Below are 72,089 nucleotides of genomic sequence, written 5' to 3'. Positions count from 1 at the left end.
TGTATGCAACATATCTCAATCGTCATTGACTGCCATTTGTTTCTGGGTGCAATTCAAGGTGCCATTAGCCTTTAAGGGCTTTTAAAGTCATTTGCTGCCAGAATACATGAAGAATTGTATCATCCCACATGTGCCAATTTGCGCATTCTCATCAACAGCCAAGTCCCTCTCCTCATTCCCCTGCATTCAGAAGTGAGGTGGGTGAGCAGTAGAGCCTGGGACTTGTCAGCCATTGCCCGACACTCAAATAATATCTTCCTTTGGCCCAGTCACTGCTTGCTTTTTACAACTGGGACTGAAAACCCAGCTCTTCAATAATGCTGATGCTGCAGCTTAAGTATTCCTGCCCCCCTGTATTTTACATGATTTGACTGTTATAATTTTAATTTTTATATTGTACACAATTTTACTCTTTATTTCTTTTGTGTAAAGCCACTTTGGGAGCCCTTCAGGAGAAAAAGTGTGGGCTACAAAATAAAATAAATAATAGAAGTAAACTCATTGTAAGACAAAGCATTGCATTGCCCAACTTCTCCCACATATTAAAAAAAAACCTACAACACAATTTTTCAACTCAACTGGTCTCATGCTACGTACAATAAGGGGAAGCAGCTACAATGGTCAGTGTATGGGTGGCAAATGCCCACAGCTGAAGCTGGCACGTACTGATTGTAATATGCATTTTCATAGTCTATAAACTTATTTAATTATTGTATCTTTAAAAAGAAAAGGGTAGTGGAAAGATTTGAAAGCATGCGTCACAATACAGAAAAGAGGGGGGTTGGGGACTCATTGCAGTCCTATTAGAGGGTAGACAAGACATGGCTTGTCCATGGGGCTTTTGGGACAGGTGAAGCTGATTACTGTTTATATTTACTACTGTATGATCTACTGCTTGCTGGTGTTGCAGCTATATGTATATTTAAAAAGGTAAAGGTAAAGGGACCACTGACAGTTAAGTCCAGTCGCAAACGACTCTGGGGTTGTGGCGCTCATCTCACTTTAATGGCCGAGGGAGCCAACGTTTGTCTGCAGACAGTTTTTCCAGGTCATGTGCCCAGCATGACTAAGCTGCTTCTAGCGAACCAGAGCAATGCACGGAAATGCCGTTTACCTTCCTGCTGGAGCGGTACCTATTTATCTACTTGCACTTTGATGTGCTTTCGAACTGCTAGGTTGGCAGGAGCTAGGACCAAACAATGGGAGCTCACCCTGTTGCAGGTATTCGAATCGCCAACCTTCCGATCTGCAAGCCCTAGGCTCAGTGGTTTAGACCACAGCACCACCCGCATGGCTATGTGTATATTTACTGATGTGTAATTAAATGATTATTTAATTGTTTTATTGTGATTCTATTTTGTTAGCCACCTTGCAAGTTCTTTTGGATGGAAAGGCTAGGTAGAAATAGTTTACTTAAAATATTTGATACTAATAAATAAATGGGTCAGTAAATAAGGCTAACCTAAAAGCCCCACTGAAAAACTCAGAAGCTTATGAAAATATGGAAGTGACTTGCATATTATCAAAAATAATAACCAGAAATATACATTAAAAAATTATCTGCCCTCTAATCTCCTAGCTTTCTCTTATTATTATGGCACCCACCTATCCATGCTAAATGTTGTGTATATATCAATTTGTCAATATGTAGGACTGTATCTATATTGCGTATGTGTGTGATATATGTGTATATATCGCGGTGGCTTAGACTCAAAACTAAAGTAACCAGTTAAAAAGCAAAGAGCTGAGAGATCAGTCAAGTTGATCAAGTGAGCTGAAATTATATCTGACTTTACATTCACTACAGCCTTGTTTTCCAAATTCAAGTTCATCACCAAACTTGCAACAAACATTCTTAGGCCCTGAGGAGAATCGTGACTTTCAAAACATCTGCCTTTAAAATTCCCTGGAAAATACGCTGGAAACAGGCTTTTGCATTAGAGGATTTTCAACTGGTACCATGAATGTCAACCTTTTTTATGCTGAAAGCAAGGCAGCTGCAATAAAAATAATTTATTGCCAGGAATGCGATTACCACCCTAGCACACTTACCACTTAAGGATTTAAACTTATGCATAATAATGCTATAAATATTGAGCTCCTAGCAGCTCAGCCTAGAGGGATGGTAAAACATACATATGTGCCACAGCAGTAAGTCAGTTATGAGAAAGAAAGTGACAATGGTATTAGAATATGAAAAGAGGCAGGAAGGCTAGATACAAAATGTACTCCCCAAACTTGGCTCACAGTCACTGAGAAACTAGATCGGGAAATACAAAACAGCCAAATGTACAGCAATGGAAAAATGCTGAAACAGGTAGGATGAAGAAGTTCATATCACTGATCACAGCTTTCCCCCCTTATATGTATAAAAGCATCTACCTTGTTGACCTGTCAGTCTCACTAATCCATCCTCTACTTCCACTTAATATCATTAAAGTCAAGCTTTCAAGGACCTAGACACTGTAGAGAAAACCACCTATTTTTCCCCCTTAGGGCGGTAACCAGATGTCAATAGCTGCAGCTGTGACTACATAATTACCTGTTTGCATTAACAAAGACCACAGTTTAGATTTAATAGGTCAGATGACAATGCAGCAAAATGCATTTACCCTATGATTACCCCTTTTCAAACAGTCTCTCACTCGCAACTTCGACCCTGGGAACACTGCAGGCACAGACTTGGGTCAATAAGAAACATTGGCCGGCACAATAGGCCTTGCCTCAAACAGCGCTGTTGACAGACACCAGCACAAAGGAAGTGAATAGAGTCCCCCTCAGTTCTCACACAGAGCGAAGAATGAGTCAGTGTACTGCTGCTTTGGTGCTCTGTTTGTACAGTGTATACAGCTTTTGTCCTCAGCCACTGTTCCCGGCTCAATGGGGGCTAAAGAGCCTAGGAAGTGAAGGAGGAAGAATGGCGCTGCACTCTCTTCTGCAGCCAACAGAATATCCATGTGCACATGACAAGGTCAAATGAGAAGCCTAAAGTCACCAGTTGACTCTCTCCCACCTTAATTACTCCCACAGCACCTCTGCTCTTCCCCTAAAGATCCAGCAGCAGGGACTTGGAACAACTTCTACCACTAGAATGTGAGCTTGAGATTCATTTGTCTGATTTTCTCTCTATCTAGTTAATCCTGGTGCCTTGGTACATTACTGCTTTGTCAGACATCTGAGAACTGCAACTTCTAAAAGAATACAAGTGTCCTGGGACGTTGAGTGTTAAAAGTGCACAAAGGTTGCAATCCTAACCCACTTTCCTGGGAGTTAGTTGTACTGAATTATTTATGAGTAGAAATGGTTCAGACTACACGGATAGTAGAGTCGTAGCCAGTGCTTTTTTCTGGCAGTACACAATGGTACGCAGTAACACCGCCTTTTGGGGGGGGGGAGGCGGGAAGGCTCTTGGACCACATCAGAGCATTGCGCCTCCTTCCCCAAGCCCAGAAAGTGTTTGCCCAGCTTAGGGAAGGAGACGTGATGCTCTGATAGGATTCTGGAGCCTTGCTGCCTCCTTCCCAAAGTCGGACAGGGGAGGCCTCTTCACCTGAGCAGCAGTGCCTTGGTAGGTGAGTAGGTGGGCAAGGGAGCATCAAGCAGCTAACCTGCCCTTAAAGCTCAGAACCCCCCATTTCTCCCAATTTTTAAAAAGCAAATGTGGAACCAGAAAACATGAGGCCTTCTCCATTTCTGAGGCATGTTTGGTGGCAACATGCAAAAATGGTTGCTTTGTTGCAGCACCCCATATGTGGAACTTGCTGTCCCAAGAGGTTTGATCATCTTCCACTTTGTGTTCCACCAGCACTTACAAGACTCTTCTTTTAGAGCAGCCTATGATTATGAGTTGTTCTCTGGTTAGTACTGGCTCTCTGGACCCCATTTTTTAATGCTGCTTCATTGAAACTGTGTTATTAAGGGTCCTCACGGGGAATTGGTTGGAGGTCACATACAGCCAGAGCCAAAAGTAAACAAGAAAATTCCTTATTTCTGTCCATACCACCATAATCTCTCTCTTTCCCTTTATTTTCTATAGGGGAGAAGGTGTGAAGCAGGGGGGGGGATGGCTACATGTCTGGTGACCCTACCCCAATCTTTCTGCTCAAGAGGTCTTCGACCTGGCAACCAGAAAGTTCTATCCACCACTGATGGAAGCACCACCTTTGTCCCAGCCTATACAGCCTCTAGGCAGGCATCCCCAAACTTCGGCCCTCCAGATGTTTTGGATTACAATTCCCATCTTCCCTGACCACTGTTCCTATTAGCTAGGGATCATGGGAGTTGTAGGCCAAAACATCTGGAGGGCCGCAGTTGGGGATGCCTGCTCTAGGCAATAGGAGAAAGGTGGCACAAGGTGGCACCAGCTGGGAAAGGACTCAGAATGAGTGAGTGACATACCCAGTGCTTTTTTTCTAGAAAAAGAGGTGCAGGAGCTCCCACCTTTCTTTGACAGACAACCCTAAATTGCTGAGCTTCTTTCAGGAGGACACCAAAGTCCTCCTGAAAGGACTTTTTTTAGAGAGTCACCAAAGTTATTGAGCCGCTATGAACTGGTTAACATTTAGTTCATTTCAACAGTGCATGTGGCTCTGGTGATCCTTATGTTAACCCATCTACATGTGCAAGCAAAGCATATGAGTTCATTTAGAAAAAAACTGAGTAGACCCTCAAGTACAATGACTATTCTGATGGATCGTGGTTTGCAATGACCTGCACACTGGCTCCAAGATGTAAATTCTGCTAGCTAATGCTTAATTGTCTACAGCGCTAAACAAAGACATACTCCAAAAATGGGTACAGATTCATGTCCTCAGCAATTTGGGTAACAGTGTTTTTGTGGAATACTGAGCCACAGAAAGCAGCACCTCAATTTGTGGCTGAAAATAACTTCTTCAGAACAACAAAGTGGGTGGCAAAACAAAAAGTACACTGTAAGGCAACTAAGCGAATAATATGATGTCCACAGTAGATAAAGAGTTATAATTTCCAAAGTATATACTACTATAAATAAAGTTGGGAGTTATTTGCTGGAAGAATGCATAGATTCAGCCTGCAATCACACAGCTACTATGTGTGTGTGCTGTAAAAAAAGAAAAGCTGTCTATTGCTTGACAGTAGACATACTGGCACCACATGCATTGTTTAGACTAAGAGCTATGGTGAATGTGTAACAGCAGCTCTAAAATACTACCCTCTTTGAATTTAAACTTCTTTAAATATAAAATAGCAGCTATTCTCTTAAAAAAACACATACACTTCTATGATACAGAAACAGGACAAGGAAAACCATCTTGTCAAAGATTTCTTTCTGGGATTTCAGTAGTTTGTGGCTAGAAGCGTAAGTATGACATACTTTATTTGCCAGCAACCATCTCAAGTCACTGAAACTCACACCACCTTTTCTTTTGAGGAGGAAGTTAAGGGAAAATGAACACACACAAAAAGAAACTGTTAATAATCAGATAGCTTTGGTTATTCATTGTTCAAAAGAGAAGAGCTTGCAAGGGTGTAAGTCAGCACATCTATTTAACGTATTTTACAAAGCTTAGGAATTCCATCCAGTGAGGAAAGGAACAAGTTACAACAAAACCTTTTTGTTATAGTTTACAATCCTGGTTTACAGACTCTATTTTTGAAACAAGAAGTTTTCCTTTAAATTGCTTACCTTTTGCACAGAAGTTTAAACAAATTTATTTAACTTAAAGTATTTCACTTAAGTCACTGGTTATTACTTGTAAACTAGCTAAAGAATTATAAAGTTTCACAGGAATGTTAGGAGACATGGGGGGGAAGGGTTTCAATCCTTCTCCCTCCCATTTTCTCATCTCCTGACCTCCCAAACCAACCCTGCCTACCACTCCCAGTCTCTCCTTCCCTACCTCCAATAGCAGCAACAACTTCAATGATGGACAGAAAGATAAGAAACTCTTCTCCCAGCTTCCCATCCTTTCATCCATCAATGTGGGGTTGTGTAGGGAGTCAAGTCTGCTTTACTCCAGTTGACTGTAGCAATTACTGCAGATCCTCTGAAATGGACTGTGTTACCCACTCTTAAAGCCATGTGCTCAGCTGGCAGACAAAGCACAGGAAATAGACCCAGTACCCACTGGAATGAGAATTCAAAGTGTAACTCTTTCTCCTGAATGTGACAGAGTGTTGGGAAATAGCTGGTGTGTATAATTTAATTTTATCTGACCCCACTGTTGCATGGCAAAAGTATCTAAAACCAGAGACCCAGAACCACATTTGTCTAGTTATTTCAATTCTGTCAGCTCTCATTTCCCTTCTGCTCCCCATACCTCACTTCCCATAACCATCTCAAACCCTAACTTCCCACGAACAGCATAGAAATCTGTGTGAAAGGCCTCTCTCCAAAATCATTTTTCTCTCTTCTGTTAAGACTTGTTTTACACAGTTTGCTTCCTACTCTACCTTGTTCCTTCACCCATTCTGTCTCCTGAGGCCCATCTGATGCCTCATGCAATTCCTGCCAGGAGCACATGTGACAGCAGCAGGAGATCATCGCCAGCAACACTATGAGTAGATTTTAAAAGTACTAAAAGCAATATTTAGCCATAGCTGCTTGTTTTAGCTCCTTCCCTTCTTCTGGAGCCAGGACAAGCAGGAGAAAAATTCTACACCTGTCCTGCCTCATTAAGAGGCAGAGGGGTAAACGGGTTCCTATACTGTCATAGAAGCCTGTCTATGACATTAAATGCAAAGTATCTTTTATGGTCACTTCCCTTAGCAGCTGGAAAGAAAAGCAAAAAGACTTTTAAGGCAATGTCTAAACCAATGATGAGATTGTGAAGTTTCAGTATCTGAGGGGGAACTTGTCTGAAATACATGAATATTCAACTTTTATCACGCATATTAAACTTCCATCATGAATGTTTTACTTACTCGCCATCTACTTCTGGTCGCTTGCATACACAATGAAATTTGCCACCAAAATCTATATACAGATCATCTTCTGTGATGTGGAAAATTTCTCCAATGGCAATTTTGTCTTTGCAAGGTCCCATCTGAATTAAAGGAGAGCGCCTCAACATGGATGCAAAGGATTCCGCCTTCCTGGAAGGAACCTAAACAAAAATAATAATTTTTCTCATTCAATGAAACACTATTCTTTCACATACAGAAAAGCAACCATTCAGGATTTTATTTACATAGCATCCTTTGTTTTAGATAATTTGATTCCCAATCTAGTGACCACAATAGGCAGTAATAGCCTACATTCAATGATCCACCTACATGCATTCAAAAAAATACCGATGCTATTTTTAAAAACCTGATATGTGGAGAAAAGACTGGGATTAAGTGCGTCCACTCTCACACCAAATGAGTGATTGGTGCTGTCAAAACTAGCATGTCACCTATCGATTGCTGTAATGATAAGCTGGGATAACCATCAAGGTGCCTTCCAGATGTTGTGAACTATTAACTCTTATCATCCCTGACCACTGATCACTCTAGCTGGAGCCGATGGGAGTTGTAGCCCATAACATCTGGAAGGCACCATATTGGCTACCCCTCAGCCAAGGACATTTACTTGATTGGGACTGATTCTACTGAAGCTTCTTATCAAGGAAGTAGCAGAGGCTGATATATGAATGAGCCTTGCAGCTGCACATGCAGTCCCTTCACTTCTGTGTCAGCAAGGAAACTAATTTCTTATTTTGTTTGAACCAGCTTGGGAGCAAGCCAGAATAGCAAACCAACTTGCAATCATGGTTTCCTATCCAGGCATGTTCTGAAGCTGTTAACCATAGTTCTCTGGTATGGGCAAAACAGGAAACCTGTCATGGCCCCAGAGCCTAGTGGCAATCAAGACACAGAGTTGGGGGCTGCAGATTCGCCAACTAAGTAGTCAAACTCTGAGCTTGATGTTGGTGTTCAGGGGATCACTAAATCCAGAACTGCGGGGCAGGAGCAACATGGACCAGAACTAACAGAGCTAGGCCTGATGGAGAGAGAACTGGAATCCTCATGGACACCTTCTTCCCTGGGACTGAAGAACCAAAGACCTCCCAACCCACCACTCAGGTACAATGGGACAGAGAGTGCAGAATCACCCATCGGCAGGCACTTTGTGTTAGATCTATATAGTTAGGTGCCAGAAAGCTCCACTGCTATAATGGGACTTCTGTTTCCTCTTCTCGCTTCTGCCAAGTGCCTCCTAAATGTGTTCTGGAGGGTCCCCAACCTCCCAGAGCTTGTTTTGGTGGTATGTAGGAGGCTGGAAGGGACAAAAGAAAGGTGCATTGCACACACTGAAGTCTGTTGCACCAGCTGAGCTGCAGCACTACGTATGACCCATAGTTCCTCTAAGGCAGTGGTGGAGAACCCTTGGACATCCTGGCTGGGGCTGGTGGGAGATGTAGTTCTAAAACATCTGAAGGGCCAAATATTCCCTAACCCTGCTCTGAGGACTGCAGTTCTCATGAAGGGAATGGACCCTAGGACTGAAGGAAAAAGCTCAGAAGGTCTCAGTCCACCTCTGTCACAGGCAGAGCTCTCTAAGGTTCTGCAACTGCAACTTAATTGAAGACTTCATGATTTACGTGTTCTTGCTACAAAGGGAGGAGCAAAAGGGCCTGTCTGTATGCACACCAAAAGGAATGTTCATCACTTGGCTCAATTAAGCTGAGATATGATCAAACTGAGCATTACCACAAGACCAAATAAACAAAGAACTGCTATAAAATTACTGCCAAAGGGCAGCTTATTATGTAATATGTAATAGCTAATTATGTAAATCTATCCTTAGATTTCTGTTGCCAGGTGTAGAGTTTCAATTTAGAACATTTCTAAGTAGCATGGTTAAGAACACAAGAACTTGTTGATATCTAGTAAAGCTGAATGTCTGAAGATACAGGACACATAAAGTACTTCTTCACACAGCACAGGGTTAAAATATGGAATTCGATCCCACAAGAGACAGCAATGGCCACCAACTTAGCTTTAAGAGGACTGTTTGCTTGTTTCATAAAATTTATACACTGCTTGATTGTAAAAAAAAACCAACCCTCTCAATGCTGATTAGACCAGGGGTTCCCAACAAAATTTTATTGAGGACCCCTCACCGAGCCGCTATTGTGACAAGGACCCCCATTAATTCCTAATCCTAAAATTAAAAAGTGAGAGCCAAATTAAGAGTCTTTTTATATTGTATATTTATACGTTTTTACAGTTACAACAGAGTACTCCATCAGTATACAGTTAGTTTTAATTTTCAGTTCTTAATGAGATGAGTTAAATCTGTCCTTTGGGTCCATTATTTCTGAAATCTTAGGTTCCAAACTTGAAACTTTCACTCTGAAATCCGACCGCATGTCGAGCCGATTCCTATATTTGTTTTTCATGAAACACATGGAAGAAAATGCTTGCTTTGTTTACAAACACTACTGTTTTGCAAAGAGGCAGCGCGCGCCAGGGAGGAGGGAGGGGAATGGAGAAGACGGGGTACCTGCGCAGTAGCGCACAAATGAAGCCGACACGTGCAAAGCATCTTGGGTAGGTGAGCGTTAGTAGAATGCGCGCGCTGCCTCTTTGCAAAACAGTAGTGTTTGTAAAGCGCCACCTAACGGCATACAGCAGAACTACTGCCTCTATCTAATTCTAGTTTTGTGCTAGACTCTGCTCATGCAGGAAGCGGCCAAAACAAAAATCTGTTATCATACGAAATATATTTAATATATTTTTTATTCTAATAGCATCTTGCGGACCCCTCTGGCATAGCTCGCGGACCCCTGGGGGTCCCCGGACCACCTGTTGGGAACCACTGGATTAGACAATTGCATGGAGGATAAGGATAACAATGACTAATAGGCATGTTGGCTATGCTCTCTCCACTGTTTCTGAACATAGGTGCCAAGTTCCAAATTGAAAAATCCGGGATCAGCAGCGCCTTGGCACCGGAAGAACATGGCCGCCGACAGGAGCTCCGTAATCTGGGGGAATACGGGGTATTTTGCCATTCGGGACACCTGCGGGAAACAGTAAGAAAATACGGGGGGTTCCCGGGGAAAACAGGGTACTTGGCAGCTATGTTTCTGAATACCAGTTGTTGGAAATCACAGGAGAGGAAAGAGCTCTTATGTTATGGTCCTGCTTGTGAGTTTCTCACAGGCATTTGCATGGCCACTGTGAAAACAGGATGCTAGGCTACATGAGCAACTGGCCTGATCCTACAAGGCTGTTTTTATGTTTTCTTAACAGTGAATGAAAATGTGACATCCAGATATTCATATTTTCCTTACTTTCACAGTGATTCCTTACTTTCACAGATATTCATGACACTCATGGTACAAAAAAACCTGGCATACAAGAGACATTGCCCTGAACCATCCCATTTTGCATCACACCTAGCGGCTAATAAAGCCACTAGAAAACAGGAAAGTTATCACATCTCTAAGAAAGCTATCCTACGGTAGTGGTGCAAATGCACAAAACCAAGTAATTGTCTCTGAGGTTAGGATGCCACCTCAACTGAGTCCTAGAATCTAGTCCATAACCAAGAAAAGAAAAAGGGAGGATTTATGATAACAACATAATATTTCCCTTTAAGCCAGGGGTAGCTAACCTTAGGCCCTCCAGATGTTGTGACACTCCAATTCCAATCATCCCCAACCAGCATGGGTAAAAGATAGATATGATGGGACTTGTAGCTATGTAACATTTGGAGGGCCAAAGGTTTGCCAACCCTGCTCTAAGTCTGCATGGCTGGAGCAAATACGTAGACAAACTTTGAATGTTCATATATTACTTAATATAATATTGATAGAATGAATGAAAATAAGCATACTGTATAAAAAGTGCTAACAAATTAAATAACAAGCATTAAGTGGCAAGCCAAGTTGAAACATATATTAGCACCATTCTGCTTTACAACCTCTCTCAAATACTGTCATCAACATTTGGGTAAACAGAATTTTAAAAAGCAAAAGAATCACATATCAGCAACAACAGAAACTATTCCTTCCACCTTAGAAACTACTTGGTTTATCTGATAAAAGATTTTGTACCATTATTTGGCACATGGTGGTCAATAAACATATTAGTGCGTGTACATTTTATGTGTATACACAAGCCAACAGCAAATAAAGTTAATAAGGTGAGAACTGAAGGTAATGAGAATACAAACACATTCTGACTCAGAAGAACAATATACAATGGAGAATCTGAACATTTGCTGAAGCATGAAACCAAAAATATCACCTAGACGCTGAAAACACTAGACATGGATACAACCCAACCCAATAAGAGACATGAGAACCACTCCTAGTCCTTGTTAGCATTGCTTAAAAAATAGCAGCCTGATGTTTTAGGCGTGCTGACAGAAAACAAACAGCAGGAGCAACCTAAGTAAAGTATTGACCTAGAATAATTTGTCAGCTAAATTTGAATCCAAACTATTCTTATCCAAGATACCATACCACTTGTGTGTGTCATCTTACCAACAAATCACCAATTTTGAATTAGAAATAAAGGCAACTATAAATATTAGTCACTAACCGATAGCCAAATATGATGAGGAATTGCATATGAGTGGGCCAGCAGAGGGTAGATAGAGTGCTAACAATTAACTAACAATTTAAACATCCTTTCTCAGCTCACACCATAGAAATCAAGTGGGCTGCTACAAGACACAGCCTCCTCCTCCTCCTGCACATTTAGTATACAGTGGTACCTCGGTTTACGAACACCTCAGTTTACGAACTTTCGGTTTACGAACTATCCTAACCCGGAAGTTAGTAAACCGAGGTGCCGGAGGTCTACTGAGCGTCCGATGCCTTCGGGGAGGCCGGGCCTTCGCTCCGATGCCTCCTGGAGGCCCGCAGCGAAGGCCCGGCCTCCCCGAAGGCATCGGAGCGAAGGCCAAACCTCCCCAAAGGCATCGGAGCGTCGGATACCTTCGGGGAGGCTGGGCTTCGCTCTGATGCCTTTGCGGAGGCCGGGGAGCGTTTCCGCGACTGGGCTGCAGCCGCGAAAGCGGTCCCCGGCCTCCGCAAAGGCATCAGAGCAAAGCCCCAGCCTCCGGAAGGCATCGGAGCCGGGACTTCGCTCCGATGCCTTTGCGGAGGCCGGGGACCGCTTTCGCGGCTCCCCGGCCTCCGCAAAGGCATCGGAGCGAAGTCCCGGCTCCGATGCCTTCCGGAGGCCGGGGAGCGTTTCCGCGACTGGGCTGTGCAGCCGCGAAAGCAGTCCCCGGCTACCGGATGCCTTCCAGAGGCCGGGGAGCATTTCCGCGACTGGGCTGTGCAGCCGCGAAAGCGGTCCCCGGCTTCAGGTAGCCGGGGACTGCTTTCGCGGCTGCACAGCCCAGTTGCGGAAACGCTCCCCGGCCTCCGGAAGGCATCGGAGCCGGGACTTCGCTCTGATGCCTTTGCGGAGGCCGGGGACCACTTTCGCGGCTCCCCGGCCTCCGCAAAGGCATCGGAGCGAAGTCCCAGCTCCGATGCCTTCCGGAGGCTGGGGCTTTGCTCCGACATCTTTGCGGAGGCCAGGGACCGCTTTCGCGGCTGCAGCCCAGTCGCGGAAACGCTCCCCGGCCTCCGCGAAGGCATCGGAGCAAAGCGGTTAATCCATTCTAGGGGGTGTTTTTCCTCGTCTAGAACGGATTAATCAACTTCCCATTACTTTCAATGGGAAAGTTCACTTCGGTTTACGAACACTTCGGTTTATGAACAGACTTCTGGAACCAATTGTGTTCGTAAACCGAGGTTCCACTGTAGAAATGCAGTTCTTTCTCCCTCCTCTGCCAGCCCCCAGCTTGCCATTAAAAAAGAAGAAGTACCCTTTGTGGGGTTATTTGCAAGTAACACAGCAAGAATAAACACATGCATAAAATGAAGTTTTCAAAGGTATGTTTTTATATGTATCTGTAGCTGACACAAGCAAAATATATGCAAAGAAAAGTATGCCAATACATGCTACCCTAACCAATCTATTACCCTCTAACTCAGGCATCCCCAAACTGCGGCCCTCCACATGTTTTGGCCTACAACTCCCATGATCCCTAGCTAACAGGACCAGTGGTCGGGGAAGATGCGAATTGTAGTCCAAAACATCTGGAGGGCCGAAGTTTGAGGATGCCTGCTCTAACCTCTCCTCCTTTCTTTTCTTGTGTGTCACTTCTTAACCTAAAGACGGTGCCTCATACTGTATTTTATGTACCTCGTTAATGTATTTGTACAAGAAATATTCACCTCATTCTTACACTTCTGGAGAGGACCGTATTTTTTGTTCCATAAGACACATTTTTTCCTCCTAAAAAGTAAGGGGAAATGTCTGTGCGTCTTATGGAGCGAATGTGTGGTCCCTTGAGCCGAATTGCCCAGGGCAGTGGTTCCCAACAGGTGGTCCGGGGACCCCCAGGGGTCCGCGAGCTATGCCAGAGGGGTCCGCAAGATGCTATTAGAATAAAAAATATATTAAATATATTTCGTATGATGACAGATTTTTTGTTTTGGCCGCTTCCTGCATGAGCAGAGTCTAGCGCAAAACTAGAATTAGATAGAGGCAGTAGTTCTGCTGTATGCCGTTAGGTGGCGCTTTACAAACACTACTGTTTTGCAAAGAGGCAGCGCGTGCATTCTACTAACGCTCACCTCCCCAAGATGCTTTGCGCGCGTCGGCTTCATTTGTGCGCTACTGCGCAGGTACCCTGTCTTCTTCATTCCCCTCCCTCCTCCCTGGCGCGCGCTGCCTCTTTGCAAAACAGTAGTGTTTGTAAACAAAGCATTGTTTTTCGCAGAAGCTACAGTTCGCGTAGTTTAAAATGGGCCGTTGGTTAAAAAGTGGTTCGTTAAAACGACAAAGGCCTACAGATGAAGAGGAAGAACTGTAAAAAACGTATAAATATAAAATATAAAAAGACTCTTAATTTGGCTCTCACTTTTTAATTTTAGGATTAGGAATTAATGGGGGTCCTTGTCACAATAGCGGCTCGATGAGGGGTCCTCGAGAAAATTTTGTTGGGAACCCCTGGCCCAGGGGCAAAAAGCAGATTGTGCTTTTCTTTTCTTTTTTTAGAAAGAGCTAAAGGCTAACAATAGGGAAAGAAGGGTGTTGAAAAAAAGCCTCTCAGGAGCTGATTGCAAGAGATTGGGGGGGGAGATAAGGGACTCTAGCTCCCTTCCCGCTGCCCCCTTGCCCAGGCCTCCCTTGTTGAATGTTCTGCAGAGGGAGGCTGTTTGTTTCCCCAGCAACATGTGACTGGCTGATTGGATTATCTGGCTGATTAGATTATCAGAAGCTGCAGAAATGTGAGTTGAACAGGATTTTTTCCCTTTGCAAAGTAAATTCAACAACTTTGAGCTGATCCTTTAAAAATGGGGCTTTTCCTCTTTGCAAAAGAAGCTGCACAACTGTGAGCTGATCCCCCCCCCCCAAAAGCAGGGCTTTCCCCCTTTCCTCCTCTGAAAACTAAGTGCATCTTATGGTCAGGTGCGTCTTATGGAGCGAATAATCCGGTAAATATAGCTAGTTTGTAGCTCTGGAAAGAAAAGCTTCCCAAGTTACATCCCCCCCCAACACATTAAGAAGCTGTTTGGAGAAGATTTGGTGTTGCGCCACAAAATTACTTTTCTACAGACTTAACTGGGTCCAACTGTTCTTCAGTACAGAGCAACAAACCAGATTGTATATCTAGCAGGAATCTGCGTGACCAGAGCCATATTTCCCAGCTGTCACAATCAGAAATATAGCCTGGTTCATATGCCATGCTTGTTTGAGCACACATCTGAGGAAGGCTGCAACTGTTTGAATACCCTAAGATCCCAAGCTGTGACTTGGAAAGGACTTCCAGGACCAAGCGCCACCTTCAGTCTTGTATACAACTCCTTTAAAAGCTAGGTTAAAAATATGTATTTGCCCAATGAAATGCATGTCTGGATTGTGCAAACTGAGCCACTGAGAATTGTCAGAAAGTGCTATTTCCTGAGAGGAACTAATCAGAAAATAACAAGAGACTATGAGAAAAAGACTCAAACACAGGCTGGGTATTTCTCTGTTCCTACTTCAGGCTAAGTTTAAGTGTTAAATTTTCTTTTCTAATTAAAAGCTAAATATTGCAATCAGCTGATGAAAAAAGAGCTAGAAACAAATACTCAATGTGTTTTATAAGCTGAATCTATGCAGTTATTCAGAAATGTGATTAGTTTGCGCACTACGCCTACTTCAGTGGTGGTGATTCTTGAAGACTGCAGTCTCAAGAGCAAAAACTTATGCAGTCTTTTATTTATTTTGTCTGTTTATACAAAAATGTATATCCTGCCCATGGTGTTCTCTGTTTATATAAAAAAGTATAAGAAAATATACCCAAATGAAAGAGCTTGTATTCCAAAAAATTGGCTTCATTGTGAGTACTAATTCGGTTTCATCATGAATACTACAAACTGACGGCCCCCCCAAAACTGTGAGCTCTATTTTGTTCTGGTACTCGAAACAAATTTGATCTTGTTTACAGCCCTCCACATATTTGACAGAGGTCTGAAGTTCGGAGCACTCTTTTTTCATGGAGGTTCCCTGAACAACAACAAAAGAGAATTTACATGTGAGTAATCTAAATGCCCAAATTAGTATGTTTCATAGATCCACCACTCCAGTTGGTGGATCGCAGCATTCTAGTAGAAACCTATTCAATAGATTCTACGATATTGAAATCTGCTCATCCCTATTTTACACTACCTACCAAGGCTGCAGCCATGTACACTCTGACTTGGGAACATAGCTGCCAAGTTTTCCCTTTTCTCGCGAGGAAGCCTATTCAGCATAAGGGAAAATCCCTTAAAATAAGGGATAACTTGGCAGCTATGCCTGGGAATAAGCCACATTGGGCAATAACCGGGGCTTAAAGGTAAAGGGACCCCTGACCATTAGGTCCAGTCATGACCGACTCTGGGGTTGCGGCGCTCATCTCACGTTATTGGCCGAGGGAGCCGGCGTACAGCCGGCGTACAGCTTCCAGGTCATGTGGCCAGCATGACAAAGCCGCTTCTGGCGAACCAGAGCAGCGCACGGAAACGCCGTTTACCCGCCGGAGCGGTCCCTATTTATCTACTTGCACTTTGATGTGCTTTTGAACTGCTAGGTGGGCAAGAGCTGGGACAGAGCAACGGGAGCTCACCCCATCGCAGGGTTTCGAACTGCCGACCTTCTGATCGGCAAGCCCTAGGCTCTGTGGTTTAACCTACAGCGCCACCAGGGGCTTACTCCCAAGTAAACATGCACATACTCGGACCTTCCCGTCTTGGAAACCAGTCCCGCTACGTTCGACGAGGTTACCTACAAGCAAAATGTGGAAACCTAAGGCTATAACTCTCTTCTGTATTTTACCTGGGGGTAATTAATTACTCTATGTAAGTCTGCGGGACCGGCTTCCGAGTAAACGCACACACGTGGCCAGGCAGCCCCTCTCAGAAGTAGACGTGAGAGGAAAAAGGGAGGCAAAGAAGGGGGCTGGGAGGAGGGGAGGGGAGATTCCCCCACAAAAAAAGCATCCACTGACACACATCCACTAGCAGGGCCGGGTTTGTCGCCCTCCGCCCCGGAACAAACTCAAGCCATGCTAGAAGGAAGCAGGGGGAGGGTAAGAAGGGATGCACGTCCGCGCGCGCCGCACCTCGCTTCCGCCGCCTCTTGGCCCCGAAAGACCTTGGCGCCGCCAGCCAACTGTCGTTCCTGTAGCCCCGCAGAGGACTCGTGTCTCTAACAAAGAGGCTCTCAGGTGTCTCGCTGCCGCCGCGACGATAACGGCCGCCGCCATGGCAAACACCTGTCCCGCGCTTTCCAGTCGGCCAAGCTCCTCCTGCGCCGGAAATGGTCCCTTCTCAAAGCCCGCCCCGAGAGGCAGAAAGGTTTGAACGTATCTGCGACTCACGCCGGAAGTAGCCTAGGGAGGCCCAACCCTTCTCACTGTAGTTCCGCCCGTATGAAGTTCCGTAGCAACCAGCCCGCTTGGATTCCTCGCGCGTGAGCGACGGCCGTTGACGCCCGCCCCTTCCCTTACAAGGAGAAATCACGCAAGGAATCATCTCGTCACGTGGCTGACCCCGCTGGCGGTGCGGAAAGGAGCTTAAGTGTCCTTGGCTTTGTGAACGGCGACAGCCTGGAGAGAGAGAACCGCGCATGCGCTTAAACCAGACGGCAATCTTGCTTATTATGGGAGCTGTAGCTACCGATACCAGTTCCTTAATTTAGACATTGTGGATCCTTATGCAGACACACACTTTTTAATTTTTTTATGCCCTATATCCCACAACTTAAAATCATTCCAATGCTACTTAAAATAGCAGTAAAATTATACCAATACAGTTGTACCTTGGTTCTCAAACCTTTGAAAACCAAGACGCAGCTTCCGATTGGCTGCAGGAGCATCGGACATTCGGCTTCCAAAGAACGTTCACAAACCAGAACAGTTACTTTAGGGTTTGCGGCGTTCAGGAGCCAAAACGGACGAGTACCAAGTCATTCGAGAACAAAGGTATGACTGTAGTCTACAAACTTTAGCCCCAAAGTGTTATGAGGTACATGAGGCTGAGATCAGGGCTAGCACAAGAGATTTCACCACCACTCTCGTCCAATTCCCCCACTGGCAGTGGTTATAGCTCCTTCACCCGAGTTACTTTGTTTTGTTGCTGCTAAATTGGTGGAGAACAATTGCTGGGAACAGGAAGTGGGGAGAGTGCTATTTCACACAAGTCCTGTTTGGAAGCTTCCTATAGGCATCTGGCTGGCCATTGCGAGAAAGAATTGCTGGACTAGATGGGCCATTGGCTTAACCCAGCTTGCTTCTTTTTATGACCCTCTTGGGCATTGGCCTTTGCTAGAGCCAGGCAAGATGTGGAGTCTTGTCACCATTAAACCAGCAGCAGCATACCAAGAAGAAATCTCCTTACAAACAATATGCCTGCTTCAATCTGCCCAATGGTATGGTCAGTTATGTATATAGCTTTTGACCAGACTCTATAGATCAGGTTGCCATGAGCATATACCCCAGGCCTCTAGTAATGGCCCCTGAAGCTAAACAGGTTCTCCAATATTGGAGAAGACTAAATCAGAGCTTGTTAGTTTTGTTGTGCATATAACCTTGTACTCCAAAACCCAGTGTTACTTGAGAGACATCACCACTCCTCTCTAAGACCATGTGCCAGAGGAAGTGGAAGGAGGGGAAGGGTGGGTAACTAGCACAAATCGCCCGCGGCCCAACATGGACAATGGTCTGGGGTAATGGGAGTTGTAGTCCAATGACAATTAATTTCAAGGGCTTTACCACATGAATTTGAAATTTAATTAAGTTCTAAGTCAACTTTTGAAGAACAGTGTCAAATACTTTATATAAGCAGATGATATACCGGTAGGTTGTTGCGCTGTACTGAATGTTATCATAGTGTATTATGAATCACACCGCCTTAAATTGTATCATGTTTGCTATTTTCCATTGCCCTGATACTGTTTTATTAAACAGGACTAACTTTAAGGCAAAAATGGGGAAAACAAATATTGCCGATTTCCAAGAATTTGTGCACAGGTGTCTAACCCTATGGCACGAGCAGAGCAAGACTGCAGCGGACTATAGTTCTATACAGTGGTACCTCGGTTTATGAACACAATTGGTTCTGGAAGTCTGTTCATAAACTGAAGCGTTCATAAACTGAAGCGAACTTTCCCATTGAAAGTAATGGAAAGTGAATTAATCCATTTCAGACGGTCCACGGAGTACTTAAACTGAAGCGTTCATAAACTGAAGCGAACTTTCCCATTGAAAGTAATGGAAAGTGGATTAATCCATTCCAGACGGGTCCGCAGAGTACTCAACCTGAAGCGTACTTAACCCGAAGCATGGGTGTAATTGGTTCCGGAAGTCTGTTCATAAACTGAAGCGTTCATAAACTGAAGCGAACTTTCCCATTGAAAGTAATGGAAAGTGAATTAATCCGTTCCAGATGGGTCCGCGGCGTTCATAAACCGAAAATTCATAAACCGAGGTGTTCATAAACCGAGGTTCCACTGTACTGTACTGTACTTGTGATCCTTCTGTTACCGAAAAATTGGGATATTAAAGTAACAGAAGTAGATGCTTGGTTTCAACACAAGACATAAACATGCCTGAAACATTACTTTTTCAAAAGTTTAGAAAACAAAACGCCCTCTTGCTGTTGTAAATATAATGGTTTATCTCAATATATTCATTTAAAATAGTTTGTTCAAGTGCTTCCACCTTGTGGCTATTGTGAGACTAGCCTATTTTAGGTATAATAAAGTTCCTTATATTTAAAACTGTGTAAGACCTAAATATTTTTGGAGACAGAGTAAGCCTTGGGGGTGGGGGAGTGGTAAGTATAACAACACTCAATGACAATAAAGATCCAAAGCTTGACACCCAATTCTCTGGACTTACTTCTCCAAATCAAATCCTGGAATTCCAGTACTTACTTGGTATATGACCATTCTTTGAAACTGAAAATGGGATCCAAACGGAAACTGATGTCCAGACATGACTTTTGAGAATATGGCCTAAAACAAATAGGATTTTCATAGCTCTCAAGCACCTTGGGGTACTGCTGCATCCCATCACAAGTATCTGGGTGCCCAGGTTGCATCAGTGAGCAAAATGCTCCTCCTCCAACCCCATCTAGAAAGGAAGCGCTCTCTCAAATTTAGAAGCTCTAATTGAGACCACCATTTGAAAATGATAACCTTGTTTAAAAGATACAAGCCAACTCAAAGTAGCATTTTACATCTGAGAAGACAATGCTTTTATTTTAACAAGTAATCAAGTATTGAGGCTAAATCTGAAATGCTACAGAACGCTGTCAAATACAGCAAAATTGCTTCATAGGCATTATTTGTGGCAGCTCTGGTGCAGCTATAAAGATGAAGCCTAAGTTGCAATGCACCTTTTAAGAATGTGTTCTAGTTCATTTCAAGCTTTGTGATTAATGTGGCAAAACACTTCTGCTAAATATAACCTTACAGTGTGCCAGAAATTTGTCTAATGCAGGCACACAGTATACATACAAGGTGGGAGTGCATTTAGCTTCTAGGAAGCCAAGTCTTTTTACAAGATCAGCAACAGGTTTCAGTTAAGAGAACATTTTTAAGCATAGAAAGAGCTGACCGTGCTCATTTTTGTATTTCCAGGCTGTGAGATTGCCCACTTTATCTTATTCCAATCTTCCACTACAGCCAATTCAGAGCTTGGGTCTATAATGACTACATTCCAATGTGCATTTTCCCCAAATGGAAATGCATAGCTGACTGCACTGTTTGCACCATACACTTTCTTTCTTTCTTTCTTTCTTTCTTTCTTTCTTTCTTTCTTTCTTTCTTTCTTTCTTGAGAGGGGGGAGTGTTATAAGCAGCAGAAATAACATGGACTTTTAGTCTAATGTTCCTTTTCATCAATTAGCAAGCGGAAGGGAGCAACCATTTTATTTTTATAAGTATGGTGCTTCTAAACCACTCCCTTTGCAGTAGGCTTTTAATTTATGTTAACAGCTTGCCTCATTTTACTTCTGGAAGTCAACTTCCAATACCCAGGAGAAAACGGCATCTCTGCTAGTTGGAACTGTTCAGATAAGTTTACTATCAGGATTTTTATTTTTTTTAGGGAAACCATAAACATAGTGAATGTTTGTTGGAATCACCCTACTTTCAGTGTCCACTTACCAAGACCACAACACATACACTGATAACTTAACATTGCAATATCAAAGCAAGCTTATTCTGCCAGTGGAACCTCTTGCAACAGAACCAATTAAAGGTACACACTTAAAACAATGAAGTTTTCAAAGGTTTTGACAGTGAATTAAGTATGAAGAGACATGGCATGAAGCAACTGCTATTCGTCCCAGCACCTATCTTATACAGTGTTGAGTCCCATTTCTAAACCTTTTGTAAAACCTTAATGATTTCTTTGGACCAGAAATAAATCTTTTTAAATACTCAAAATGCATAAAAATTCCCCATCCCACAGATAACATAGGCAAGAGTGTATTTTATGGTTTCAAAAATACTCTGAACCTATAGAAACGATTTACATTGAACAGCTATAAAGCTAAGTGCTAAACAGAAGGACATCCTGGAAGAGTCTACAGCAGAGGTGTTGTGCTTCAGCATTTGCTTGTAGCATCTGGCAGTGGGTAGCACAAGGAAGGCAGGACAATCATTGAGTCTCCTCTTCTGTCTGCTTTGTAGTAGCTTCTGTGGCACTGGCATTGGCAGCAGAGTTCAAGACCTCTCCAAAGTCACCCCCAGGAGGCTTGGTTCCCCCAACCTTATACTGAAGAGAGATTTAGAGACTTCAGATTACACTCTTTAGAAGTTAAACTGCAATTATGGTTAACAGTCTATGGCTATATACTCAAATATTATTTCTCTCTGTCTCTTTGTGTAATCCACGTTTAGATAGCAAGGGAACACAGGTGCTTCCCATAGCTGCCCCACAATTATGAAACTTCCTTCTCCCAATGTCCAAAGCAGAAACCTGAATACAGAATAATTTTGTTCTTTATGCAGCAATTTAAAATCCATTATGTATTTCTACTGGGAACAGTTTCAGTTCTGAGCTTTTGGAAAACAGGTTGATACAACTGAATAAAGTGTGCACACGTGAGCATCTTAGCATACAGATTAAGTTTAGCCCCAGCAATAGTAGAGGAAACTTTGTAGTAAAATACCAGAGGTAGATAAATGATGTAATCTCAATTTGACATGCAAGCAACGTGTTAAAACAACCATCTCTGTGCCTTACAGATAAGGCAAAAAGATGGTTAGGCCAATTTGCATAATTGTGGTTGCATAAATGCCACACCCGGACAGACATACTAAAAAAAATCAAGTAAGGTCAATAGCTAAAACGCTGCCCAGTAAGATTTATTTTCTATGCTGTCATGACTTATTTTAATAGGCACATGATGATGATGATATTACGGGTGTACAAAATTTATTTAAATCATTATAATTTTAGTAGCCTACCTTAAGCATATCCTCGGGGTGTAGGTGCACACAAGGCATTGTATAAGCTACTAATTCAATGCAAGTTTGACTTCCTGAGAGTTTCAACTGTGCTTCCAATTGGTATATGGGGAGAGAAAGGAGGAAACTAACACTGTCCTGCTAATGCATTTCTCAGGCTGTTTCTACTGAGCACACTTCATTCTGGTCCCCTTAAGAACCAATAACCTGCCCTCTCTTTTCTCTTCCAACAATGCAGAACTTAAGCTTCATTTAGTTCCCAACGATGTGGTAGTGTTAGTAGACACCATAGTAGTTAAATGTTCTCCACTGTTCCAAGGAAGCAAAATACTCACAGACCAAGTATTCTTAGAAATCTCAGCTAATTTTTAAAAAATTATTTTAGGAATGAAATTTGTAGTTAGGAGATTTACCTTTAAGTTTTCCACTTTCTCTTCAAAGGACTTGAATGTTGGGGAATTTCTATTCAGGAAGGAAAACAAGAGTTACATTTCTTGTTTGGCCTTAGAAAATGTACCGTATATGCAATGGCCAACCACTTAAAGAAAAACATGAAGAGCAGAACAGTACTTTTAAGATGCAGCTATGGTGACAGTCAGTAGCCTGCACGATTCCAATTATACAATTCCCTTTTTTAAATTTCATTATTTTCCAGCCCAATCCTATATGCCAGGGGAGGGGGGAACTAGATCCGGTCAGTGGGCCAGATTCTGACACACACGCTCCCTGGGGGCACTTGCCAGACAAGCTGGGCCACCCACCTCAATCATCTGTTGTCAAATTAAACATTTCCCTTTACAGACCAGCGTAACATCAAACTGGGCTGATATTCAGCCAGCACCAATCAGCTGAACTCTGAAGTGTAGCCTATCCCATCTTGCATTTGGCACTAAATACCAAATGAAAACCCCATTTGTCAAGAAGCCATAGGCAGCACGCTTTAAAGCTCCCAATTATTCTTTTGTTTTATTTGTGTGTTTTTTCTCCACCCCCTGCAACAGACATCATACGCAATGCTATGCGTCACATACGATGCCATATGATGTTCTCACAACTGGTATTTAGCACTCTATATGGGGCAAGTCAAATACACCTTTACCTGTTTTAAATATGCATTTGCAGCAATCAAGATTATTTGTCCCTGCTTACATTAGAATAGGAACTAAAACTTAGTGCAATTACATACATTACCTCATAGCAGGCATGCTAATTGAATGTTGTAGACAACGTATACTACACGGCAGCGTTAAAAGAAAGGAGAATCAGTCAGATTATGAGGAGAGGTGTGCCATGTCCCTGCCATTTCATGTAGCAACACATTATCAGAATATTTATCCAACACACTCAAAACAGGCAAGCAAATTTGTCACCATGCACCACTAAGAGGCAAGCAGTAGCAACATATAAGCACATCATGCTAGGTTAGTAAACAAACTCCACAGGGTGGTTCTTAATGTAACTGATCAGATTTAGTCAAGAATGCCAAACATCATAGATTAATCAGATTAGGCCTGAGTGTAAACTTCAGAAGTACACCCAGAATTTTAAAACCTTAACCTAGGGATATAAACATGATCAAACATGTTAGTCAATATCAATGTGTTTTCAGAATGGGGCCAATCAGCTTCTGCCAAAAACCACTCCTCTTTTTATATTAGCACTTCATGTTCTTTATATTATCTTTATGTTCATCCTCACAACCATCCTGCAGGATATACCAGGCACCTATTCTTTTATCTGTTCACCCAGCCTGGAAAAGTGCAAGGAAGAATCGGATCTGGACTATCAATAACTATACAGTGGATCACAATAGCTTTCAGTATACTAATAATGCTTGTTCCTTCAGCAACACAGGAGTAGATAATGCCTTGGGGAAGTCACTACACTGTTATGGTGAGCTGTTACTTTATAGGCCGTCAGATAGGCTGCCAAGCCTATCCGGGTTTAGTGATGCGGTTGTTAAACAAGCCAGTTTTATGACATGTTCCAGATGATCAGGAAGCTAAAACAAAAAGTTATCAGCTTATAACCAGGGACAGGTTGTTCTACAGAAACGCATTCCATCTTGAGAAAAAGCAAAAATGGTTCTCACTTAAGCTGGTCCGAATGTTTCAATTATGTTCCTATATAAGCTGGAACGTCTCCAGAAGAGGGCAACCAAAATGGTCAAAGGCCTGGAAACAATGCCTTATGAGGAATGGCTTAGGGAGCTGGGTATGTTTAGCCTGGAGAAGAGAAGGTTAAGGGGTGATATGATAGCCATGTTCAAATATATAAAAGGATGTCATATAGAGGAGGGTGAAAGGTTGTTTTCTGCTGCTCCAGAGAAGCGGACACGGAGCAATGGATTCAAACTACAAAAAAGAAGCTTCCACCTAAACATTAGGAAGAACTTCCTGACAGTAAGAGCTGTTCGACAGTGGAATTTGCTGCCAAGAAGTGTGGTGGAGTCTCCTTCTTTGGAGGCTTGACAGCCATATGTCAAGAATGCTTTGATGGTGTTTCCTGCTTGGCAGGGGGTTGGACTGGATGGCCCTTGTGGTCTCTTCCAACTCTATGATTCTATGATTCTAAACTATTTCTGTATACAGTTTGGGAAACACCAATTAGTTTGCCAACTACACAACTGATACTAGCTACATAGGGTTGAGTCCAACTAAGTCATGATTACTATAACTTCTGAATTGATTTCAATGGGTCTACTCAAGGAGTACTGTATGGTTCACACTGTAGGTTGTCTCCTAGCTTTGAGTTTAAGTAACTGGATCATATTTTAACATTTGAATTTTTTTACCCTTGTGAAGACTGCTAACAGCTCTTCTGAATGCTGGGCATAGACAACCAAAACCCCACCATCTACAGACTAGGAAGTTGGCATTCATACCACCACATATACCACAAAAGCGACTCAAGGTGCACGTGTGAACATGCAGGCCCGGCCCTACGTGCAGGCTGGGTGGCGCAGGGCACCATGGCGCCGGTCCGCCGCGCAGCTGCGCCTGCCCGCCCGCCTGCCGCGCAGCAGCGTCTGTTGCACCCGCGCTGCGCGCGGCGCCCACCCGCCCATCGCGCTGGGAAACGGGGCGGGAGGGCGCCGGAACGGGGCGGGAGGGTGCCGGAGGGATCCGGCGGGCGCCGGAGGATTTGGCACACCACGGCGCCGGGAGCGCTTAAGACGGCGCTGTGAACATGCACCTCTCACTCACATCATTCCCCCAGGCACATCAGAGCTTAACCTCTAATTTTCACCTTTTAACATCTATTCACTTTCTTGCCCTATCATCTTGGTTGCTACTTTCTCTCACACATAAGCTCTTTACTGTTTTCCTCTTCCTGATTTTCCAACTGTTCTGCTCTTTGGCGATGAAGCAGCCTCAAGGTTGTCAGGTAGCAGCCTCAGTTCTGCTGCTATCCCTGCATCCCCTTGACCTATATTGCCACAGATCCAATTTCTCTCAAAAGTGCTGCACAATCATTGACAATGGAACTGGAAAGAATACAGCACACTTTCCACTTGCTTAGGGCTGGGATTTGTACTAGGCATTAAAGACAAGCTATCTTCCTCGAAATGCTTACTGTAGCTACAGCATGCCCCAAAGGGCCATAGCTCAGTGGCAGAGCATTTGATCTGCATGCAGTGTCCCAGCATCAATTCATGGCACCTCCAAAGGAAGGCTGTGAGAAACCCTGCCTGAAATCCACTGCCGGTCAGTGTAGACAACACTGAACTTGATGGACCAACTGGTATGATTCAGTATAAAGAAACTTCCAATGTTTCTAAAGGAATATAGTGCCCGGTGTTGGAAGTGAGCAATAGTCAAAACTGCTAAGAATTAAAAGGTAAAATGTTTTTTTGCTATTGTGATCCTGCACAGGGAAGTTCAGCAGACACATCGTTTGCTTTTCATTCTTCCAGTGCCATCATCCAAAGGAGGATTATCTTGCCTCTATTCTTGTTTGGTGCCCAGGTGTCTCACTGCGGAGGCGAGGCAACAGAAATCTCCCTCTTCAGATGTTCCACTGGAAGAATGTGTTATGTGCACATTACTATCCCCTTCTACTTTCCCCAGCAGGTCTGAAACATTCAGTCATATAATAGAAGGAACTAGAGAGGGGGCAGGAAAAATATCTGAGTTTTAGATAAATAAGAAAAGCTATTGCTCATTTCTGTGCTCCAATAAAGTAGAAGAGTATTACCTTAAAGGGAGAAATTCAACGTCATGCTAAGAAAATCATTCCATCGTGGCAAACATTTCAAGCTTGCCAGACAGAATGATCCCCCTGTGTGCTGTTTCAGTGATTCTCCCAATACCCTCCCCCCCCCAAAAAAAGTCATTTGGGAGGAGAGGAGAGAAGCTTAACTGCACAAGTGAAAGTCCTTGCACAGGGCTTCCACTAAGGGGACTCACTGGTTGAATCCCACCTACAAGTGTGGTTTGTGCTAGGGGGCAACGAGACTGTTCTTGCTAAGACTCTCTTCCTTAACAAAGGCAATCTGTTGTTATTTGATCGTTGGTAACATTCCCCTGAAACGGGCTATTCAATATGTTTAAGTGCTCAATCCAGGGGAAGCTTGGTTCATAGGAATCTGCAGAAATTACTCATAGTAAAAAAATTCAAACCAACTATCAAATAACAGGCCTAACATTTCTGGTACATCTTGTGATTGCGAGGTGGCAAAACCTGGGGTAGATCTGACCTCTGAGAAACCTGTATTCAAGGTCTATCCCTCTGTTTGGCTCTCAACAGGTAAGGCACCTGTCCATGGATGGATGGATGTGGTATCCAGACAGCATCCTTCCACTCACCACAGAAACCCTCTGCTCTTTCCCTGGCTCCCTTCACCTCTTCCATTCCTTATTTAATTGCATTGCTATTGCAATCAACTTCACAGGACTCTCCCCCCCTCCCCTGAATTTCACATATTATATATGGCTATCAACATTGAAGTGCTCTTCAGAGTTGCCATGTGCTATCTCCCACGTCCCTTCCGCAAATGGGTCTTCTCTGAGGACGACTTTATTGGATACAACCCAGTATTTCTAATAATCTATTAAACACTTTTTGAAAAGTTTTTTGTGGTGTGGAAGGAATACCCTAAAAACTACTTTAGCCCTCTTCAAGTTACCCAGTATTATGGTCAGTCAGGAGCTATCCACTAGACAACAGAAAGACTACTTGCATGCTCTACAGTAACTCTTCACAATCTTACCTAAAGGAATGTGTAAATGCGTGCACTCTGTAGGACACCAAGCAAACATTTAAAAATAAAGAGAAAGTTCCAGTATAAACACACAGGGATTTTCACAGTAAAAGAAGTGAGCTTGAAGTAGCACTTATATGTTAACTGACTACAGAAGAAAACGGCAGCAACAGAAGTGAAGGGTTCGTTTTCAGCAATGAAATCTAGCTCTGAGATTCAGCAGTTCCAAGGGAATATTGTGCAATTAAATGCAAGTGATTTTGCTTCTGAGTGAAGAAATCTGAGTGCAAGCACCCACAAACTTAAATAAGAAAGATGCAAATTTTTGTGTCGTCTACACGAGAAGCTGCCCAGAGTGTAACACAGAGCCCAAACTTGGCTTAGTGCAGGCTCCCAAAGAGGAAACTGCAGCCACTTTGCCACTCCCCAGTCCTTTTTTGCTGCCATGTTGAGCTGCACAGAACTGAGCCAAGCTTAAACAAAAGCCCAGATTGGGACACATGCTAAGCTCCCTGAATATTAGCCATGGGATGTAGCCAAAAGCAAGCTGGTTACAGGTTCGGGGGACATGCTAAAGCCAAACCTTAGTGCAGTGCAGCAGCTATAAAAGGGCCAGGGAGGAGCAACACGACTGCAAGCTCTTCTTCAAGGGTCCACACCTTCATACATTCATGTTCAAAGTTTGGCTTAGCTTGACATGCAAACCAGGTCACTGTGTGCCTGCTGTTATACCATGAGGTTTCATCACAAGCTCCCACAACCACTGCTTTATAATGAAGAAAAACAATCGGGCCCTTCAACCTCAGAAACAATGCAAATATTTTTATAAAAAGAACGCTTCCAGGAAATAGAATTCAAAGCTACAGTTCACGCATCCTCTGCTAAGGATACCTAGAGATGTTACAACCCAACACAAGTACGTTCCATCCCTCACCCCCAGAAAACCTCACCAACAGTACAAAACATATAAACAGAGTAAAAGATGAGAAGTATTGTAAACCACAATTCTAGGAGGGGAGTTAGTTTTCACAAAAATGCAGGTACCCAGAATGTTCTTGGTTTATTTCTATATGCCTGGGGTTCATGCAGCTCCCACATGCTTGCTTTTGGTAGCTTGATGGCTTCTCTCTTTCCCAGTGTACAAGTAACCGAAGAAGAGAGAACATGCGACTTGTTTAACCCCATTCCAACCGACTGCCTACCCTCCAACATGATTACATCAAGAAAGGAACATCTAGATGCAGGAGCTCTCCAGGACTAGTCTTATCAATTCAGTGCAGTACCGGCCCAACTGTTAGGTAGGTTGAGGCGGCCTGCTTCAGATGGCAGATTGTGTGGTTTTGTTAGAGAGAAGCACAATGCAGCTATAACTTTTTTAACACTCGGGAAGGAAACACAATTTGCAGACTCAGGCACCTAAATATCTTGGGAAGTGCACAGAATAGGAGGAACCTAATCAAGGCACATTGGGAAGATGCAAGTCTCAATGTGGATCACTACTAGCCCATTCAATGGACTGGGGACCATTTCACATGTAAGTGGCACAGTCCCCACCCACCCATTAAAAAAAAAAAGAATGTCATTAGCACAAGGCCAGAGGTGGTAGTTCCCTGCGCGTTCATGTCAAAATAAATGGCTTAGTTATAGAATCAAGCTGTCAGTTCCCAGCTGCAATCCACAAACTCTGCACTCTTGGAAGGGTTTGCAATTTTGTGTTTGGCACTGTTGAAACGCTATGCAGTGTAAACAGATATTACTACAGGCGAGGGGAAAATTAAAGTCATACTTCACATCTTCCAACTTCTTCGTTATTGCAGAGCCAACTGTTGAGAATGCAGCAGAAGCTTTCTGCCCAGCTTGAGACAGTGTTTCTGATGTCTTCTTATACCTAAATTAAAAAAAAAAGTCAACCTATTATCACAATTCTCAAACACCTGCCCCACAAGTGTTGGATCAGGCATACGTATTACTTTGCTCCTAGTGCACTTGAAATTAAGAAGCCATGCATTGCTAGTATGGCAGCTTATACAGTGGTACCTCAGGTTAAGTACTGTACTTAATTGGTTCCGGAAGTCTGTACTTAACCTGAAGCATACTTAACCTGAAGTGAACTTTCCCATTGAAAGTAATGGAAAGTGAATTAATCCGTTCCAGACGATGAAAAACACCCCCTAAAACAGCAATTTAACACAAATTTTACTGTCTAACGAGACCATTGATCCATAAAATGAAGGCAATAATCAATGTACAGTATTACCAAAAGCACCTCCCTGGCAGACTTGAAAGCTGAGACAGCACAATGTAGGGGGAAGTCCCTCTCAGAAGGTTGCTGGATCCTGTAATAATGTATCACAGTTGTCTAATCTGAGGGTTATCAGAGCATGGATAAGTCAGTAAAAGGTGCTCCATGACAGCAACAACCTGCACCTTGACAATGATGGATGAACTATCCCCAGGCTGTGAAACTGTTCCTTCAGAGGAGACAAACACAGCCCAAACAGTACCTCCCCCTTTTTTTGGATCAGGCCACAGTGCACTGGCCTCCATTCAGTTCCTGCCTGTTTCCAGTGCACTAGCATCTCAACCCTTACAACAACGCGATGTGAGAGGCAGCATCTACTTCTGTGTCACGTACCACATCTATAACCTGCTTTTCCTTAAAGGAGCCCAAGGCACAGGCCTTCCTACAATCTCTCACAACAACCCTGTGAAGTGGGCTAGGCTGAGCGTGGTCCATGGCTGAACAGGGCTTTCAACATAGTCCTGGCCGGATACACGACTCTACCAACCAATCGAAACTCCCAAGTCTGCACAAGCTGCGAAAGCGGCAGCAAACCGGCCTTCTTCCCGGTCACCCTGGGCAGGGCTCCATAACGGCCATAACCAGGGAAGGGAGCACAGGCTCACCCGTCCCGCGTGGGAAGAGGAAGGCGAAGCTGCCCCTGTGGGGAAGGGGAGAGGTGGCTGCGAGGCGCGGGTGAGACGAATCCCCCTCGGCAGCAGTGAGGGGTGAGGGGGGCTCCACCCTACCGTGAGGCCACCTGCGAGCACCGGTGGGGCGGCACCTTTTCCTCCCGGCCCCTTCCCACGCCCCTCGGCTCACCTGGCGATGGCGTCTCCAAGCAGGCACAGCAGTAGAAGAAGCCCACCGAGGGAGCGGGGTGACATGGCGGGAGGGGGGTCTCTTCGAGCAGGTTCCAATCGCGCCCCCTCTTCGCTCCTCTCACACGCAGCCCGGCTACAGCCGCCTAACCAGGCTTCAAGACGTCAACAAATTGGGACGCGGCGAAGCCGTGTGTCACTGCCTTTAGCCGGAGGCCGATTGTGGAGGCCCCGTCGATGTCCAGGCTGTGCTCCAGGCAGCAGCGAGGCCTCCAAGAGCCTCTGCAGCCGGAAGCCGATTGCAAAGGCCTCCGCAGGCCCCTGCCGATGTCCAGGCTGCACTCACTTCTGGGTTACCTACTTACAGGTTAAAATTGTACGTAACCTGAAAATACACAACCCAAAGCATATGTAACCTGAGGTACCACTGTATAAGCTTCTTCAGCCCTTAGCATTTCCAGTGAACACTAGCTTCAGTACATCAAATTTTTCTGAAAAGTTAGCTTTTGTATCCTGCGTCCCTTTCCTCTATCAAAATGAGAGAAACTGGGTTTAGAACTCTCTCTTTTTGTAAAAGTGGCATAACTAACAAGTCACAACAAGGCATTTACAGGAGAGCACATGGAATAACTAATTTGGTTTAAAATGGAAAAGGTTTGCCAATAACACATCTCTTTCGCAACATACATGGCAAAATATTTGCTACACGATACAATTTGTGCGGTAAGTAAACAGCTGGGAGAGTTGCCTCATCTTCCTATCAGACTTAACCAGAAAAACTTCTAGAAAACTGCAACACATCCAGGTTCTTTTGTCTTAGATGATGGTGCCAATACGCCATATTGAGTCTTTTACCCACAGTTGCATTAGGCGTTTTCAGCAACTGTAGCTGACCAGAAAGAATGAACCATCTGGCCACATGTTCAACACACGTGCTTAAGAACAGGGACAGGAAGCTGTGGTCCTGCAGATGTTACTTAAGTGCAGCCCTGTGTCTAATACACTGTGTTTAATAGATTATTGTATTTTAATATTTTGTTCCAATTTTGTTGGAAGCTGCCCAGAGTGGCTGGGGAAACCCAGCCAGATGGGCAGGGTATAAATAATAAATACATAATAATAATAAATAATATAATAAATAATAAATATAATTAATAATTAAATAATGTATTATTATTATGTCTAGCCCAGCATTCTTCTCCCACAGTGGACAATGAGAATGATAAATTGATGTAATGTTGAGATGTGTGTGTGTCTTTGGGGTATAGAAATGAATAAAGTATGTATTTGATTCCATTTATTGCTTCCCATAAAATACATTGGAAGTGTTTTCACAATAAAAACATCAATATTCAAAAACAATTGCAATGGCATTCTCACACCCACAATCTCCCAGACATCCAAAGAAACACTGCCTCCAATATATGTGCCGAACTACAGCTTAACCCTGACCAAAGGTCATGCTGCCAGGGATTGATGAGAGTTGTCATTAAACAACATCGGAAGAGCCAAACACTTAATGGCATGACCATTCTAATCAATCCTGGAAAGAAGCTACCTTCTGCCTTGACTAAACCTTGCCAAGACATTAAGGACCGATTCACAAAGTTTTCCTAGCTCAGGCTTCATGCAAAGTGTCTGAATGCTCTCTCATCGCCGAAGAGAATCCAGGAGTATAGAAAACTAACATTTCAGAAAGAATGGTCTCCTCTGAATGGTCCTGCTAAAACCCTCACTGCAAACATATAACCTGCCATCACTAGATCCTGAAACAAAGGCTTCCTCTGAGAAAGCCCACCAAATTCAGCTGATGAGGAAACTCAAGCCCATCCCTTGCATTCAGGCAAAATAATTTAAGTGAAGAAACATACGCATTTGTTGCTGTGACATCTTGCCACCCTTTGGAAAGGTTCTGCCTCAGCTCCTGCAGTGAACTGATCCCCAGTTTTCTCTTTATTTCTGCTAGGTGCTTCTCTTTAGCAGCTAGTACCTGTGACAAAGTCTGGATTTCTTCTTCCACCTACAAGATAGAGCCCATGAAGAAAATCAACTAGGGAAGCATAAGCTACCGAGGAATTATTTTAGAGCAAATGTTTTGACATTTCCTATCAACATTTACTTGTTTGGAACAAATCACACTTGCATCCTTTAAAGATTTAAATATACTGTATGTTAATTATAGGTTTCAGTTTGAGACAAAACACCAACCGATTCTGATTCAGTAAACAACTAATAGCGCCCCAATTCAATTGCATGGGTAATTTTCACATCTACTTATTAATGAACTTATTGGTTGCTTTTAGTTATTGGTTGCTTTTTTCCCTGAGAAAAGCAACTCAAAGCAACTTCCAATCAAATTAACATTTGCATTAAAAACAGCATAAACTAAAACAGAAAAATCTAAAACTTGTAATGGATTTAAGGCAATGTAATTCCCTCTGTTTCCAATGTTCAGGCTGCAAGTGCCTTTGCACAGATAATCAGGGTTGTTGGGTTTTTTTAAACAGAACTACAGAAAGCCTTCAGGCAAAGAATAAACAAACCCTAAGCTATGGCGAACCCCACAAACAGTTTGGTAATGACAGAATGCTCAGTGGCCATGTTGGTTTGGGGCGGGGTAATGGAAAAGAATGGTTGAGTTCCTGAACAGCAGAGCAAGAAACATGAAAAGCTTTGAAGGCACAAAGTGAGTGCTACATCTGCAATGTCTTTCAAGCATTCTTATTCTAAACCAAAGCCTTCTGCATTTGCAATTCCAAATGCCAACTTCTGCTTCAGCTCTTTTTAAAAATTCTGTAAGGAGGCAGAGCTGATCGAAGCAAGTGTGGCAACAGGTAACCAGGAAATAATTTTGCTTGCAAAATAATATACTGATCAATATGTGTAAATTAAAATGGATGCATTGATATTTAAATGTATTGTTAATGTAAGCCGGTTGGAGGTCCTTCTTCTGGTGTTTTTCTGGTTGTTTTGTTTTCCCTTTAATGAATTTGCAATTGTTAAAACCCCCAAAATATACGAAGCACACAAATCAGTTGAACCTTTCATGCATACACAGGTAGCTTAAGCCATAAATCAAGGTTATACATATTGTACTTTTCTTCCAGCAAACACAAAGCTGCTGTACATGGACCTTCCACTGAGACCAAGACACAATTAACTACAGAACAGCACCACGCGGCCTTAGGCCATTCACTGTGTCCATTTTTAAGAACTCTGCTTATTACAAATTATTTTCCAACAGCACTATCAGAAAGACAGCCTCATAACTCCATATTAAATGTAACTGTGGCTCACGCATGTGAATCAGATCAATTTTGAGGGCCACACATAACAGGTTTACCTTAGCAAGCTCTCTTCTAAGTTCTTCCTGTTCTTCTTCTGACAAAGCCTCTGCAACATTAACTGAAGCAGCAGCATCTTCTCCAACTTCGGGAATTACTTCATTTTTCAGCAGATCTTAAAAGAAGAAAAGAAAAACCCCTCAGATTTGTCATTTGGGATCACTAATTTAAGATTGCTTTGTTGTGAAACATTCGTCATCAAGGCTGGTGGTGTGTGTGAAAAGCAAGAGTGGTGGTTTCCCACTGCTGCAATGGTGCAGGGATGGTGAACTTGCGGCTCCTCACACATTGGACTGCATCATCCCCAACCTTTTGGCTGTGCTGAAGGGTCACAGGTTTCCCATGCCCCTGATAAGAGGACTGTCTGAATTATCTTGCTGTAAGGCAGGGGTGTCAAACTCAAATTCATCGGGGGCCGCATCAGCAGTTTGGTCACCCTCAAGGGGCCGATTGTATCTGGACTATGTGTCCACTCTTTATTATCATAAATTAATAAAGATGCATGGATATTATTTGCTCCCCTTTGTGAATATTTTTTTACAGGCTAGCATTCTCTAGGGCCATGGCTTGCTGCCAGATAATAGCCAAAGGCACAAGTGCAGTTATCAGCTCCATATTTTCATTGCTTTATTTATTCAGATATCTGTGGCATTTATATACCTCCTAATTAACCATGTTCCCTGGGCAGTTTGCAAATTAGAAACAATAAAACACAGATGCAATTAACAACTAAATACAATCAATATGAAAGCAGCACCAGTACAAAAGTCTGCGTAAAACCACCATTAAACAATACAAGTTGCAGTACAGTACTAAGATTTGGAGACCATCATCCATGCTTTTGTAACTCCCACATTTGATTGCTGTTGATACATCACATGTGTGGCTTCCCTGGTATTTAGATGAGCATAAAATCATACAGTTGTAAAGCTGGAAGGAACCCCAAGGGTAATCTAGTCAAACCCCCTGCAATGCAAGAATCTCAGCTAAAGCATCAACAACAGATTCCTATCCAACCTCTTGAAGCCGAAGAAACGGGGCCTGACACACGCGCACACACACGCCAGCAGCTTCGGGGAAGGGGGAAGAAAGAAAAGGGGCTTCCCCTTTTTTACCTTGCGGAGGTAGCTAATTGGCATGGGCGGTGAAGGCAGTCTCCATGCCGCTGCCGCTTCCTTCCCGCTCTCGGCCGCTCAGCGGGAAGGGGCGGCGCCCAGAGGCGCCTGCAGCTTCTGATTGGCTGCAGGAGATTTCTGTGGCCAATCAGAAGCCGTGCTGGAATATTTTTTTTGTCTGCCACATATTTTTTTTGTCTGCTTTAATGTTTTTACTGCTATTTTAAATGTTAGAATTTAAATGTTGTGTTTCATGCTGTAACTCACCTTGGGTATATGCACCCTAAAGAGGTGGGCTTAGAAAGCAATTTTAAAAATAATCGACAAGCCACGCCCTTGGAGAATCCAGTTATACTAGGAACCCGCCTCCATTCAGAACAGTCGCTCCTACAATCCTAGTCCTGATTGAGGACTAGAATTCAAGCCTTCTCTGCCCCGCCTAACTGAAGGGCAATGATCGCCTTCTCCCACTAGGCGTCCCAGACTCGTCGCAGAGAAAGATCAGAGTTTATTCAAACAGTTAAAAATATTCCATTAGCCGCAGGGGCCGAGAACTGGGAGGGGTCTCCGGAGTAGTAGCTACTTGCTTTGCATTCTAGCTCAGCGCGCTGCCTGGAAACGGATTCTCGCCGAGAACAGAGAAGACCACCGTAATCGCGAGGAAAAAGGTCTGCGCCGGCTCTGGGCCCCGGGGGTTTGTTGGATCGTGCGCGCACGAGGTTGCTTGTGTGTAACCTGGAGCGGCAACAAAGGCAACCCTCGCGCTCTGGCCTTGAAGCCGGGAGCAAGGAAAGCGGGCTTGCTTTGCAAGGTTGTTTGGGCAGAATTGAATGTTCCTGGAGTTGAGCGAGGTGGAGGGGAGCAAATCTGGGCGCGCGAGGCCCGCAAAGCTAGTGAAAGCGCGAGGGATGGGAAAGTTCTCTTGCTCTTTGCGCAGCATCTGATTGGCTGCAGGAGATTTCTGTGGCCAATCAAAAGCCGTGCTGGAAGGGGCGGTGCCCAGAGGCGCCCGCAGCTTCTGATTGGCTGCAGGAGCCTCTGGGCGCCACCCCTTCCTTCCCGCTGAGCAGCGCTGGCCAGCCCGCCCGCCACCCAGTGCCGCCTGCAGGGTCGTCTCTGGGCCCGGGCTGGGGGAGGAGGACGACGCGGGAGGGATCCTCCTCTGAGGCCGCTGCTGCAGGAGATTGGTTGCAGGAGATTTCTGTGGCCAATCAGAAGCCGTGCTGGAAGGGGCGGCCCCCAGGGGCACCCGCAGCGTCTAATTGGCTGCAGGAATCTCCTGCAGCCAATTAGAAACTGCGGGCGCCGCCCCTTCCTTCCTGCTGAGCAGCGTCGGCCTCAGAGGAGGATCGCCTCCCGCGTCGTCCTCCTTCCCCAGCCCGGGCCCAGAGACGGCCCTGCAGGCGGCGGCGGGCGGGCTGTCCAGCGCCTCTTCCATTTCATCGCTCTGGGCCTGCGCGGGCCGCATGACAAGGTCTGGCGGGCCGCATTTGGCCCGCGGGCCTTGGGTTTGACAACCGTGCTGTAAGGAGTGTTTCAATGAATGGATGCAAGACAACAGACGATATTTGACAGTGAATACAGAGTTCAATAGGGACCCAGGTGGCGCTGTGGTTAAACCACTGAGCCTAGGGCTTGCTGACCAGAAGGTTGGCGGTTCGAATCCCTGTGACGGGGTGAGCTCCCGTTGCTTGGTCCCAGCTCCTGCCAACCTAGCAGTTCGAAAGCACCTCAAAGTGCAAGTAGATAAATAGGAACCGCTACAGCGGGAAGGTAAACGGCGTTTCCATGTGCTGCTCTGGTTTGCCAGAAGCGGCTTTGTCATGCTGGCCACATGACCTGGAAGCTATACGCCGGCTCCCTCGGCCAATAATGCGAGATGAGCGCGCAACCCCAGAGTCGGTCACGACTGGACCTAATGGTCAGGGGTCCCTTTACCTTTACCTTTGCAGAGTTCAATAGAGGCAGAAGCAAAAGCTATATTTACAACACTGAGCTGCTTTATCCAGGGTTTTGGTTTTTTAAGATCAGAACTAACTGCTACTCAGATTTCAGTGGCATGGCCTCATCCAGCCTCTTAAAACCTTCTATCCTTACCACTTCTGTGTGATCCAAGATTTCCCTATTGCACACCTTCCCTTTCACGTCATATTCATGCCCTCTTGGTATCTTCATCTTCTGCAGAACTGGGCGAGGGTTTTATAGATCATATGGACAATGCAGAAATGACAACCAAAGACGCTGGTTTACATGAATCTGATTCCTGAAGCTTGGAAATCTGAAACTTGCAAATCTGTGTGCCAAACAACTCAAATACTGTAGAGAGTATACAGTTCAACACTGGCCTGTTCTGGAAGTCCTAAGTTGTTCCCAATGCCCAGAATGCATCCCAGAGCACAACCAACACTCTTATGCAGCTGCACAGTAAGTTCAGTAATGGTGGGTAAGCTATTTTGCATTACCAGTCTTCTCAAGGAGGACATAACCGCCCCCAATATGGTGCCCTGGAACAGCCTGAAAATCAGAGGTTGATGCTAAAGACCGATGTAGTAAATAACACCAATACAATCTTGTTATTCCACATACCAAAGAGAATGTTCTTTTTCCAATAGCAAATGGAAGTATTTCCTGCAAAGTTCTCTTCAGATTACTATCAAGAGTCTTAAACAGAAGGCAGTAAACCAATTGAGAATTATTCTGTATTACAGGAACATAAAAATCATTTATGCAAAACCTATCCTCAAAGGATGGTAAATAGTGTTTTAAGTTTTCATGAGACAGCAAGCAACTGAATTAAAACATTCCGCCAAACGCCACTAGTTCTCTGCAATAAGTGCATTCTGGTTTAATTTTTTATACGAATAGATTATTCTAATTATATTTTTAGCTGTGCTGTGACTTTATTGGGGATATCCATCCAGGAATGTGCCATCTTGCATTCCCCAGAAGGATGGGCAAAAGGGTTTTTGGTTCTTGTGCCGCACAACTCTCCTGGCTGCCTCCCAGTCACACTGAAGGGAAGTTGTCTCAGGATGCACAGAATGACAGCAGAACACATCAGCAGAAGAGAGTCTGTGTGGTGCTGCAGTTGGAGCGTTAAGATTGGGATCTGGGAATACTAGGGTTCAAATCCCAAGCCAGCCATGAAGCTCAATGGGTAACCCTGGGCCAGTCACTTCCTTTCACAGAGAATGGAATGGGAAAAGGTTAGATTTGCTTCTCCTTCCACAATCAAGAGTATTGCTAGAAGTACTGTACTGGAAGGACACTGCTCATCAGTAAACAAGTTTATGTGGAATCCTACCCACTTAGCTAAACATGCATTGTTACTATTGCCATTTAGGATCCTACCAGGCCAAGAAGCATTTCAGATATATTCTTACATAGATCTCATTACCATAGAGGAAATTGCACAGAGGTCATTTCCATCAAGTGTACTCACGGTAGAAAGCACCAATATTCACAGCAAGAACCCGCTTTTCATAGGATGTGTATCGTAGTTATGGGGTACATAATAACCCATCAATCTGCAGGAAGATTGTTGTGCAGAGCGTGTCTAAGTGCAGATTCCAAATTCAGTTTTATCTAACTAAGTTGCAATCTTATTTAAATGCTGTAATAAGTTTTAAAAGTATGTCAAGGTCCAATTTTAAGAAAACTATTGTAGTGGCAAGTATCTAGCTTTACCAAATAACTTAGTAAGTTAGTTATGGCCTGGAAGCATGAAATAGTATTAAAAGTTTGGTGCCTTAGGCATCAAACCATCTCTACAGAACCAGAAATTCTAGTCTGTCAAAACCTAGCTTGTGATGTCTAAGGAAGTCTCTCACATTTGTAAATTCATTTCTCCCCACACAAACCCCTTTAATTTTTTGCAAAAAGATTTGCTGAAATCTGAGCGTTATTCATTCTTTTCTGAGCATAATAAAAGGTGGTAGGGTGAAAATATGCCAAACTATGTTCAAATTTGACAGAACTAATTTTATTCTAAGTTGTTTGGAATAGTTTCTAGCAGTTATGTTGAATATATATAATCACTTTGAAATTCCCAAAGGTTCCACTCACAAAATCTTCCCCAAACTAGTGCCCTCCCAGATGTTTTAGACAACAAGTGGCTGGGACTGATGGGAGTTGGATTCCAGCATCATCTGGAGGACATCAGGGTAAGGAAGGCTGTGCTATAGTTACCTAAATCAGTATTCTATGAACACTTGGGAAACACACACATTTTTTCCAAGATCAAGCACAAAGGAGAAGTTCAAGTGAGCTCTGGACCAAGAACCAGAAGAACATTTAACTGGTTGTGCATGTCTCTAAGAGCCAGTGTGGCATCGTAATGGTTAGAGTGTGTTGGACTATGACCTGGGAGACCAGGGTTCAAATTCTCACTCAGCCATGAAGCTCATTGGGTGACCCTGGACCAGAGAAACACAGAAAGCTTACAGCTTCTGCATAAGTCCTTGTTGTCAGATGCATGTGAAAGCTTGTTTTGGTACTGGATGCTAACACAACATTCCCCATTCTCTCAAATCATTCTCTATGGTTGATAGTGTTTAAGGCAGCTCTGAGGCAAAGTTCCACTAATATTTAATTACCTATTATTCAAATCAGGCTTTCAGTTGCTTCCATATTATTGAGTGCATCCCTATTTCTTCATCCATTAAATCTAACACGCTATGTTTGGTTCCCTTCTGGGAACAGTGTTATGATCATTTCCATTCCAGCAGAACAGTACAGAGCACATTACAACAAACATCTTAGGCTAGAGCTTTCAGAAAGCATACTGAGCTATGATCTGCTCTTATAGTATGGATTCTCTTAAGAAGGTTGTAGATATAAAAACAGTTACCAGAATCCTTCAACACAGGAGATCCAGGAGGGGAAAAAGCCATGCTGGGCGATAGGTAGAGATAATTTCGATTAACTCCAGTATCAAAATCAAAAGGAGATTTGTAATCCTCATATAAATCCATATCCAGCCAGTCCATCACAGAGATCTCAGCATGCATGGGGGCCATTCATGTTGCTCTTGCATCCAGTCTTCTCCTCTCCTTTTCTTTGCACAAGTCATTTGACTTGTTAAAATCCGAGGCACCAATTTAAAGATGCTAGGCACTCACACACTGTTTCCACTGGAAGCAATTGATATAATTGTGAGGTTTGGGATACCAACTTAAAAAGCAATGGCTCGGGTACTCCTTAACTTCAGTAGTTTATGCAGTTGATGGTTAAGGCTACAACTTTTCAGTATGCCAAAATCCACTCTACGTAACAAGGCATTTTCAGTAAACTGAATTGCCATGGGCTCTGGGAAGTCTCTGTCCTGTGCAGGATTACACCAGAGTTTTCAGTCTTTTTTTTTTTAAGCGTCAGCTGACTGCTGTTGCACCAGGATATTCTTAATCTTCTAGGGCACAAAAGGATTACCAGCCATAATCTATCCTATAAGCCATCTGTGTAGGACTTTATGCCTGATTAATGGAATAGATTTTTCTTCTCCAGTGTGTAGCTTGCCAGCCCTGTTTGTATTTGTATATATAGTAGACAGCTCTAGTCAAATTTCCTAGTGGGGAAAACAAATCTGTTGCTTGCACACAGCAGGTTTCTATGAGTGAAGTGCCTCCTTATCAGATTGGAACAATCCCTTTTCTTACTTCCAGCTTCATCACGTTGCTGCTGTGGATTCTACACTATCAATTGCAGAGATATGTCAGTCAACTGACTTCACCTCAGATGAAGGTCCTGGCATGTAATATAATCTTTGTCTAGCTCTGCTGAACTCGGAAGTGGTACGGGGTATGTGGCTCCCCATCGTTCAGGAAAGTGCAACAGCAAGCATAATAGGTTGCAAATGAAGAAACAAGATGCTAACTGTCATCCTTAGAAAGGATCCATTTAAGAAAATGGGGGAGAAAATGAGCAATGAATATAGGCACAGAATTGCAAGCAGACAGTGGATGCACTAACTAGATAACGAACTAAATTGACTGTGTAGGATACGGAAACAAGACACATTTTTCAGGGTTTGGTCCAAAACTTAAGTGATGGTGATTATTTTGGAGGGGAACATAGGAAGCTGCCTTATAACAAATCAAACCTTTGGTCCATCTAGGTCAATACTGTCGACACTGGCAGGTTGCAGCTCTCCCCAGTTTCAGGTAGAGTGTCTCTGTCAGTCCCACCTGAAGTTGCTGAGGATTAAATCTGGGACCTTCTGCATGCAAAGCTCTACAACTGCACTACAGGCCTCTTCCCCCACCCCCAAAATAAAGCCCTTGCACAAAAAGCTGGCTTATTTCTTTATATTTTATTTATTTGTTAGAGAGTTGTATATTGTCCTTCATCTGAAGGTCTTAGGACAGTTCACAGCGTAAGAATTATGCAAGAGCTCCTCTATACTTGAGCCACATTTCAACACAAACTCACCATTGAGTGGGCTGTGTTGTGTTGCTAGTGCTGTGTTGCAGACACATGGTTTTCAGAACTCAAATGCTTAAAGAAAATCACCATGCTTTATTTGTAAAATATTACTGTGCATGATTTAAAAAATTCTTTTATGGAACGTATTTCCATCTCACCCTTCATCGGCAATACTGGGGTGGTTCACAACAATACTACACATTTTCAAGTAAACCAACACATTAATATATAAGGTACATCACAATCCACAGAACCTACGGTACCTCCCAAGCTCAATATTAACCTGGAAATGCCTAGGTGGACAGATGCACCTTTAATAAGCACTGCAGGCCTATCAAAGTTTGTGCTCACCATGCATTTCAAACTGGAGACAATTCCATACACTGGGTGCCATAATGGAAAACTTCAAGCTTCTTTTTAGATGGATTACCACACTGATCCCCAATAGTTATGCAGGTCATTTAAAGCCCCCAAAAGCCTCTAAAGCAGTGAGCATACAGGAACTGGGAAGGATTGACAGTAGGTACAATTCCTCTGCAAATGCTGGTTCTCTTGTTCAACTACCACCCTCCCTTCAAGGCTGGCGTGGATATTTAAAGGCAATACAGAAGGCACTTCATGCTCAGCTCCACCTTCAGCATTCAACTGTGCTTTCCGTCTCCAAAGAGTTTGGAGCCAGTATACGTCTGTTGAGGAGGTGCAGAGAAGTTCTGGAGCACAACCCCGCATTGCACTTGTTCACAAGCCTGTACCTACTGTAGTTGAATCTTAACACAATTCCTTGTTAACTGTGGGCCAGAAGCTTTAATTTTATTACAGAGGTGTTGATGAGACAACAGAGTATATTGCTTGTGGCCAAGGCACTTGAGCCAATTATAATGGAATTAACCTGAATGCGCTGCAACGTAAATTGGCTTGTTCAGGCTCAGCCAAGCATTATCAAGTGTCTTCAACGCTGGTTGTAGTAATTGGATTGCAATTTTATCTGCTGAGGCACGGTTTCTTTTCCAATCATCCCTCAGGAGCAGTCCTGGGGAAACCAGCAAGCAGCCACCTAAATACACACAGACGCAAAAACATATTGCACTGCAGAGGCAGTCTGTCACAGCTATGTGGGGAAAATTCATACACCCCTTCCGAGGACATGGCTACAGCAGAATGCTACTAAAATGGATTAATTTGGGGGATGCAGCATAACACTTCTTCTTGAGTGGCATTGAAGCACACTGCCATGCTCCTTCTTTCTGAAGAGCCTGGTCTTCCTTCCACTAAGTTGCTAAACCATCGCTTGAATTAGCAACAGTCAATGGTTAATTGGGCTGCTGAAGGAGAGCAGGTACTCAGCTTGTGCCAGTGCGTCCATGTGGCAAGGTTGATCGTGAATCCTCTCACATGAAACAGTGCAGAGAGCTGGAAAAGCCTGTCTTAGAGGTCTTGCAGATAATTACAAAGAAGTCTGTGTGAGAGAGGTCCTAAGAGAGAAAGAAAGAGCGAGCACGATGCAACTCCAGGAAACTGCTCTAATCCCGGGAGTGACAGGCTGGCATTGTTACCATTCCATCAGAGGGTTGTTGTGCTCTTCTTCTTCTTCTTCTTCTTCTTCTTCTTCTTCTTCTTCTTCTTCTTCTTCTTCTTCTTCTTCTTCTTCTTCTTCTTCTTCTTCTTCTTCTTCTTCTTCTTGCTTTAGTACAGATTCACCTCCATATCAAAACAGGATAGGTTAGAACACTCCTTAATATAGCAAGTTACAACTTCCTGGTCCAACTTACCATGTTGGCTTTGGTGGTGGTGGTTGTGGTGGTGGTGGTGTTTAGTCATTTAGTTGTGTCCAACTCTTTGTGACCCCATGGACCAGAGCACGCCAGGCACTCCTGTCTTCCACTGCCTCCCGCAGTTTGGTCAAACTGCAAGAACACTGTCCAACCATCTCGTCCTCTGCTTCTCCTTGTGCCCTCAATCTTTCCCAACATCAGGGGGTAATACCCCCAATTTCCCACCATGTGTGTAGCTAAATGATGAATGAGAGCAACCCACAAGCATGGAAACATCTCAATGTAACCTACTACAGTGTAGCTTTCAGTATAATCCCTCAATGTTATTGTCATAACCTGGGAAGACCTGCAGAAAAACTAATGCAAAGGATGTCTGCAATCGCAAGTAGCAACATTTTCAGAGTTATATTCCAAACTAAAGAAAGCCTTCACTCCTGCTTTGGGGCATACTAGCAACAACCAAGTACCAAATACTATACAAGTTTCAGTATGGATCCCATTTTGGCGCTTGAGAAAGTCACATCATACACAACCCACTTCATCTTCAAAACCAAAGTCCATCTCAGTAAATCCAAGGCTTTGTCTGGATTAGTCTTTGGGCAATTTATATGCAGATAGAAACATCAAGGGTCCCGGGTAAGTCATCTGCAAAATTCCACCAGAGAGTTTTAAAAACAGATTGAAGTTTTTATTTTACGCTCAGTTGACACCTACATCCCTTCCGAAAGAATTGGGACTAGTAGTAAAAAGCAGAGCCCTGGTAAAGGTATTTCCTGGCAGAAAGCTAGACCCATTGGTCACAAAACTACTACCCCCCATGCCTAGATGCTAAATTTGAGAAATGCAGCAATTTTAAACAATGGCAGTTTACAGCTTCGGGAACAACAGCGACTTACTCATGACAACTCAGATGACAACTGCTTCCCATCAAAAGAGCCCTGAATCTTTCTGAAGCAACCCAATTCAGCTTAGGATTCAACTGTTTCTCAAGAGCAAGAAGGGGAGGGTGCTCATTTTACAACACTAGAAATGCAGGTTTGCATCGTCTTCCTCTAAGTGCTCAAAATGCTAGCTTTTCCTGATATTCTGCTGTTGCCAGACAATACCTAGGGGCTTGCTCAGATTATACTCTCCCCACTAGAACATACAGTACAAACATCTGAGAGAGCAGCGGAGGCACAGTGACTCCACACTCAGTGTAATGTGAGATCTTCCTTCTTCCAAAAGTCCTCTATGTCTTGTGGGGGGAGACAGGACGGACAAAAGGATAACTAGAATAAGTCAACATCCTGGATCAAGTCAAGGTGCATATGAACAGGAACAGCCAGTGATTGTGGAGGTTGTGCTACAGGAACTGTTAATGTGTTTAAAAGCAGATTCTTGCCTTTGAAGTGACTGCTATTTTTAAAAGCAGGTAGCATTATAAACTTGTTTTAGCTTATACATCACAAAGCTGGCCTCTGTGTCCATCTGGCAGCCACCCACAAAACTAGAAGCATCATTCTTACATAAACTGCATCTTATAGCTCTGACGTCTCTGTTCCAATTTGCTTTAGAGGCTGAAATGGAATAGAAAACAGGGAAGCTGGGACACACCATACTAATGGGGGGGAGTGTGTTCAGATAAATATATATATATTTAAGAGGATTTTATCTAGTAGAGGATTATCTTCTACAAAGGGCTATAAAGTTTGGTTCTGAAATGTCATTTTGGAGACTGTATTATTTGAGAAAAGGAATTGATGTTTTAACATTTTAAGTGTTTCAAGTCAATAAATAAAACTAGATTACGAATGACATGATCTTGGCATCCCATGCTTTCATTAAAGATTTGAAGGAACATTTCCTATTTTGTGCACTTAACTACAGCTCTAGGAATGGCACCAAAACCCATTTATTTCATTCTGAGGAACCTGCAAAAACCAGGAAGAGTCTGGTAACATCAGGCCCAGCCCAAAATAAAACATTATTACGGTATGGAACTGGACTAGGCCTTTAGAGTGAAGAAACAGCACAGAAGTTTTGAATATAGCAACTGAGGAATATATAAAGCTCCAGCTCTGTGACGGTCATCATCATTTGCAAGGACTCCTTTTTAGGAAACAGGGTATATTTTGACAACCAAGCCAAAAATATCAGTCACCCAAACCCCTTTCCACATTCCCAGTCTTATGCTGTACCTCTGTGCATAGAATCGTAGCCTTGAACACTAGGTCATGGCACAGCTGAAGCACTCCCAAACAATACAGCAAATAAACAATCACCTATACTTCCCTCTAAATTGCGGAATTGTACAACTGCCAGTGCTGCAAGCCAAAAAATGACTTATCTTTACATTATCGCCTTAATTGGGGCCCTTTGGGGCCCTGCTACAATCAGGGCAGTTCCAAGGATGTACAGAAGGCTGCAGCATATCCCACTATGGAGAATCCACCAAGACAAAGTGGGAAAACCTGCTTAGGGTACAACTACAACCAGCCTTTCAAGACCAGGAAAAAAGTCAACAGATCTAATATCAAAATAAATTTAATGTGTTTTCCAACACTGTTTTCAAATAGTGATAGAAGGTTGTGAGAAATGTTTCAGAGTTTTGAAGATTTTTCCTGTGCAACTTATGAATGCCTGCAGCAGTTTCAGTGATTTACTCTCAGCTGTCTATGTTTTATTTTTAATGTATCTATCCATTTGCAAATTTATAAACTTCAATGGATGTTTTTTGAAGTGGTGCGTAACAGAAATTTCAGAAAAGAGAATATGTACTTGGCAATTTAAAAGCACATTTTAAGAATGTCAAGTTACACAAATTCAGTATATATGGCTAAATATTTATTTATACAGTACTTAAGACAGCACAGTAATGTTTTTATAAGCCAGACAGAGAACCCTGGTTATGGAACGGTAAAGAAATATTGTAAAATACTGTAAATTTGGGGGCGATTATAAACCGGACCTCAATGCCCCGTTTCCTACTTTTCCACTTTTAGTCAGCTCAGTCTAAGCAAGCCAAATACAGAGTTAGCTACAAGCATACATCCAATTTGTATTTCTTAGTTTTGGAAAGAAGCGATCCTGGTTTGGGGTGGGGGTGGGGAGTATGCTGCCATTTTGTTGTCTATAAGCTTCTGCAAGACTCCAGTGTCCTAAATCTTTTGTGCCCATTGCATAACTGTTAAGATATTTCTTGAATACTGGAAGATGCCACTAAATACCAGTTACCCTTGGACTATATAATGTGATGCAGCAGTTCTAGCATGGGAAAGCACTAATAGATTCTGAACAATTGTGAGCAAGTTAACGCTCCTTTCACTTTGCTCCCCCTCCCAAATAAGACTAGAGTGACTGGATCCTGTTTTCACCCAGGGCATATGGTTTCGGTTTCCAAAAACGGAGTCTCTATACAACGAAATAGTGCTGTATAATGGTAGTTCTTCATATTGCCCTGTTATCTGAGGGGTGGAAGGTCAACATAAGGATGACTTAATATGTACAATCTCATTGGTAGCCAAAATCAGGGAGGAAATGCCCTATCAGGGTGCAGTTAAATGTGTGCATGCAGAACATGTAATTAGCCCATATGTCAATAATCAAAGAGAAATCTTCTACCATCTCCTAAACATGGCACGCTATGCAGATGCCACTTCCACCCACACTCTTGCACAGGTAAGTTAGGCGCAAATGTGCAAATATTTGTCCAACCGAACGTGAAAGCCAGTTCCACGGGGTGGGGCTATCAGACATTTTTTTAAAAAATTGCAAACAAGGGTTGCACAACCACACCTCGTAGCTTTCTTGGCTGATCTTTCATTTCAGAAGCTGAAAAGTATCCGCAAGTTGCCCAGACAGCTAGTTTTTCAGGAAGAAAGAATTGCAAGGTGGCTTATCTGCAGATATCACAAAAGTTCACCGTTTCCCCCTCAATAAAGCACACAGCTGCCAAGTTTCCATCTCACCTCTACCAGAGGAACTCAAGAACTACTCTTAAGAATCTAGTGCCTTTCTAAAATATGCAAGCTTTTAAAGCAATTTTACCCAGCAAATGACTCCCCATATTGACTTTTCTATTGTTTATTCAAGACCACATAAACCATCACCAATATATATTAAGATGCCTTTAGCAAACATCCATTTAGACAGAAATTGCACAAACGTAATTTTCTACAAACTGAACACACTTGAGTGTCTGCATTCTACACATTCTGCATTTTTATACAGAATACCATACAGCCATATAATTAAAGTAAGAGAGCTCCCCCTACTGACATTCTGTTGTGTCTGTATGTTTTTTTGGGGGGGAGGGGGTGTTTGGATGGATATTTACATGGAAAATTGCATACAATAAATTGTGCACCAAAACAAACATATATACAAAGCTACTCAGATTTATAAGACTTGTGTCTATTCAACCCTTGTTTTCCACACTAGTTTTGTTTGCTAGTTTACAAGGACATAGATATGGCAAAACAAAATTTAACTCAATGCAACGTTATCTATACAATATAAGCTTTTGGGGGGGGATCCTACTTCCCACAGTAGCCAACAGCTGCCTCCAGTCTGCAAATAATACAGTACTTGTGTTTTCTCTGCACAGAAATGAGAAATATGGAATAACATACATAGACAATAATTTTGCCGCAACAGGCAGTGAGACAACTTGAGTTTCTGGTGGGAGACAAACTGCAGCAGAATGGAAACACTTCTGCATGCAATGAATGCAATGCAGAATGGGAAGCAAGGCCTTCTGACAGCCCTAGTGACAGAAGAGAAACATAAAGGAGTGGCTCTTGCCCTGCTCCCAAAGCAAACAAATGGATCGCTTTGAGAAAATGTAGCCCTGGATTTCTTCGGAAGGCGGGGAGGCTACCTTCTGCGTTAGGTGAAATAATGCTCTTTAATGTTATTTTTCATTCTCTAGACTCGGTATGGCTTTTAACACCCCAAGTTCAATAAGACTGTCAATTACTACAATGTCAGAGTCCATTCAACTGTTGGTATTTTATTTATTTATTACATACACAGAGTGCCTTTTCCTCCAAGTAGCTCAAGGTTCTCCCCCTGCCCATTTTATACTTACAACCACCATGGGAGGGAGGTTAAGGCTGAGAGATAGTAACTGACCCAAGGTTAACCAGTGAGATCCATGGCCAAGTGTGGATTCTAACCCTGTCCATCTGAAAGTCATAATTCACTCTATGGTTGAACCACACTGGCTCTCCACTGCACCATGGAAATACAAATGTGTCACAACGCACTCATGCCACACGCACTCATGTTTCAGATAAAGCACTTCCACATGAACTATGTCATTTCTCGATCCAAGAGATACACTGTGACCCAGACCACTAGAATTAAATCCTTCTGACAGGAAAGCCTATGTCTTATAGATTACCCCATTTATATTTTGAAACGGAATGGATTTTAACATACAGAAAGGCTGTTGCATGAAATCGAGCAAGACAGTCATAAGATACTAATCACAACTACTAAAAGCTAGTTTTGTTTCGCCAGCTGTCATGAGTCTGAAGTTAGTAACTTCCTCTGAACTGTACTTTTACGAAGTGATTCATTTCAGAATACCGTATAAACAGTGTTAGAAACGCATAGCTATATAAGCTAGGCATGAAATGGCACCTGAAACCTAGGTTACAGTTGCCGTAATGGAATGTCTATTCACCAGGGGATTGGACTAAAAATGACCCTCAAGATCCCGTCCGACGCTACAATTCTGTGATTCTATGATCTCAACTACCTTGCTTGCTCTTACAACAATTCACTTGTTTCAGTAGGCAAGGAGGAAAAATGGAAAAGGTATTAACTATGGACCAAGGCACAGGTTTTTAAATTGTGGCCTGTGAATTCCATCGAGGTAGCCCGTGGAAAGGCGGCAACACAGTAAAATGTACCTATACTCAGCCCAGCACTTACTTTCCTTGATGTGATGGAGGACTAAGATGCCCAGTCCCTGATCCGTGGGGCAGCGCAGAAGCACAAGATGTGCATCTTTTGCTGAAAGGAGTCACCTGGCTCGATGGAGATGTCCACTGCCAACCTAGCACCCAGGAATCTCCACATAGTTGCAATTCAACCCATTTAGTTGAAACCTGGTTTTCACCTGCACTGAAGGGCAGGCATTAAGCAACAGGTGCCACAAGAGGAAGTTTACACATAGCATTATTGGTATTGGCTGGCTTTTGTCAAGAGTAGTGAAAGAGGCCACAAAGTCCTCAGGTTTTTGCAAAGACATTAGAGCTAGACATAAGAGGTTGATTTCTACGTCATTAAACACTGCTTTTAAAAAGTGTGCTTAAAGAAAGCTGTCACGAGAACAGTCTTGACAAACCCAAGATTGCATTAACTGTACCAGGTCAAAAGGCTGGTACCATGAAATTGGGAGCTGCAAATAGCATTGCATCACAGATATTAAGAGTTTATTCCCAACTGATCCATGAACTTGACCCCCTGATGCTAAATTAGCTTCCCTATGTACTTTAGATCACAAGGCACATTAGAATTACTTACTGTGCTTTTAAGGTGCTGTTCTAATAAAGTAAGCACTTTGTTTTATTATCTGACCAAATTGCAGGAGGCAGTGAAAGACAGGAGTGCCTGGTGTGCTCTGGTCCATGGAGTCACGAAGAGTCGGACACGACTAAACGACTAAACAACAACTCCACCTTTTCCTCCAAGGAGTTGAAGGCAGTGTACATGGTTGTCTTCCTCCCTACTTTATATTCACAACAACCCTGTGAGAGTTGGGCTGAGAGACAGTGACTGGCCCAAGGTCACCCGGTGAGCTTCTTTACTGAGTGGAGATTGGGGCCCTGGTCTCCCAAGTCATAATCCAACACCGACTATGACTCCACACTGGTGCTTGTGCATCCAGAACAGTATGGCAGCTTTGTATTTTAGCTCGTGGTTAACAACTCACCTGGCCACCATAGCGCACAGAATTCTATGCTGACCAGTGTGTGGACTGGTAGTGTCAATCTGCTTAATAGAAGGCTCTCTTTTGGGATACTTGCCTGCAAATAGGTGTTTCTATGCTGGCTGTGGAGAAGGGAGCTTCCCCTCCTCTGCGGTCAGTTAAATTAAAATCACAAAACTGCGTATCAATAGCTCTTGTGGGCTTGTTTTAAAAGGCTGCAATACAGTACAGCACTCTTTCCTCACTAGGATGCAACCTTGGGCCATGTAAGACAAACTAAGCCCAGGGCCAGCCCATTTCGTATTTTAGAGCTGCTCAGGCACCGCAAGTCTTGTTTGCTATCTCTACAAGTGCTTTCAGACATCCTCCCCTCTTCAGAGGGATTCTGCTCAATTTTGCTAAATCATTTGTCAAAACAGTTGAGAATGTAAAGATACATGAGCCCTAGAAAGCAGCTACTGTCTAGTCAGATTGTATTCTGAAATGAACACTGTCTCAGCAGTAGAGGAAAACAACGAGTTTCAATAGTTTGGTTTCTCCCTTGAAAACGTGGGTAGTTGCTCAAACTTTATAGTTCGATGAAACTCCAGTGGCCTCAAACAGAAACAAAAATCTCCATTCCTAGGAATGGGAGAATAATTTGTTCATTCCCTGTTGGTAGGTTGCCTTTTCCTATCAGTGTGCAGATTCAGGCAATTCATAATGAAGGTCTATTGACAGTGCCCCCTCAAAAAAACCTTTCGTACAACCATTACAAAAAATTAGCACATGGCCCTTTGAACAGGCTTGGAATCCTGAACTAGGAATTCTGGGTCAAAACTCTAGGAAGCTCATAGCTTGCACTGAGAATTTGTAGGGAGACTTTGGTCCAACAATCCGATGCACTGATCTGCATCTACACATTTTCCTTACTCTTCTTTGTTCCTTGTTGCTGCTGATTTTCATGGACTGCTGTCTCTTGTGCAGGGTATTGTAGACCTCAAATGATGGTGCATAATTAAGGGGAAATGCAATACCAGTGCAAGTGGGTGTTGATGTGCAAGAGGATAGCAAGTCCTAATGATGCAGAGAAAATGGCAAGTTTTAGACCAGGCTGTTGCACAAGCCAACATAAGATGACTTGCTCAATGCATATTGGCAAAGTTAGGGAACGTATTTCCAAACCATTAAAAGTGTCAAACGGAGTCTAAACACTCATTTGTCCTGCATAAAGTTTATCTTATCTTCCACTATGCCAAAAAATACTGAAGAGGCTTTGCTAACAGGCAAGCCTCCCCTAGTACTGGTCTTCCCACTTCAAACATATTTTTGGAACGTTGTCTGAAGGTACTACGGTATAATAAACCTTAGGAAAGAGAACTGGCAATGTTATGAAACGTTTAACACTTCATTCTAACTGAAGCTGAGTCAGCACATTCGCCAAGAGTACAATAAAATTGTCACTTTTGCATAATTTTCATCAGCAGAGGGGATACACCAGGAATGACCATGTCCACCCACAGAGTCATTACTTATGCATGCTGAATAGGTCCGGAATGTCTCTAAAGCATGGCAGAAATTACGCTGAATATTGGCCATACCAGCTAAAGTTGATGGGAGTTGAAGCCCAACACATATTGGAAGGTCACAGATTAGTCATCCCTGAATTGTAGAGTTAAAAGGGACCCCAAGGGTCATCTAGTCCAACCCCCTGCAATGCAGGAGTCTCAGCTTAAGCAGCCTTGACAGGTGGCCATCCAAATGGCAATAATATTGTACATTATACTCTTAATTCTAGACATGACAATATGAATAGAATCAAGCATGTTCTAGAGCTTAACTACACATTGATCCAGATTGGACCCACAGCATATGGAGAGAGATGTTCAAACATTCCACTCCTACTGTGGCCCTGAATAAGTCTCTCCCCAGTGTCACAAATAGCAGTAGCTTTAAAAAAACACACCCACACATCCCTCCCACTGGTATTTCTGGGAGCTTTTTATGCATCACCAACTACAAAAAAGTAAAATGTTTGCTAAAAGAGGGAAAGGAGTTTGCAGAAGATTCATGAGTAAGCTTAGTAGTGATGGGATAAGACAGGCATCCCCAAACTTTGGCCCTCCAGATGTTTTGGACTACAATTCCCATCTTCCCCGACCACTGGTCCTGTTAGCTAGGGATCATGGGAGTTGTAGGCCAAAACATCTGGAGGGCCGCAGGTTTGACATGCCTGGGATAAGAGGACAGGTCCTCGTATGGGTGTGTAAAGAGCAGAAAACGGAGAATCAAAACAAAAGGACAATTCTCACAACAATTTATTATTTATATGCCACCCATCTGACTGTGTAGGGATGTAAGAGGTGAGGTGCTCAATGGTTCAGTGAATCTGAGCTTTTAAAACTTGTCCATAAGGTATCTAGAGCTAGAGGTGATCAGTGAAGTGGACAAGTTTCCTAATGCCAAATTGTTCAGGGTGGTTAAAACAAAGGATTGCACGAAGCTCCAAAAGACTCTCTCCAAACGAGGCTCTGACATTAAAATGGCAAACATGACCCAATGTCAGCAAGTGTCAACACAATGGGATGAAAACTCCTAACTTTATATTTATGAGGTTTGAACTGCTAGTATCCGAAACAGTTCTTGGGAGTCATGGCAAACTAGCCTGCAGCAGCTGTGAAAAAGGTAAATTCCAGGTCAGGGATCACCAGAAAAGGGATTGAAAATAAAACTGCCAATATCATAATGAATGTCATTTTAGAAATACATGGTACCTCAGAAAGGTTATTGCAGAGCTGGAAAAAGTTCCAAAAATGCAAGCCAAGTATTTATGGAGCTAGAACCTCCCTATGATGAAAGACTACAACATTTCAGGCATTTTAGTGTAGAGAGAAAAGGAAGTAAGAGGGAACTGACATACTATTGGAGGGGGAGGGGTTGTAAATAAAGCACACTTAGTATGGTATAGTTATTATATTCAAAGAAATTAAAATAATATTTAGTTAGACATTTTAATTGGAAATACTTGTAGATATTTTAAGATACAATTCAACAACTTGTTGTTTCCCTTGCATTGTTTATACTGTATTTTAAGAGGAGTTGAGAGCTGTTTACATACTAATTTTAGCATTCCTCAAGAACCAGGGCACATAAATATATGTGCTTCCTAGTGCTAGTTATCTGAAGTAAAATTACTTATAACTTTGACTTCATTTGTTTATTTCACTTCTAAACCACCTTTAATTTGAAAGAATCCCGCGGCATTTAAACAATTTTAGATTCAACAAAATACCAGCCACACATTGTACTAACTAGCTTATCACAAAATGCATTTCTTAAAAATGAAATATTTTTCACAAAAATATATGGTAGTGGAAAATTCCTAGAAGTGTAAACTTTCCCACTGCTATATTCTTCCATGGAAACTTTTCTGCCATACATGACGGGTCAACACTTGTGCCTTCTAAATGCAATCTTCCCAATAACTTGAACATGGCCATTTTGCAAGTTATTTTCCTTGCTGTCAGTTCTGTCTGAATCCCAGTCACAGACAGAAGACTGTACATACTTGATTCAGCTGCTCTGCAGAAGTCAGCAGAAATAGCTCAGCTGGCATGAACTCTTCAGAAACGCTGAAACGGCATCAAAAGGATGAGGGAGCATTGCTGATATCCACGGATTGGATCGACACTTGATCACCTACCCTTGATAGCAGAACTGGCAGAAACAGCAATACAAATTGAAGATAAGCAGCTGAAGCACTTTAGACCTGACCATTAGAACTGTTAGTAGCCACATTTCCATGTTATGAAAAATAAAGAGTTCCTAGTAAAAATGAAGCATAATATTGGCAACTCAGATGTGACTGAACGCATGAGGGCCAAACAAGATATGATGTAAGAGATACACAAATAGGATTTTCTCTCTCTGTGTGCGTGCGTTTTAAAGCACTAACAGTAGCCCAGAAGAATTCTTGGCACTGGGGAAGGGAGTTAAACTCTTTCTTCCTCCATACCATTTCCCCCAATTAAATGTGGTCCCTTAGAGCTATTTGCCCATAGGGTGAAAGGTCATCTGTAGGAGAACAGTCTACTTTGCTTACTGAGCACATAGCTTGTGGGGGAAAGGAGCTCAATTTTCACCTGGAAAATGGTAAATATCATCTGGCAGTCATTCCCCAGTGCCATGGCCACTATCTAAATTCTCCCCTGCGCCTCCCCACTGTTACTGACCTTTTAGTAAAAGAACGGGAAACTCTAAATGTGGAACTGTTTTTTGACAACAGTTTACTTCCATGTATTGTTAGATCAGCCACTTTTGAAATTATGCGAATACAGTAGTGGTCATTTCATATGACAAAAGAAATACAGAGCAATCCTAAGCATGTTTACTTTAAGTACACAGGACTATAGTACACTGGCAAGATTTTACGTTTCCTACACTAAAATTGCTCAGCCTTATAGCGCAAGGTATTTTTTCCAGGACAAGCAAATGGCACTGTGCTTGGACAACCAAATAATCTAGTGACACAGGGCCACGTCATACATAGCTGTTATCTCTATACAACGTGTGAAAAAGACAACCTTCCTAGGGTTGTCTATGTGCACTGTGCCTAGTCATGCGCCACAGCTAAAAGAGGCAATGTAGAAAGCTTATGAGCTACATCTGACACTTTAGGCTAGGGCAGGGAATCAGATCCGGCCAGCAGGCCAGATAATTATTTTCCCCAGCCCTCACAAGCCAAGCTTTATAAGAAAACAGAGGTAACCCACCTGTCAATTGCCTGATAGCACAAGGAGCCTTGGCAAAAGGATTTGCAAGGGGCCTAGTAAAACCCAAGAATCAGCTGATCAGTGGTGACTGCAAACTCTATTTCAGCAAGGCCAGATTTTTATTTCCTTTACATCTGACATCATAAATTCGAGGTCCATTGTATTGGCAGGTGGCTTGCCCAAAATGGTCTGGCAGGACAAATGGGGAGGCCTGCTTCATGCAGACTGTAATGTAGGAGTAGGCAACCTAAGGCCATAAGCGGCCCATGGGGGTTGTTTAACTGGCCCACGAGCCGCCCCCAACCACCCACTCAGCGAGTCCCCACGCACTGCGCTAAACTGGCGCAGTGCAACACAGGGATTCATTTTCGCAGCGCTGGAAATCGCGTCTGCACAGACGCCGGAAATCGTGGGTGTGCGCACTCACACACAGGCGCAATCCGGCACGTGGAGGGCTCTCCACTGGAGTGAACTGGTCCAGGCGAGGTAAACTTTGCCAACCCCTGTTATAATGTATTGACTTATTTTATTTTTTAAGGTTAGGGACCAGTTTTCAGGAGTTCATTGTAATGGCTGAGAAAACAATGGAAGAGACAGGTAGGCAATTTCTCATCTCACTGGTTTTGCAAGTTTAGCTTTCCAGCTCTAAGGCCTACTAAATTTTAAACACGTAGCAACATTAGTGATTATCACGAGGGACTGTAAATGAACAAAATTTATAGTTCCATTTGAAAAAAAAATCATTCTGGGAATTTTCTATACCACCCAAAATAACTTTCAACAGCTGTCATTTTGGACCTATAATAACCTCATAATCTTCATCTGGGGTGTTGTAACTGCTCTAGCAGCTACACAGGCCATGCACCCTCCTAGTTCATGCTAATGTGGATTGAGCATAAACAACCCACTCAGCTGCACCAGTCCATCTTATTAGATGCTTTTAATGTGACCCTTGGTGTTCAACTGCTCAACTTTGCTGACTAAATATCTTTCACATATAGGCTACAAAACTAAAATCTCAGCAAGCCCCATTAAAATACCAAGTATCACAATCCTGCTCCTTAGAAATGGGCACTTTGCCACCAACTTCATTAGGAGGTCTGCACCCTGATCCATTTTAATGCATTATTCATTTCTACCCATCTTCCTATAAAAATAAAGCAGCTTACATTTGAAAAAAAATGAAATAAAAAGAAAAGAAACACAAATGTAACAGGCAATCTAAAAGGAAATTGCAAGTGTTATATATAAAGTTATATAAAGCATGAAAGAGGCCTGTAAGACCTAGAACTAGAGTTGTTATGCAGTCTCACTGCAGGATACTATTTGAGTGATCTTGGTGGTTAGCCATTATTTGGTTTCCTGTGCCAAGGACCTGAGTAGGACACACGGCCCATGCTGAGCTTTGAAGACACTCTGAAGTACAGTGGTGCCTCGCTTAACGAATGCCCTGCTTAACGAAATTTTCACTTAACGAAAGGTTTTTTCTAGCGGAGGTTGTCTCGCTAGACGAATTCGTTTTCGTCTAGCGAATCGCGGTTTCCCATAGGAATGCATTGAAATTCAATTAATGCGTTCCTATGGGCAAAAAAAATTCCCAAAAAAATTCAATGCATTCCTATGGGATTCGCTAGACGAATTTTTTCGTTATAAGAAAAGACCTGTGGAACGAATTAAACTCGTCTAACGAGGCACTACTGTAGTGGTAATTTCTTGCTCTCTGGGGCTCTCTAATGCCTGCCATAAAGTGACGGACTACTACTTTCTTCCAGAAGAAAGTACCTGAAACAAACCAGGAAACTTTGTCTCTCCTGCACAAACACAAAATGAGGCCCTACCCGCCTCTCTGCAATACAGGAAGAAATCAGCGATCCCTTGCTTTATCCTAGGCAAGCCAAGTCACCAGAAGATATGTGGCTGCTGTTGGCCACACATAGGCATTTGACACCTGCTGTGCTCGGAGTATTTTGTGTGCTTCAGCATAGCCCACAGACACCTGCTCAAGTCAGCTGAAGCAAGTGGAAAACTTCAAAAAGGCTTTTGCAGGCATTTGTCTCTTCCTCAGTCACACACCCTAGGCTACCAATGTTACAGCAGATCCAAGGAGCTCAGCCTTGGGTGTCTGAAAAGCAGGCAGACCACAAGCGAACCAAAAGACAAATGGAAACTCAGGGTGGGTGTTGCATTGCTTTCTGTTCTCAAACAGCAATAAATGTAAAAGTGCAATAAATGTAACGCCCGAACATGAATAAAGGGACACACTCTAAAATATCTCTCTGCTTTTCTTCTTTACCACATACACACAAGACAAATTTAAAGGCTTCAGTACCCTAATCTGGGTGCAGAACAGAAAGGGTGTGTTGGGGGCTTGCAAATGACTAAGCAGACAAATGGCAGGTAGGAGAGGCAAGGAATCTAGTGTCTCCTCTTAAACATTTTGCTTTGTCGCCACACCATTTGCCTCAGACCCTTTCAAACCACCCAACTCAAGCCTAGAAAGGAGACCCCCTTTCAGCCCACACAGGGTTAGGTACAAGTCTTCCAAGTTGCCATTTCAGTATCTAGCAGCCTCCTGGAAGGAACGTACCTCTGTTCCTAGATCAGTGGCAGTGGGCTTGTGGCCCTCCAGTTGAGGCTACACTATGCCCGACCAATTGGACATGCTGGTTGGGGCTGATGGGATCTCATAGAAGCATAAGAATTAGAAGTGACCCTAAGGACCATCTACTCCAACCCCTTGCAATGCAATAATATGCAGCTGTCGCTTATGGGGATCGAACCTGCAACCTTGGGTGTTATCAGCTCCATGCTCTAACGAAGCTGTCCAGATAGGCAGGCCAACAACATCTGGCGTGCCCCACAACTCCCATCAGCCCCAGCCAACAAGACCAACATCAAGGGGTGCTAGAGTGGTGGTGACCCAACAACATATGGAAAGCCACAGGTCGTCGTCGTCGTCCCCACTTCTGGCCTCTCTCTTCCTGCGCCCTTCAGACGCGCTTCTATAGCCAAGAGCCACACTGACGACGACGACGCCTCCAGCCACTCCAGAGATCCTAGCCCATCTTGCACCAACAGGAAGACTCTGCTAGACAGCTGCATTCACGGGGCCATAGAAATCTCCAAGCCAGTTCCCGCCTCCGGATGCAACAAGCAGGAGGAGGGGGAAGAAGCAGCAGCCTCCGAAGGAAGCGTGCCAGATAAGCACGGGGTGGCCGCACAACAGAAGCAGAGTCCTTCGGACCCCCCCGCCCCCCCCGGCGGAAAGGTCCAGAGGGGCTGCATGGCGCGGAGAGATGCCGCCTTCTTCGCTCCTCTTTTCCACGAGAGACCCTCCTCGGGCTCGTGCTGCAAGGCAGGAGAGCGAAGGGCGGAGCCGACCCGCGGGGAGAGAGGCCTCCAGCGGAGCTAAGAGGGGGGCGGGTTGGCGGGGGAACCCCAACCCGACCGACACACCCACCCCGCAAACAACGGGCACTTTTACACCCCCTTTCTTTTTTGCACCCACAGCGAGGGCCAAGAGCAGTTGCTCGTCTCTCTCCCACGCCCACCCGGAGTTAGGCGCCGCGCCTCCCGAACGGAGAAGGGGAGCCCGCGCGCGAAAAGCGCAAAAACTGCTAGCAAGGCGGGGGGGGGGCAGCTGAACAGGAAGGGGGCGGGCGGAAAGAAAGCCGGCCGGAGCGAGGCCCGAACAATGCCCGCCCCCGCCCCCCGCGAGGGAGGAAGCGCCCCCTTGCTTTCCCGCTTCCCTTACCTTGCTCGCTGTTGGGGTCCATTTCGGCAGCCATCGCCCTCAGGACGCTCTCTCGCGCGGGCGCTTTTTCCTCTTCGGGGCGTGCCAAGAGGGAGCAAGCGGGGAGGAGGAGGAGGGGAAACGCCGAGGGGACGCGCAGCAGCAGCAGCAGAGCAGCCGGCTCCTCGTCGCCGCCCGCCCCGTCCGACCTCCTCCACCCTTGCAGGCGCCTAGCTCCTCGCTCCGCCGCACTCGGCGCACCCGCCCGCGCCTCATATAGGGCGTGTTCCTGTTGGCGTCCACGTCAGCCAGGCAGGCAGTCGGAGCCACCTGACCAGCGGCTCTCGCCCCGCCTGGCCCGCGCGGCGGAAAGGTGCGCGGCAGGTGTGTGGGAGGTGCGGGCGGGGGCTGGCTGCGTTTCCTTTCAGGGGGTGTCTCCTCCTTAAGGGGTGTGCAAGAGTGACGGTGCGGGGCTGTGTGTGTGTGTGTGTGTGAAAGAACACACACGTGTGTATGTGTATGGAAAGACATACTCCTGTGCCAAGTGGAGTTTGTCCCTATTAACGGGGTTCAGCCCAGAAAACCCATTTGCTGAGATACGGCAATGGAGGAGACAGCACCCCTGGGCATGCACAGAGTGCCTTCAGTACTGACTGATAAGCAGAATCTGCTACCAACTGGGATTGGGCGCAGGGCGGCCTTTGATAGTTTCTGCTAGGATTGAATCCAGCATTGCTTTGCTTAGAAATAAACTGCTGAACTTTAGTTTAGCAATCCCACTACCATGCTATGTATGTATTGTTGCGTGAATAAATAAATAAGATGCTGTTATCTGGAAAACACTGTTGGGGAGAACTGCTAGGAAAACCGTTACATCTGCTGCATGCGTGTTATTGCACAATAGTTTTGTTTATTGCACTTTTTTATTTTTTACATAATGCAGCCACACTATTTGGCATGCATTTAACCCTTCCTAGTTTTGCAACCTTTCTGCTTTTCATCTTCCCAGCTATCTTGTGAGATTCTTGTCACTCACTGCAATTCCCATCGCACTCACTTTATGGCCTCCAGCCATTTGCTTGGGAGAGCTTCAAGCTGCGTTTTTCATGTTAGAGCAAAATATTACAGGCACATTTTATCATAATTTTACCTGCTGCCCATACAAATGCTTTTCGTGTGTGTGTCCCTCTCTTCTGCTAACACAAAGATAAAACTAAGCGGTTTAGCACACAATGAAAAAAGCACAATTTGAATATGCATTTGATTGCATAGTGAGGAATACCACGCATACCAAAAAACCCCACTATAGACTGACCTTGCAAACATATATCCATAGTTATGTGACTAAGGGTGCATTCAAAGGGTATATAGCACTGCCCATTTATTGTAGGCTACATTTCACTCTTCAGCAGGTACATTCCCCTGTTTTTCATCATGTGAATTCCTATTCACCTTTCACATAGAAGACAGTAGAAATTCCACATTAGAACCCTTAGTGTAGGTGTACCCCTAAGCCCCCCAGATTTTGGAATCCAATTCGCATCAGCCCCACTCAGCATGTCCAATAGTCAGGGATGATCCCTTTAGGCAGGGATTCATCCTGCCTAAAGATGAATATTGAAGGCGCTGCCTGAACCTCCCTTCCACAAACAGGGTGGCACTGCAGAAAGGACCGTTCTCATGTTGCCACCTTCCAACCCCCTCGTGGGCGAGGCATGTTGGCTCCAGCAAATCTTACACTACCGGTATGTTCTCGCATATAGATACAAGGGGAAAAGTTTGCATAAACATCCTCAGAGATCTACTGGGTACAGGGTGGTATACAAATTTAATAAATAATAATAAATAATCCTCAAGCATGACCTGCCATTTAGCTTCAACTTTGCCTATGTTGGGGGCTCCTGGAAACAGACCTCCAAGCCATTTGTCTTCTCCCATGCTTAGGCCTGGAACCTCAGCAATTCCACCAGGCACAGCAGTATAAAACTGAGCATATCACTAATTCTTAATCACATTTTCCAAACCTACTTTTTTTCCTTGGGGCATTTTCACCGTGTCATATTTAACTTTGAAGAGAAATCCTTGTCCTACTCCTCAACATGACAAAATAATGGATTTCTTCAACCTGTCACATGTATTTCCCCCTTTGGCCAAGAATTAGCAACGTGAGAAATGTTTCTGTCCACATTTCAGCTTCATTTGAGATTCTGCCATGTACCTTGCCCGCTGCTCTAGGCTTGAAAAGCATCAGTTTTACGCAAATAAAACAGCTACCTCAAATTACTTTTGTGTCTTCGGGCTTCTGAAATGCAATACCACAGATCAATATATATGACTCAGGGTTGAAGACCTGCAGAACAGAAATAAAACGGAATCTGCACCTCTTGCATTAGACACAATTACTAGTGAGCATAGAATTATATAGGTACCAATGCCCTGTGTTGGTTTAGCACAAGATGCTCAGGTACATAATACTTTTTGTTTCTCAAGTCAGAAAAATTATCTGAATTTAGAGGAAGAAGGGGTTAAGGCGTTCTGTTTAATAGAACAGCAGCTCATTGTTTCAGGCATGGATATGAACAGTGCACTTCTGAAACTGCTGTGCAATCATGTTTATATCAGTAATTATTGTTATGCTACATTTATTTAAACCAGCCTCTGAATGATCTACAGTTTAGGAGACATTTTCATATTCCCTGCAGCTCAGCTTTGGCAAAGTAGAGATTGTACTGGATGTGCCCCTGAGGCCGGAAGCTAACTGTAAGAGATAAATAATAAATAAGGGCAGGGAGTGGTGGTCTTTTTTTCTCTAGATCCATCCCTGTAACTAGGGGTGTGCATGTGTGTTTTATCAGAAGCGTTTTGATATGAAACAGGAACATCAGGTTTCAGTGCTTCCTATGCTCAATTACACACTTGAACTACTCATTAGAAATTAAATTCTTTAAAAGGGTGTGCATAAAAAAATTATACGCATGGCCCATATTCATATTCCGGTATGCCTAATCTGATTGGCTGTTCCAGAGAGTTGTTGCCATAGCTACTGCCAAATCATACTGTGAGGGCTGCGTCTTAAGTGAAAGGGCACTTTGTAAAGAAACATACGGAGACGTACAGTGCAGTCGTGCACCTGTCTATTTTGTAGTAAGCCCCATTGAGCTCAATGGGACTTACTCCCAAGTAACAGTGTCCAATACTGCAACCATAGTCCTGTTGACTTTCGTGCAATTGTGTGATACGGGTCAGGGCAGGAGATATCCTATGCTGCAGCTCTTTGTGGCAGTGGAAATAATCTGACAGAATTTATATGAAATCTATTTGATAAGAATTGTGGGTGTAAGCCACAAAAGTTTAGGGAAAATCATATTTTCTGGAGACCAATGCAACCACAATTTTTATCCTAAAGGCACCTGTAGTGCTTCTCTCACCTTAAGGATCTACAAGTGTATAAGGTCCCCAAGGCTTACCTGGCACTGGGGGCAGATGGCATTCCCCCCAAGAATCTTGAAGAGGAATTATTGCTCATCACATAAAGATTCACCCCAGTGTTTACTTCAAGTAAGCAGGTTGTATAAGAGTTCATCTTTTTTTAGAAACCTACCAAAATTCGCAGAAATTTCAGAAACTTCTGAAAGCCTATACAATTCAAAGACACTTTTCATTTTGAAAATTCCAATATTTCTTAAAACTTGAATAAACTAGAATTTGTTTCAACTGTGGCTAAGAGAAAGAAAGAAAATCAGCTAGATGTTGATGGGTAATGTAATCTTTGGAAAGTGAAGTGCCATGCAGTAGGGATTGGTACCTCCATGATATAACACAGCAGAATCAAACCTCTTTTGATAGTAATATAACTTCCCTCATTTCAATTTATCTGCTCTCAATACTATTCTTATGTACTGTGTTAATTGTTCTTGGAGTGATGTGATATATTCATTTGGATAGATTTTAATATGAGCAGTGACAACGTATTACATTTAAATAGGATGCTTCCACCAGTGTGTTCATGGCAGCATAAATACATTCCTCCCATCCTTATTCACAACACAACTGTGAGATAATAGTGCCTGGCGTGCTCTGGTCCATGGGGTCACGAAGAGTCGGACACGACTAAACAACAACAACTAATAATAATTTATTATTTATACCCCGCCCATATGGCTGGTTTTCCCCAGCCACTCTGGGCGGCTTCCAACAAAATATTAAAATACAATAGTCCGTCAAATATTAAAAGCTTCCCTAAACAGGGCTGCCTTCAGATGTTTTCTAAAAGTTTGGTAGTTTTTTTTTTTCTTTGACATCTAGTGGGAGGGCGTTCCACAGGGCGGGTGCCACTACCGAGAAAGCCCTCTGCCTGGTTCCCTGTAATTTGGCTTCTCACAGCAAGGGAACTGCCAGAAGGCCCTCAGAGCTGCACCTCAGTGTCCGGGCAGAAAAATGGGGATGAAGACGCTCCTTCAGGTATACTGGGCCAAGGCCGTTTAGGGCTTTAAAGGTCAGCACCAACACTTTGAATTGTGTCCAGAAACGTACTGGGAGTCAATGTAGGTCTTTCAAGACCGGTGTTATTTTGTCTCGGCGGCCACTCCCAGTCACCTGTCTAGCTGCTGCATTCTAGATTACAGTCATACCTCAGGATGCGAACGTGATCCATGCGGGAGGCACGTTTGCAACCCACAGCACCATGTCTGCGCACATGCATGACGCGATTCGGCACTTCTGCGCATGCGGTGACGTCATTTTGTGTTTCTGCACATGCGCAAGCGCCGAAACTCGGAAGTAACCCGTTCCGGATTGTTATATCATGGAGGTACCAATCCGTGTCTGCAACTCAAAAACGCGTAACCCGCAGCGTTCGCAACCTGAGGTATGACTGTAATTGTAGTTTCCGGGTCACCTTTAAAGGTAGTCCCACATAGAGCACATTGAGGTAGTCCAAGCGAGAGATAACTAGAGCATACACCACTCTGGTGAGACAGTCTGCGGGCAGATAGAGTCTCAGTCTGCGTACCAGATGGAGCTGGTAAACAGCTGCCCTGGGCACATAATTGACTTGTGCTTCCATGGAAAGCTGCGAGTCCAAAATGACTCCCAGGCTGCGCACCTGGTCCTTCAGGGGCACAGTTACCCCATTCAGGATCAGTGAGTCCTCCACACCTGCCCGCCTCCTGTCCCCCCAAAACAGTACTTCTGTCTTGTCAGGATTCAACCTCAATCCCTGGGTTAGGATGAGAGTGGGACTGATTCAAGATCATTCAGTTTGGTTCCCAGTGGGAATTTGAACTCAGAGTCTCCCCAGTTCAGGTCTGAACACTACAAAACCATTATACCATGCCAGCTTGATACATTAGCTACCTATTAAACTGACCCCAGTTTAACCCAAGAACAGGTGAACATCATCACATTCTAAAAATCAGCAAAATTTATGTAGAAGTGAGCCTCGTACTATTTTTCTTATTTCAACTTCCTCTCCAGGCAATATGCAACTTAGATGTTCAGAATGTGGCAATAATTAGGCATCATCACACCACCTCAAGAAAACGCCTTTCCTGATTTTATCTGTCTACACAGTAATTAACACATATGTAAGAGGACACTAATTTTAAAGCTCACATTTTTGTTCGTTAGGCACACATCTGTGTTATCATGCTTGTTTAGGACATGTCTCTGTATGACGATTATTTATTAGATTTGTTAGCTGCTTGTTACCAGAAGGAGTCCAAGTGACACAACGCTGTTATTATTAATAATATTATTAAATTTATATACTGCCCTTCATCCAAAAATTTCAGGGCGAATCACAAGATAAAAATACAAGATAAAAGCACAAATACCATAACAATAACAAAACAATAACCACTGCAGCATTTTCCAAATATAGAGAAGCACAGCATGAGTAACTTTAGACAAGGTAGTGGAGTTTCCATGTAAGGTTATTGGGGAGCAACAGGGAGAAGATGGGAGTTTATCCAGAAATGGGGTTTTACTGGAAAAGCATTAAAATCTTGGAACGTTTTCCCAGAGAGGGGAGAAGGGGATGAGAAGTGAAGCAGTGCTGTTTCAGCTTCAGCATCCAGGGACATGGAAAAGGAGGAGTTACATGTCTCTTCCTTAATCACCCAGGGTGATTCTTGGCTGAGTAGGAATTTGAAGCTCATTTTCCCTAATCCTATTCCACTACCCTAAATACCACACCGTACTGCCTGAAGATGAACTTCAAGAGAAAACTGGCTAGGATTAAAACCCAGTCATGACTAAGCTGTAGGCCTGCAGAAATGGTTGACTCCTGAGCATCCTTCAGCTGCTGCCCGATACTCTGGGATTATGGTACTAGTAGTTCTACAACATCTGGAGGGCCAAAGGTTATCCCCCACAATAAAGCAAATAAGTAGGTTTAATTACTTGGAATGGGCTCAGAATGTGTGTGGGCGGTGAGTTGTATTAATGTACATCCACCATCCTTTCCTCTGTGAAGATTCTGCTGGCTTTGTATTTGCTCACTTGTTTTATTTACTACAGCATACATCATTCCACACGTTTACTGTAAACAATTCGGATTATTCTGTATGTGATCAGCTGAGTTTTGCCTAGCTTTTGTTGTTGTTCTTCTTCTTCCTCTTCCTCTTCCACTCTTCATCACAAGATTTCAGGCCGATTCACAGAATGAAAAATGTATCTTTTAATTCATGTTTAATTTAAAATATACAGTATGTGGGTTTGAAATAAGAGTTTATTCACAGGCAGTTATCAAGAAGAAGGAAATGATGTGTTTATTCAATATCACACTTGCTGCAGAGATTGTCACTGCTGGAAGTTAAGATCATGGGTGTTTGAAAATGTGGCATTTTTGCCTGCAGGCAATCTGTTATTTAGTGAAGTGATTAGAAAATTTTCTTGAAAAATGTTCCTTCTTCACTACATAAAAGTAAATCAGTTAAAGCCACCAAGATAGCAATAGTAAGTAGAATTTGTATTCTTGCTGTAACAGAGACCATTTTGCAGCTTTTCAGCAACAGTTTAAAGGAAGGAGTTGATCAATAATTCTACATCTTTGCCAGACTCATTTACAAAGATCTGATAGCATAGGGACATAGGAAGCTGCCCTACACCGAGTCAGACCATTGGTCCATCTAGCTCAGTATCAGCAGGGATTTTACAATCTCCTCTCCTGCGTCTGAGTCTGATCCGCTCTCTGCCACAGCCTCTTCCTGCTCACTAAACCCTGTTGCCTCTTCAGCTTCCGACTGCACCTTCCTCCCTCCTCCCTCCTCCCAGTCTGCTCCCTCTCCTCCCCCCCCCCCCGACCACTCATTGTCGTCCCACCACCAACCCCCTGGCTCTGAGCCTTTTTCCACTGGGGGTTTCCTTGGGGGATTCCCCAGCTGGTGCCTCCCACCACTCCTTTGCATCTAGCCAGGACATGACATCATATTATAATACTAGCTGGCCCTGCCATGCATTGCCTTCCGTGGGTGAGTCAGTGAAACTGAGAAGAAGGGAAAGTGAAACTAAGTCGTCGTCGTCGTCCCCCGACCGAAGGCATGTTTCCCTGCCCTTCCCCCTTCTCCTACTGTGCCATTTTCAAGGTAGGTCCCATCTGCTCGGTTCTGTGTGGTCGTTGTGGGGGGGGGGGTGGCTCTCCTGTCGGTGTGGGGTCCCGGCGCGGCCTGCTCTCAGGTCGGTCTGTTCCCTGGCGGTGGAGCAATTTCTGGGGCGGGCGAACGGCCTGCTCCCTGGAAGGTCCGGGATGGGGAACGGCGTGTTCTTGAGGTGGGCATGGTCTCCGGGGCGGGCTGGCTCCCGGGGTGGTGGGGGTCGATGGGGAGTGGGCGGGATTGTGGGAGTATTTTTGTCCCATGTTTGTTTCATGTCCACTGGAGGGCGCAATTTTTTTAAACAGAAATCCAGGTTTTTACCTGCCCTAGGTGTGTCATCTGTCCAGTGTAAGTGCATGGAAACACTCCCACAGCCGCATGTGACATTGTGGCCAAATTTGAGGCCGATCGGGCAAGCGGGTTCAGAGAAAGGTGTGCTTTAACAAACATGGACCTTCTACATTTCATGGTACATTTATTGTATATATCTTTTTAATTAGATATGTTCTTCGCTGCTTGGGGGGGGCTTTAAGGTATATAAATAAACCATAACATGTTAACACAATATCATGAATCTGTCATAAGCTACAAAGAGAGATGAAGGAGCATGCTAACCTCATCTTATTGGACTTCCATGACCAATTTTATGATGGTGTTAAGAAGCAGGGCTTGATTAATCAGCAAGTTTAGTATGCTACAGAGCAGGTCATGTGCCTTGCGTGGCTTTAATTATTATCTAAAAGCCTCTCTGTGTGGTTAGCATGCCTTTCTGATTTCTTCTGCAGGATTTTTAAAATCATTCCTTGAAAATTTAGTAGGTAAAGTTGAGCTGAATCAGAGGGTTAAAGTGAAGGTTCAAGAGACCTTTCTTTCACTTGGTCTTCAAAAGTGTCTCCCAGCCACCTTGTGTCCTCTTTCCCCCTAAAAAGCATCACACCTGAGGTGAAAGAGCAGCATCTTCTTAGCATGCTTAGGATTAAGAGCTTTAAACTTCGTTTAACTACTTCTTAAGCAATTCAGGCATTAGCCTTTACAATTCAATTAAGGACACTAACAAAATCTCACTTTCATTACAATAACAATAAAGATAATATTTTAAACAGTTTATCAGGGAGGGGGTAGAATTAGCATTCCTATTTCAATGCATACTACCGTACTGAAAAGACAAACAGGTTTCTAAAGATAGATAACATGCATACGCCTAAAGTCTTGTGTGTGCTGTGCCTATAGACAAATAAAAAGTCCTTTTTTAAAAAAGAACTCTTCAGCTCAAAAACAGCATCTCAGGAGGGCAAAAGCTTTAAGGAGACCAACGCCCTCACCAGATTACCTTTTTAAACCATTGCATCCTGTTTTGTGGCTCTGTTAGTGAAAGCAAGTTACAAGATACCTCCGACCCCCCCCCCCAAAAAAAACTTTTTTCTCAACATAAGGCTCCTGGGCAAGGGAGGTCAGGAAGGAATGTTTTCACTCTGATTTGGTTTCAGACAACATACAAAAATAGGTATTTCAAAACACCATTCTCTCCATGTGCCACTACAGAGTCCTTCTTGAGGTCTGCATGTGGGAAAGGTAAAATATTGTTTAGTGTGACACATATACAAGATAGTAGGCTAACACTAGCTAAAGCTTCGTTGTCCTGAGGCTCAATATAGCTAATGCTATCAAATAATCAGCTCACAATGTCCTTTTCAAGGCTGTTACCAGCTCATGTTTGAAGTACTTTCACTGTCACATTTTCTTTACCTTTGACACACCACTTTAAAACCTCAGGTCCTTACCTGATTGATTTATTCAACTGGTACTTGCAGCATTCATTCAGAGTGATGTATGAAATCTCCAAAATAATGGTGCACATCCAAGCAGACACCCTTTGCCACAATTTTGATTCCAAATACTACTGATAACATTTCTCCAAGGATAAAGACAAAGGCAGGAGGAAGGAATGCATGGAATGGAAGGGATGCTGGTATTTTCATTCTTTTATTTAAGGCTTTGCTCATGAACCATTGCCAGTATATTAACATTGACCTGGATCATTGACCCGGATCATTCTTGACCTTGCATTATTGGTTTGTCCAAAATGTCATAGCCGCCATGTGTTTGGAATGTCACACTGGCAGAAAACCTGACTAACCAAAGGAAAGACAAATCCATTCCACTTTTAGTCTCCTGGATAACCATTCATCTCCTGTAAACACAGGGACGATCAAACAAGGCGACCAACCCAGGCCCACAGGGGACTATGGAGAGACTTGTGTCTCCTAGTATTAATTGCTAAAGGGTCTTGGCTTTCTTCTCCATTAATTCACCAAGCTACATTTTGTTGCATTTGTATGTTAAGCATTTGTTTGGTTTACAACTGAGAAGCGATTTAAAAAACACAGTCATGTAGCATGGTCGCAACCATGCCAGTTCCTCAAACAGGGAAACGTAGGATTAGACCCTTAAAAAAAAGCTGGGAGAAATTGCACAGTTGTACAGCAGTAGGAGCGAATGCACCAGCACAAAACAGTGGCAAGCGACTTCCAGCAAAAGGGCACTATAGCTGTGCTCTCTTGCCTTGGCTAGAATCCTCCTGCCTCATTCATGTTCTTGTCTGCAAGATAAGTGTGTGAAGGATTATTTTACAAGGGATAGAACAGCGATCCATGGTTTTGCCCCTCTCGTAAAGAGCTGATTTCATTTTCATTCTTTTTTCATTTTTGGTTGAGCAGCCGCTAACGTCATCTCACTTAACACAATAAGGCTGCCAGTTTCAATCCAATCATCTCTTGCTCCCGTAAACACTGATCCTCAGAGAGATGTAGGAAAGGATGCCCTGCGACTAATTATTAATTGCTCTCCTGCTCACAGCTGGGCTTCCTTCCTGCCATCCCTACGTAGGCAAAAGTCCAAATAGGGTGCCATCTGGCTAGTTTTAACGTGGCCTCAACCAGGTAAAGGTTTTAAGACAGACTCACAGTTAGGAGGTTGGTTAGCTGGTTTAAGAAGCTGGTTTAGGTAGGATGTGCATGTATGCAGCCCTTAAACAGCAGCACCCAGATTTTCAGCATTTACCGGGGACTACAACTCCCAGGATTCCTTGACGAGAAAGACGTGACCGTGAAAGTAGTTTACACTCATTGCCTAGATATGCCCTGCGGTGGCACCAGCTTGATGACATCTGCTGCAAAAACACGTCATACTGATTAAATCAAAATGACTACATCAAGTAAAAAATGTCCAGCAAATGTATTATGACTAAGTGCTTTGTTTTAATCATTTGATGGCAGCTTTTATATTATATTTTAAGATTTGTTTCCTTGCTTTGCGAGCTTTCCAGTGAGCTCTTGTTATGAGATTTTTATGAAACAAACAAACAAACAAATGCTTAAGCATGTTAAATTTGAAACTAAACTTTAAAACAGAGAATAACACATTCCTATTTTAATACAGGGAACTCAAAATATTTCATCCCACTCCTTGTGATATTCTTTGGGGCAGGAATCACCTCAGCAGTTGAAAGTAAACATTTGGAATAACTTCTTACAATATATTTAATTGTTCGGTTCCAAAGTGATTTGTGGATGACTCCTTACAAGGAACCGAAATTTGATTAGGAAATGGATTGTGGCAAGCAATTCATAGCTGTAGTCTTGGTAAATTCATCTCCCACATGATGAAAGTTTGTGCAAGCTTATGGGGGGGGATATTTTTTAAAAATATGGCTGCATTGCCATCTCTTCCTCTCTTCTCCACCAGAGGCAGATTTAGGGGAGCGCAACCGTTTGGTCACACTGGGCGCAGAGCCTTGGAGGTGCCACAGTTACTATGTTTTTGAATAGAAGAAGAGAGGCAGGGGCACCAAATTTCAGTGGTGCTGCTGAAATTTGAGACCCCAAGTTCTGCCAATGGGGCTCACTAGGCAGGCAGTCACTGACATCCTAAGCTCCAGTATCCTTTTATGTGTGCACACAGGAATGGACACACATTGGCCCCACCAATCAGGCCACCATCTAATTGATTTGAATTTTCTGTTTCAGTTCAAATGCTACAGACAACATTCCAGTTAATTCCTGCACCACTTATTACATTTTGCCTTTGTCTGCTCTGAGATTACTCAAGCACTTACTATCTCAGCAACCAGATCCAATATGGTGTTCTGACTATCTGATGTGTCGATGAGGAAAACCTGCTCTATAAGTTCCTGTGGTTACGCCATCTGCTGCTGCTTCAGATTCCAGCCAAAACCTACAAATGCTCCGTGTCAAATACTCCTGCCACACAGACCAAGTTTATTCCATGCAACTTAAAAGTGATTGCTGCAAACATTACTGTGGGTTTTGTGCTGCAATCTTACTCTGTTACGAATGTGCCTCGGAAGGGAACTGACCTGACCTGTTGCAAAGTCCGGTTCTGGATTCCTCTCGGCATCCTCATTTCCAAGGAAAATGCACAGTTGAGTGTGAAGAGCCAGTTGTGGCATGGTAGTCAGAATAATGGGCTAGGACCAAGGAAACCCAGGTTCAAATTCCCACTGATGAAGCTGTATCGACAACTTCAGGCCAGGCACTGTCTCTCAGCCTAATTTACTTCACAGTAAATGTTGTGAAGATAAAATGGTGAGGGGAAGAACAATGTGTGCCACCTTTATCTCCTTGGAGAAAAAGGTGTGATATAAATCTATATATATAAAAATGTAAACTGGGTATGTTCCTTCATCTCCAATGTTCAACAAAACCGCTTGACCGATTGAGGTGAAATTTTGACACAACATCACATGTGAATGTCTGAAGGTTATACGAAAGTTTGCTGAGACAGATGGCACACCTGTGCCAGGTAAAACCCCAAGAAACCCATGTTTCAAAACACCACTCAGACGAAAATGCATGCTGGGAAAAGAACCAGGTTGCAAACCAGCACCCTCTAGCGGCGGCTACACTGGTACTACACCTATAAAACCTTCCCTCTCAACAGCACCTCAGCTTCCATTTACTGTACATACTAGGCCGAAGCCTTTATAGACTAGCACAGCTGTCATGTTTTCCTTTTTCTCACAAGGTAGCTTATTCAGCATAAGGGAATTTCCCTTTAAAAAGGGAGAACTTGACAGCTATGAGCTAGGCTGAATGGGAGGTACTGACTCGCCTGGGTGGGGGTTGGGAGGAGGAGGGGACAGGATAGGTCAGGACACGGTGGGACCAGTCACAGGGATGACCCAGGGATGGGGGTAAGAGGGGATGTGATATGTCATGGGTCGGGACAGGGTGGGGGGGAATCACAGGAATAAGCTGGGGGGAGGGGCGGGATACATCATGGATTGGCACAGGGTGGGGGGAATCACACGGATGAGCCACAGCAACGCATGGCAGGGTCAGCTAGTGTAATAATAAATATATAAGCTGGACTGTCTAAACACCAATTGATTTCAGTGGAGTTGAAGCAGCTTAAATCTAGACAGGAGTGCTGGATCTCTAGGTAGGGTTTTGGAAATTCCAAAAGCCTGGAAAACTGCTGCCAGTCCATGTAGAACAGGGTTAGTCAATGTGGCACACAAACACCACAGATGCTGCCAAGCCACAACTTCCATCATCCCTGGCCATTGGACACTGGCCATGCTGGGTGGTACTGACGGGAGTTTTAGGGTCTGGAGCACCACAAGTTAGTCAAAACTGAGCCATAGGAACCAATGCTGTGTGCAAGGACAAGGCAACTTTCTGTGACCTCAGTGCTAGCAATAAAGTACCATATTTATACTCCACCCTTCATCTCAGAGTGACATATGTGGTCCTTCACTCCCCACCCCCCATTTCATACTGACAACAACCCTGTGAGAAAGTGAAAGGTCCAAAGCTTACTCAGTAAGCCTCCCGACTGAGTTGAGTTTTGAATCCCATGTCATGTCTGCTGGGGGCAAGAACGATCCCCAGGCATAATGCAGGAACAAATCCAGCCCGTCTCTCCCATCAGCGTTCAGCATTCAGCTCTAGGGAATTCCGACAGCTCTTTCCCGACGATTTATTACGACTCATGTCTTGGAGACACTGAGCACATATTCAGAGTCCAGCAGAGATAAAACACAGGCGGAGCCAGGCTGAGGTTGTGTACTAAAAGCTACTTTATTAAGCGTAAGGCAGAACAAAAGGAAAACATGTCTCCTCTCACT

At 43.7% G+C, this 72,089-nt stretch overlaps 1 protein-coding gene across 4 annotated transcripts; it reads right to left on the bottom strand.

The window, feature by feature from the left end:
- Positions 1–20,013: 20,013 nt before the first annotated feature.
- TPD52 (tumor protein D52) lies at positions 20,014–58,638 on the bottom strand. Of its 4 annotated transcripts, none has more exons than XM_060277738.1 (7): positions 58,368–58,638; positions 33,633–33,748; positions 32,161–32,309; positions 28,974–29,075; positions 23,176–23,217; positions 22,398–22,446; positions 20,014–21,289 (listed from the first exon to the last, which is right to left on the bottom strand). In XM_060277738.1, exons 1-7 carry the CDS (start codon positions 58,399–58,401, stop codon positions 21,173–21,175), a joined length of 609 nt encoding a protein of 202 aa, XP_060133721.1. In that variant the 5' UTR covers positions 58,402–58,638; the 3' UTR covers positions 20,014–21,172. The 4 variants fall into 4 exon arrangements, with proteins under 4 accessions (XP_060133721.1, XP_060133723.1, XP_060133720.1 ...); XM_060277740.1 differs by lacking the exon at positions 58,368–58,638 and adding an exon at positions 39,598–42,754; XM_060277737.1 differs by lacking the exon at positions 23,176–23,217 and having other exon boundaries at positions 58,368–58,623.
- Positions 58,639–72,089: the final 13,451 nt, after the last annotated feature.

The sequence above is a fragment of the Zootoca vivipara genome, chromosome 8, assembly GCF_963506605.1.
Source record: "Zootoca vivipara chromosome 8, rZooViv1.1, whole genome shotgun sequence".
NCBI classification, from domain to species: Eukaryota; Metazoa; Chordata; class Lepidosauria; order Squamata; family Lacertidae; genus Zootoca; species Zootoca vivipara.
Note: the sequence above shows the minus strand (reverse complement) of the source record. Positions and strands in the feature narration are given on the sequence as shown.

What these genes read in the sequence shown, in the direction of transcription:
- TPD52 (XM_060277740.1), bottom strand. Translation starts at nt 39,766, where the DNA reads ATGGCCCCCATGCATGCTGAGATCTCTGTGATGGACTGGCTGGATATG. An exon ending in GATGTCACAGCAACAAATGC is followed by an intron (nt 29,076 to 32,160) that starts GTATGTTTCTTC and finishes TTTTTAATTTAG; the next exon opens with GTATAAGAAGACATCAGAAA. An exon ending in AGAAAGTGGAAAACTTAAAG is followed by an intron (nt 21,290 to 22,397) that starts GTAAATCTCCTA and finishes ATCTCTCTTCAG; the next exon opens with TATAAGGTTGGGGGAACCAA.